This window comes from Eumetopias jubatus, unplaced genomic scaffold (assembly GCF_037043125.1).
Source record: "Eumetopias jubatus isolate StellerSeaLion01/CBP00866 unplaced genomic scaffold, mEumJub1_p1.0 scaffold_4, whole genome shotgun sequence".
Taxonomy (NCBI): Eukaryota; Metazoa; Chordata; class Mammalia; order Carnivora; family Otariidae; genus Eumetopias; species Eumetopias jubatus.
In genome coordinates this window covers 152,423,228-152,495,316 of record NW_028274810.1, presented here as the reverse complement: position 1 = coordinate 152,495,316, position 72,089 = coordinate 152,423,228, and the positions used below count along the sequence as shown (strand labels likewise).

Sequence of the window (72,089 nt, the reverse complement as noted above, 5' to 3'; positions counted from 1 at the left end):
CCACTTCTTCTTTATCCATTCATCTGTCAATGGACATCTTGGCTCTTTCCATGGTTTGGCTATTGTGGACATTGCTGCTATAAACATTGGGTTGCACGTACCCCTTCTGATCACTACATTTGTATCTTTGTGGTAAATACCCAGTAGTGCAATCACTGGATTATACGGTAGCTCTATTTTCAACTTTTTGAGGAACCTCCACACTGTTTTCCAGAGTGCTTGCACCAGTTTGCATTCCCACCAACAGTGTAGGAGGATTCCCCTTTCTCCGCATCCCTGCCAACATCTGTCGTTTCCTAACTTGTTAATTTTAGCCATTCTCACTGGTGTGAAGTGGTATCTCATTGAGGTTTTGATTTGGATTTCCCTGATGCCGAGCGATGTTGAGCACTTTTTCATGTGTCTGTTGGCCATCTGGATGTCTTCTTTGGAAAAATGTCAGTTCATGTCTTCTGCCCATTTCTTGATTGGATTATTTGTTCTTTGGGTGTTGAGTTTGATAAGTTCTTTATAGATTTTGGATACTAGCCCTTTATCTGATATGTCATTTGCAAATATTTTGTCCCATTCTGTCGGTTGTCTTTTGGTTTTGTAGACTGTTTTTTTTACTGTGCAAAAGCTTTTTATCTTGAAGAAATCCCAATAGTTCATTTTTGCCCTTGCTTCCCTTGCCTTTGGTGATGTTTCTAGGAAGAAGTTGCTGCGGCTGAGGTCGAAGAGGTTGCTGCCTGTGTTCTCCTCTAGGATTTTGATGAATTCCTGTCTCACATTTAGGTCTTTCATCCACTTGGAGTCTATTTTTATGTGTGGTGTAAGGAAATGGTCCAGTCTCATGTTTCTGCATGTGGCTGTCCAATTTTCCCAACACCATTTGTTGAAGAGACTGTCTTTTTTCCATTGGACATTCTTTCCTGCTTTGTTGAAGATTAGTTGACCATAGAGTTGAGGGTCCATTTTTGGACTCTCTATTCTGTTCCATTGATCTATGTGTCTGTTTTTGTGCCAATACAATACTGTCTTGATGATGACAGCTTTGTAATAGAGCTGGAAGTCTGGAATTGTGATGTTGCCAGCTTTGCTTTTCTTTTTCAACATTCCTCTGGCTATTCGGGGTCTCTTCTGGTTCCATACAAATTTTAGGATTATTTGTTCCATTTCTTTGAAAAAAGTGGATGGTATTTTGATGGGGATTGCATTGAATGTGTAGATTGCTCTAGGTAGCATTGACATCTTCACAATGTTTGTTCTTCCAATCCATGAGCATGGAACGTTTTTCCATTTCTTTGTGTCTTCCTCAATTTCTTTCTAGAGTATTTTATAGTTTTCTGAGTACAGAGCCTTTGCCTCTTTGGTTAGATTTATTCCTAGGTATCTTATGGTTTTGGGTGCAATTGTAAATGGGATCGACTCCTTAATTTCTCTCTCTTCTGTCTTACTGTTGGTGTATAGGAATGCCACTGATTTCTGCACATTGATTTTATATCCTGCCACTTTACTGAATTCTTGTATGAGTTCTAGCAGTTTTGGGGTGGAGTCTTTTGGGTTTTTCACATAAAGTATCAAATCATCTGCAAAGAGTGAGAGTTTTACTTCCTTTTTGCCGATTTGGATGCCTTTGATTTCTTTTTGTTGTCTGATTGCTGTGGCTAGGACTTCTAATACTATGTTGAATAGCAGTGGTGATAGTGGACATCCTTTCTGCATTCCTGACCTTAGGGGGAAGCTCTCAGCTTTTCCCCATTGAGAATGATATTCGCTGTAGGTTTTTAATAGATGGCTTTTATGATATTGAGGTATGTACCCTCTATCCCTCTACTCTGAAGAGTTTTGATCAAGAAAGGATGCTGTACTTTGTCAAATGCTTTTTCTGCATCTATTGAGAGGATCATATGATTCTTGTTCTTTCTTTTGTTAATATATTGTATAACGTTGATTGATTTGTGAATGTTGAACCAACCTAGCAGCCCAGGAATAAATCCCACTTGGTCCTGGTGAATAATCCTTTTAATGTACTGTTGGATCCTATTGGCTAGTATTTTGGTGAGAATTTTTGCATCCATGTTCATCAAGGATATTGGTCTGTAATTCTCCTTTTTGATGGGGCCTTTGTCTGGTTTTGGGATCAAGGTAATGGCGGCCTCATAAAATGAGTTTGGAAGTTTTCCTTCCATTTCTATTTTTTGGAACAATTTCAGGAGAATAGGTATTAATTCTTCTTTAAATGTTTGGTAGAATTCCCCTGGGAAGCCATCTGGCCCTGGGCTTTTGTTCCTTGGGAGATTTTTGATGACTGCTTCAATTTCCTTAGTGGTTATAGGTCTGTTCAGGTTTTCTATTTCTTCCTGGTTCAATTTTGGTAGTTGATACATCTCTAGGAATGCATCCATTTCTTCCAGGTTATCTAATTTGCTGGCATAGAGTTGCTCATAATATGTTCTTATAATTGTTTGTATTTCTTTGGTGTTGGTTGTGATCTCTCCTCTTTCATTCATGATTTTGTTGATTTGGGTCATTTCTCTTTTCTTTTTGATAAGTATGGCCAGGGGTTTATCAATCTTGTTAATTCTTTCAAAGAACCAGCTCCTCGTTTCGTTGATCTGTTCTACTGTTCTTCTGGTTTCTATTTCATTGATTTCTGCTCTGATCTTTATTATTTCTCTTCTCCTGCTGGGTTTAGGCTTTATTTGCTGTTTTTTCTCTAGCTCCTTTAGGTGTAGGGTTAGGTTGTATATTTGAGACCTTTCTTGTTTCTTGAGAAAGGCTTGTATTGCTATATACTTTCCTCTTAGGACTGCCTTTGCTGCATCCCAAAGATTTTGAACAGTTGTGTTTTCATTTTCATTGGTTTCCATGAATTTTTTTAATTCTTCTTTAATTTCCTGGTTGACCCATTCATTCTTTAGTAGGATGCTCTTTAGCCTCCATGTATTTGAGTTCTTTCCGACTTTCCTCTTGTGATTGAGTTCTAGTTTCAAAGCACTGTGGTCTGAAAATATGCAGGGAATGATCCCAGTCTTTTGGTACCGGTTGAGACCTGATTTGTGACCTAGGATGTGATCAATTCTGGAGAATGTTCCATGGGCACTAGAGAAGAATGTGTATTCTGTTGCTTTGGGATGGAATGTTCTGAATATGTCTGTGAAGTCCATTTGGTCCAGTTTGTCATTTAAAGTCTTTATTTCCTTGTTGATATTTTACTTAGATGATCTGTCCATTTCAGTGAGGGGGGTGTTAAAGTCCCCCACTGTTATTGTATTGTTGTCAGTGTGTTTCTTTGCTTTTGTTATTAATTGGCTTATATAATTGGCTGCTCCCACGTTAGAGGCATAGATATTTACAATTGTTAGATCTTCTTGTTGGATAGACCCTTCAAGTAGGATATAGTGTCCTTCCTCACCCCTATTACAATCTTTGTTTTAAAATCTAATTTGTCTCATATAAGGATTGCCACCTCAGCTTTCTTTTGTTGTCCATTAGCATGGTAAATGGTTTTCCACCCCCTCACTTTCAATGTGGGGGTGTCTTTGGGTCTAAAATGAGTCTCTTGCAGACAGCATATCAATGGGTCTTGTTTTTTAATCCAGTCTGATAGCCTGTGTCTTTTGATTGGGGCATTGAGCCCATTTACATTCAGGGTAACTATTGAAAGATATGAATTTCGTGCCATTGTATATCCTGTAAGGTGGCTGTTACTGTATATTGTCTGTGTTCCTTTCTGGTCTATGCTGCTTTTAGGCTCTCTCTTTGCTTAGAGGACCCCTTTCAATATTTCTTGGAGGGCTGGTTTCATGTTTACAAATTCCTTTAGTTTTTGTTTGTCCTGGAAGCTTTTTATCTCTCCTTCTATTTTCAGTGACAGCCTAGATGGATATAGTATTCTTGGCTGCATATTTTTCTCGTTTAGTGCTCTTAAGATATCATGCCAGTCCTTTCTGGCCTGCCAGGTCTCTGTGGATAGGTCTGTTGCCAGTCTAATGTTTCTACCATTATAGGTTACATATCTCTTCTCCCGAGCTGCTTTCAAGATTTTCTCTTTGTCTCTGAGACTCATAAGTCTTACTATTAGATGTCAGGGTGTTGACCTATTTTTATTGATTTTGAGAGGGGTTCTCTGTGCCTCCTGGATTTTGATGCCTGTTTCCTTCCCCACATTAGGGAAGTTCTCTGCTATAATTTGCTCCAATATACCTTCTGCCCCTCTCTCTCTCTTCTTCTTCTGGGATCCCAATTATTTTAATGTTGTTTTGTCTTATCGTATTGCTTATCTCTCAAATTCTGCCCTCGTGATCCAGTAGTTGTTTATCTCTCTTTTTCTCAGCTTCTTTATTTTCCATCATTTGGTCTTCTACATCGCTGATTCTCTCTTTGCCTCCTTTATCCTAGCATTTACTGCCCCCATTTTTGATTGCACCTCATTAATAGCCTTTTTGATTTCGACTTGGTTAGATTTTCGTTCTTTTATTTCTCCAGAAAGGGTTTCTCTAATAACTTCCATGCTTTCTTCAAGTCCAGCTAGTATCTTTAAAGCCATGATTCTGAACTCTAGGTCTGACATCGTACTAATGTCTGTATTGAGTAGGTCCCTGGCAGATGGTACTACCTCTTGTTTTTTTTATTGAGGTGATTTTTTTCGTCTTGTCATTTTGTCCAGAGGAGAATAGATGAATGAGAGAACACAATGCTAACAGGTTAACAATGTCCCTAGAAAATATACTCTAAACAAATCAGAAAAGACCTGAAACCAGGGGAAAAGAAAGGGAAAGAAAGAGGAAAAAAAAAAAAGAAAAAGAGAAAGATAAAAACAAACAAAAACAGAACAAAACAAAAAAAACAGAATATGATCAAATATGATCAGACTAGTGCATAGATCAGTGCCACACACTAGATTTTGGGCGTATTTGGTCTGTTAGAAGAAAGTGCCTCCTAAAATTTTAAAGAAGGAAAGACTTATATATGTACAAAATAAGGGTTGATACAATGAAGGGATGGAATATGACTGTAAAGATAAAAATTATAAAAAATTTTTAAAAAGGAATTGATAAGGTGCTTGAAAAAAGAAAGAAGAGGATTAAAAAAGAAAGAAAGAAAGAAAGAAAGAAAGAAAGAAAGAAAGAAAGAAAGGAGAGAATGTGATCAGGCAGGAGACTAGAACAAAGCCATACACTAGAGATTTAGGGTATATTTTGATCTGTTAGAAGAAACTGTATCTCAAAATTTTAAAGAGAGAACAATTTATATATATATGCCAAAAATAAGGGTAACTACTACGAAGGGATAGAATATGACTCTAAAAATTAAAAAGTAAAAATTTTTTTTAAAAAGGGATTGATAAGATGTTGGTTGAAAAAGGGAAAAAGAAAAATTAAGAAAAAAACAGTTATAAAAATTAACTTTGAAAGACTAATGAATCATGGTAAAAAAGCCATGAATTCTATGTGCAGTATTCCCCTAGCGCTGGAGTTCTCCCGTTCTCCTTGATCGGTAAACTTGGTCTTGGCTTGCTGGCTGTTTTTGCTGATCTTCTGGGGGAGGGGACTGTTGCCGTGGTTCCCAAATGTCTTTGCCGGAGGCGGAATTACCCCGCCCTTGTCGGTCTGGGCTAAACCATCTGCTCAGGTTTGCTCTCAGGAGCTTTTGTTCCCTGCAAGCTTTCCGTACACCTTTGGGGGACGAGAGTGAAAATGGCGGCCTCCCAATCTCTGCCCGGAGGAGCCGAGAACTCGGGGCCCCGCTCCTCAGTGCGCCCCCAGAGAAAAGCAGTCACTCCGGTCTCCCTGGTCTCCGGCCGCACTCCGTGCTCACCCGGCCTGTGACCGAGCGTTTCTATCTCTGGCACCCGACCCCATGTGGAGTCTCCAAACCCAGCATTTCCCTGCGGTGTGCTCCCATGCCGCTCCCCCCGGGGGAGGAAGGGGAGTCTCCCCGGATCTACCGCTTGTTGGGTCCCTGCTGGAGGAGCAGTGGCCCGACTGGGCCGCGGATCACAGTTTATGGCCACCCTGAGCTGAGAGCCCGCGCCTCGGCTCCGTCTCTGCAGCCGGCTTCCCCGCTCCGATACCTGGGAGCTCTGCCGCACTCAGGCACCCCCAGTCTTTCTGTGACCCCGAGGGTCCTGAGACCACACTGTCCCGCGAGGTTTCCACCCCCCGCTTAGCCACTGGAGCGACGTCCCGCAGCGGAGCCGACTTCTAAAAGTTTTGATTTTGTGCTCCGCGGCTCTATCACTTGCCAGAAGTGGCTGATGGAGGCCCCCTCCCCCGCCGTCTATCCTCCCGAATATTGCCTTGGATTCACTTCTCTGCACATCCTACCTTCCAGAAAGTGGTCACTTTTCTGTTCAGAGAGTTGTTGCTATTCTTTTCTTTGATCTCCTGTTGAGTTCGTAGGTGTTCAGAATGGTTTGATCCCTATTTAGCTGTATTCCTGAGACCAGAGGAAATCCAGGTCTCCTACTCCTCTACCATCTTGCTCCTTGCATGTACTATTTTTTTATGTCTTCTCTTTCTCAGTCAAAACCAAACTTCTGGCTGTTTTCTAAACAACGTAATTTCAGACCTTCTTGCATTTGCTTATTTCTTCTGCCAGGAACGCGAGCTCTACCTTCTAGTTGCGGGTCAAAACCCTAGGCAGCCTTTAACTCTTAGCTCAGAATGCCACCTCCTCTGGGAAGCCCTCCTCCACTCCAGTCAGAGACCTATTCCTATGATACGACTGTCACAGTTTGCTAGGATTCTGAATACAGAACACTGTCAACTGATTTGCATTGTGGTAATTTAGGCATATGTCTTTTCCCTCCTTCTAGATGTATGTTCCTTAAGAGCAAGGATTGTGGTCCACAAGCATGGAGCTTTGCATAGTGTTAAAGTCCAAAAAGCCCAGTTGGAAAGCAATGAGATGTGCAAACTGATGTTGGGCAGAAACAGAGCAGAAGGAACTGTGTTGGGGGAGATAACCCAGCAGACCTGGAAAGGCCGATTTCTAGGAATTCAGGTTGCATCGGGGTGCCTGCATGGTTATGAGAGTCTGTGGCATTGCAATTGTAATATGTAAGCCTGGTACTTCCTTGACATGGTGGCAAGAATGGAACCTCTTCACAGTAAAAACAGACATTCCAGCTGATGTCAACAAAGGATCTGGGACAAGCTGCTTTGGTGCAGCCTGTGCGTGGCTCGCTTCAAAATTCTAAAGGGGAGAATTGCTTAAGGGATAGTGTTCCTAGGAAAGTCAGGTAAGGCTTCCAGGACAGTGTCAGGCTGGCTGTTGGAGAACTCGTGAGAGCTTTCTGTCATTCAAAGTGCTATTGGTGGTTTGGCAATGAATTATGTGGAAGTAATTAGCCTTGACTGTCATGAGTCCTCAAGAGGAAGTGACACCAAGCCTTGATAAAACTGAATAGTCGTCAGAACTTCTTATGGCTGTGACAGATATGTAGATCAGGTAGCTAAATTTCCAGTATGAAACTAGGTCAAACCCATCTACTGAGGCATGCAGTTTATTTCAATTAGGACGAGATTTCCAGAATAGGCCAGTACCTTATGGCATGTGGCAAAAAGTGGGTGCCTGCTTACCAAAGCTCAAGAGGGTATTTTAAAGCAAAAGGAAAAGTTCAGATAGGCATTGGTGGAAAAGTTTGGAGGATGAAAGGTTGGCAGCGGTAGAGTGAACAGAATGAAAGGCAGCCAGGAGTCATATTTATGACTCTCTTTCCACATGAGAATAGAAGCCTGACTTTGGATTGCTCTGAAATAAGTCAGAGCAATTGGAACACATGCCTCCAACAATCTACAGATTGAAAGGGACTCTGAGAATTTCCACCCTTCCCTAGCAAAGTAGGATCCTGTCCCTCCACTGAGCTGGAGCTGGACAAAGCCAGGACTAGGGTTACTTAGGGCACTTCCAAAAATCATCGAAGAGGAAAGAAATTCAATCTTTGCTTCCAGAGATAGGATTTCACTTGCCAGCTCAAGCAGCATCTGGGAGGTCATGAAGAAATGCCTGGAGCTGATGAGGATATCTAACAAAAGTTGTAGTTGATAGCAATGAATTATGAATCAGAAACAGCCAGCAAAAAGAAGCAGAAATATGGGAAGCTCTCAGGGCCATTTTCTTTTCTCTTTCTCCCTCTATCTCCCCTCTCCCTCTCCTCCTTCTTCATCTCTCTTTTTCTTTCTCTCTCTGTCTCTGTCCCTCTGTCTTTGTCTCTGTCTCTGTCTCTCTGTCTCTCCTCCCCACAAGGTCCTCCCTAATGAGACACCCAAGAGCGTGCCCTCTCCTGCCCAATGGCTCCTTAAAGGGCCCACTGGATTCCTGACTGGAACTCCAGAACCACCAGTCTGAATCCACCATAGAGGTAAATAGCTCCTTATATCTCGGTAGCCTCTGAGTAAAGCATTACACAATTAATACTGAAGGAGACCTTGAATCACTGAGATAAATCATGTTTGCTTTTCCTGTAAATAGATAAATTAGTCATGTTTAAAGGCATACAAGTATATTTTTCACATTAGATTTGACTGTGTTTTTATAATTCCATTTTTGAAAGCTAACATATACACATGGTTCAAAATTTGCATTCCTGTCCCCAGCCACGAAGCAAACAATGATGATAATTTCTTGTATATGCTTCCAGAAATTATTTATGCACTCACAATGACATATGTAGGCATCTCATGTGCCTGCATAATTAATGTTAACACCTGTAATATATTATTAACACTAATAATACAGTACTGAAAATATGCAGGAAAATGCTAAACATTTTCATCATTCTAGTGCATAAATTATATTGTCATGTCAACCCCTAACTTCCCAAATCATATATAAACCACAGTAGAATGTTAACATATGTAGCAAACTATCATATAAAAATATAAATTGCTTAAAACATTGCTTCCTAATCATCAATTAATAGAACTATCAATAAACTTTTGCTTTGTATCGATGAATAGGGCATCCTCAGGCACCAACCTCAGGGAAGCAGCTGAGCTTTGTTAACACTTGTGAGCTCCCCAAAAAGTGTACATCTGATTCTTAATCTACCAATTGTGTCTGGACTATTATGTGAGGTTTTCCCAAGCATCATTTTGTTCAAAATGTTGTATTAAATTTAGTGAACATAAACAATTTTTTTCTCTATTAAAAAATAGCTAAAAGGTGTTGAATTGAGATAGATACTTTTTAATAAGATGCCTAAAATCAGGATGTGTTCTATCAAAAAACAAAAACAACCACCATGAACTAGGGAGACTTTGCCTGCCTTTTTCTATCCTTCACAAATAGGTGTTCTATATATTCTATTTTTACACTATTATTTTCACTTATATTTATACATACAAAGTTTTAGATTAAAATAAAAAATGGCAAAAGGGATTAATATTAAAATATTAACAATAGTTGTCTCTGGGTAGTTGGATTAAAGGTGATTATGCTCTTTTTATCTAAATTTGCTAGATTCTCTACAGCTTGCATCAAGAAAAATAGATTTTTAAGAATATAATTTTTTTAAAAGATTTATTTATTTGACAGAGAGACACAGCAAGAAAGGGAACACAAGCAGGGGGAGTGGGAGAGGGAGAAGCAGGCTTCCCGCGGAGCAGGGAGCCTGATGCGGGGCTCGATCCCAGGACCCTGGGATCATGACCTGAGCCGAAGGCAGACACTTAACGACTCAGTTACCCAGATGCTCTGAATATAATATTTTTAAAAAGGAACTAGTTCAGGGTGCCTGGGTGGCTCAGTTGGTTAAGCAACTGCCTTTGGGTCAGGTCATGATCCTGGAGTCCCTGGATCGAGTCCCTGGATCAAGTCCTGCATCGGGCTCCCTGCTCAGCAGGGAGTCTGCTTCTCTCTCTGACCCTCCCCCTTCTCATGTGCTCTTTCTCTCATTCTCTCTCTCAAATAAATAAATAAAATCTTTAAAAAAAATAAATAAAAATAAAAATAAAAGAACTAGTTCAATTATTTTTTTTAAATGATTATGTGACCTCACTCCTCAAATAAACCAGGTAAATAAGTCACTATATTTTTGAAAAGATAAACTTAATACATAAATCCAGTTCAGGCTGTTCTTAGTTTATGATTAGTAACAGATCATGTTCCTACATATACATGGTCTCCCAATCAATCATTTCTACTTTTAGTTGGAATATATTATTGATAATTACTGTGATAACTATAATAATGTGAGCTTCAGGGTGCTTACTTCATCATGTATTCAACCGTGAAAAGGCAAATAATATCCTGAAAAAATAATTTCACATTTTAACTTCTAGCCACTTAAAATAATTTTCCCTATTTATTAAAGATCTAAAAGAAAGCTTTGTACACTAAGAAACTGACAAATTAATTTGCTGTTCTTTTTAAGGCACAATCTTGAGAAGATATTAAAGTAAGCAATATCACTAGAGGCAACAAAAAATTACTGTAGAGATCAATCTTGAGAATGGGGCCTATTTGAGGACCATCTGTCTATTTTGCTTAAGTTAGCCTTGGGAGAGAGGGGGGGTTGAGCAAATCTGCAGTTCAGATCCACAAAAGAAATATTCAGCACAATGAAAACTTAAGTAAAACACTTTCCAAATCAACTAATGGGCATATAACATAAATCTGAACTCATGATCCAGAAAAACAGCTGAGGAATGATTATAATACACCATCAATTACAGTTAAACAGTGACAAGGTCATATTTTAATTAGGACATAAACAAAACAGAATTTCAAATAATTCAGCAATGTTTTTGCCTTCATAATCAAATACAATTTTGCTGACAGTATAATTTCTAACATCCTTTCCCTAGAGTCAAGCGGATGTAAAGATAAAGAAAATGCATTTCTTGATTAAAAAAAAGATTAGGAACTGAGAAAGAAACACATACTTCTTTTTCCATATTAGGGAAAATTTGCATTAAAAGACTGATTATGGATCAAGGGTCAAATGGCATACTAAATCTAGTCTCATCTAAAATCAGTTTGATCTTTCTTTATGCTGCTACTACATTCTCTGGCCCCTGCTTAGCAGCATTTCCCAGCTGACCACTATCTGGATCAGCACATAACTTTTTGCTGACACCACCCAGAAGACCAAGGTTAATTTCCTATAGACTGTAAGTGTATGAACAAAACCTAAAAATATCAGCAGATCAACCTGTCAGTCCAACAAGCTAAAGAAAGAAGAAAGGACAAGAAGAAGAAAAGAAAAAAAAAAGTGGGGAATAATTAAGTGACGAGATCAAAGATCTAATAAAGCACCCCCAAAGTACAAAGTACAAACTGGCAGATGAGGGAGTGTGTGGCCGTGCCACTTATGGGCGAGAGAAACTTCTACATCGTGCAAGTGCGAAGGCTTCAGTCATGCCACATTATTTCTCCACCTAGACAATGGGTCCAGGGAAATGAGACCAGATAGTCCAATCTGCCAGAAATGTGAGGTGAGTCTCACAGATTTAGGGTTGGAAGATAGATATGAAACATGCAGTGTGATCAATGTTAAAGGCAAGGACAGTACAGGATACCACGAAACACATAGGAGAGGCAACCAATATTTTAGCTGAGACTGAAAGGATGGAAGAGGTTTGCCAGGCAAAGAGCAGGGAAGGGTGTTTCTGTCATAAAGAGGGAATGGATTCTACAAACGCCCAAAGGCAAGACAATTGTTAGAGAGGGGAATGCAGCACAGACTTGGAGGAGACTGGTGAAGAGCAGTGAGGTAGGGTAGGGTACCGTCAGGATGCTCGTAGATCTTGTAGGTCACATCCGGGACAGAGGGGGCCAGTGAAAGTATAAGAAAATGACTTGAAAACAAAATCATTTACCAACGACTGGCACTCTGTGTAATTTTGCTTTTAGACTATAGGAATTGAGACAATTTAGGCTAGAGAATAATTAAGAATTTTCCAGGGCCCCAAGGATGTCGTGATGGCTTTTAATTCTCATTATACTTTAATGTAAATGAAGCCAGTATCTCCTACAAATGGTCTTTTAACTTCATCACCTAGTATATTTCTTATGATTTAGTTCTTTCTTATGAAAATAATGTATCTTTAAAAAATGTTCTGGTTCTTTGGATTACAAAAAATAAATGCTTATTATATTTTAGAAATGCTAGAAGTTTAACTCTCAAATTCATGAGAATTCCTAATATTTTGTAATTTCAAAAGTTTTTTAAAACATGCTCTCCAGACTTTTTTTGATCACTTATTTAATCAATAAAACATTTTGAGCATGTGCTTCATATATACAAAAATATATAAAATAAAAATATATGGATATGCATAATATATAATATACATAATACATGATTTCAAATACAAATTGTATATTATATCTTATAAAATATATACATTATAAAGTATGTACAAAAATAGAAACTAAAAAGAATAAGCAAAAAAGAAAGAATAAAAGTAGAAATTCTAATAGAAGAAATAGAACCTTCCCAAGGGACGATCTTCTGGACCCACTCTGGAGACAACTGTTATAACCCACCCACATAAAATCTCCTAAGTGATTGCTGATATTTTTTTTATATAGACAATAAATTCTACAAATGGGACTATTTATTTCCTACTTGGATAGAGAGCATTCCTAATTCTTAGTTTACAGGCACACCTTCACAGAAAATTATTCATATGTTCTTACTATTTTGATTAAATAAAAATTCCAACCACAGGAGTCCCTGAGGTCACCATTTACTCTTGGATGAATTCAGCATGTTATGGTGACAAGGAATTTCAAACATGTACGGTTGTATGACCCTCTTGAAGCCTTATGTTTCCGACTGCAAGGAACAGAGAACAGATGGCTTTTAGTTTAAAAAAAAATTAAACTTAAGGACCTCAATAGAAGAAAAACAAAGAAGATTAAAGGGGGGGGAAAGGGGAGTAAATCATTTAAATGCAGTAATCCATCATTTAAGCCTTCCAGAGGCTTCCCAGTTTAAAGGCGTAACTCAGTATTACCTTTTCTGAAGTGAGGACCTGCATTTGAACATACCATTGAATATTCTAGCACGGTGGCCAGACCACTGGTTCTCAGGTTGGCCTGGTTTGATCCAGCCCTGCCACTTACTGTGTGAAGTTAGGCAAGTTATTTAACCTTTCTAAGCCTTTGTGTTTTTGTATCTATAAAATGAATATGCGCGGCACCTACCTTCTAGGATTACTGGGTGGATTAAATGAAATAATATATGCAAGGTGTGTAGCACAGTGCCTAGGCTGTAGGAAGCACCCAATAAATACCAGCATAATTATTCAAAGAAACAGAAGTATATGCCAAACATAGCATCACCTTTTCTAACAAAGAGCCGAGAGTTAACATAAAATGTAAACATGGGGTTTTGTTTTGTTTTGTATTTTTGCTATTGTTCCTGCAGAATTTTCATCTCTCTTGATTATCACAGTGTCCTTTCAAATGTCTGTCTGAATCATTGGTATTTTGTTTAGATTAAAAGCTAGAGATAGAAGGCTGGCAAATGTGCTCTGCAAAGCAGCAGTGGGAGTCCTGAGGGCCAAGGGTACAGATGAGATAAAGGTAATTAAATCACAAGGGTGGTGACTTCCAGCCTGCAGTCTTAGATTCTGCTAGGCAGAGAGCCTGAGGTTGGAGGGGCCTTGCTAGCGGAAGGGAAAATGGGGTAGAAATTTCAGTTCCCAAATACCGGAGCTAGAAGCTGTGAGATGGTTGTTGGCAGAGAAATGAGAAACAGTGTCAAGGAGAAAGAGTGCTGGAAAAGTACAACACAGACTTTCCCAAATCTAATATTTACTTGCGTTTCTGACTGCAGACCACACATGGCTCTAGGGTCTTCATAGGCTATCTTTATCGACCGATTTTACAGATGAAACAGCTGAGGTTCAGAGATAATTCCTTGCCCTAGATCATACCAAGAAAGCAGAAATTGCATTTGGAGGTGGCATTTGTTGTTCGTAGTAATGGTTGTAGTAATCGGGGTCACAGGCATCCGAAAGACCAGGCGTGAAAGAGCTGAGCTAAGGAGAAACAGTCTGCTACCAGAGAGCAAATTTAGGAAGTTCCACTTGACTGATAAAACCGCATTTGCATGGACAAGTCACTGGAGTAAAGAGTGGAACCCTAAGAAATCTCATGTGGGTAATTGGTCGCTACAGAAACTACTTGCTTGGTCCTTGACGGTTACGGGCTTAGCAGTTCTTATTTTTTGTCCAGGAATTAGGAATTGGCATCATTGTACAGAAAGGAATGCAGACTTGCCAGGCAGGGAAATGCTCCATGAACTCATATCCATGATAAAAAGAAACAGGTTCTGTAATTGCTACACATCTGTGAGAGAAAATTTTAAAATAGAGCTTTTTCTGAATAATTAATCTTATCTCTTGATTTAGGCCCTCATTTTTTAGTAATGAATATTTATATCTCATTACCATCTACTTTGCTTACTGACTGCAAATTTATAGTCACTTCGGGAGAGGAGCTGAGAGGCTGATGGTGAAAAAGCTGCAATACGCAGGCTGAAAACTTTTCAACTCAGCTACAATTAAAGCACCAAAGCACTTGAGCTCCCTGTTAGAAATATTTTCAGATTTTATAGTCTCTGAAACGAATGCTGCTTCCATGATGCTCGTGGAGATAGATTGAGCATTACGATGCACTGTGAAGATTGTTTTTCTCCTCCTGAGATTGGGCCTGCAATTAGTAAATACTAGCAAGAGGTTAGTGGAATTTAGGCCTTTTGAATGTGGCCCATGTAGTACAGGAACCCCAGGAATCAATGACTAAAAAGTGTAGATTTAGCTTTTACTATAATTTTTTTTTTAATAAGCCAGACACGAAACGACAAATGTATGATTCCACTTACATGATGTATGTAGGATAGGCAAACTTAGAGAGCAAGTAGGATGGTGGTGATCAAAGTCTGCAGGAGAGAGAGGAATGGAAAGTTATTGTTTAATGGGTACAGTTTCAGTTTGGGAAGATTAAAAAGGTTTTTTTTTTTAAGATTTTATTTATTTGACAGAGAGAGAGACACAGTGAGAGAGGGAACACAAGCAGGGGGAGGGGGAGAGGGAGAAGCAGGCTTCCCGCGGAGCAGGGAGCCCGATGTGGGGCTCGATCCCAGGACCTCGGGACTATGACCTGAGCCAGGACTCTGGTACCATGACCCAAGCCGGAGGCAGATGCTTAATGACTGAGTCACCCTGGCGCCCCTAAAAAGGTTTTCAAGATAGATGGTGATAATGTTTGCCCAACAATGTGACTGTATTTACTGCCACTTAACTGCATGACTAGAAAGTGGTTAAAGTGGCACATTTCATGTTATGCATCTTTTACCACAATAAAAAAAATCCTTAAGCCGCAACAATAACGTCAATAATACCAACTAGTTTTGACTGTTGTGCTGGGAAAGTGCTAAATGGTTTTAATGTGCATTCTCTCATTTAACCCCTAAGGTAAGTACCAAAGAAAATGAGATACAAAAGTTTAAGTCATCTGTTTCAGCTTCACACAGAGAGCAAATGTTAGAGCAGGGTTGGAACCTAGGTCTATTTACAAAGCCCATGCTATACCTGTATCGTCATAAATATATTAATATTTATATATAATATATAAAGTATATATTTAGGACTTGAAAGTCCTTTTTAAAGTTTGCACAAGATTTTCATATTTTATATTTTCACATCAAACCAAAGGCAAGATTTAAATAAAAACAAACGCTGAGGCTCAATGTTCTAATGCCAACAGTGGCTTTATTGTCAGCTAATGCTTTTTTAACTCTCCATCTACAGAACCTCAAACACAAGGCAAAGGAGGGGTGCCTGGGTGGCTCAGTCGTTAAGCACCTGCCTTCGGCTCAGGTCATGGTCCCAGGGTCCTGGGATCAAGCCCATCATCAGGCTCCGTGGGAAGCCTGCTTCTCCCTCCCCCACTCTCCCTGCCTCTCCCTCCCTGACTCCCCCTGCTTCTTCCTCCCCCCACTCCCCCTGCTTGTGCTCCCTCTCTCCCTGTGTCTCTCTCTGTCAAATGAATAAATAAAATCTTAAAAAAAAAAAAAAAACACAAGGCAAAGGCGATCCTGGGGCTAGCATCCTTCTCTCACACTGTAATTTTGGCAGTAAGATAGAAGAGGGGGGAGAATGAACTTGCTCCCTTTCCCATCTGCCCCCTCCTGTTGTTTCATTTGATGGTCTGCATAGGATTTCTACCATGGACTTCTGTTACTTTGTGTTGTTTCTGCCCCCATTCCATACCCTACTTTCAAAACTGTCCCTGCCTCTCCCCTGGGTTGGTCCATCAGGGGCTCCACCAGCTCTAGACTCACAAGGGTGGGCAAGTGACCCCAGCAGGGACAGAGTCATTTCAGAGGAGTGAATGTTGACTTTGCCGTTACTTAGGGAAAGCCTGCCTGAAGATGAGTACCTAGAAAACCAGAGCCAAGAAATGGAGAGTCCTGTGGACATTGTTTTAAAATGTTTGGCCTTTGTTCTGGGAATGGCTGACACACAATGGGCATTCAGTTATATTTTCCTTGAAATAACACATCATCTGACCAGTTTATGAAAACACCAAGATTTCGAGTGCTGAAATGTGGCCTGAGCACAGTGTCTTTCCATTCTGTATATCCAGTTCATTCATTCAGTGAATATTTACTGTGTAGCAGGTGAGACAGGAACCTGAACAGGTGACTGTCATAGTCTGTGGTTGAATGTAGCATCAGAAACAGAGTATTATGGGAGCACAAAGGAAGCACTTCTACCTCTGTGGGAAGAGTATTTCAGGCTGAGGTTGAAAGGGGGCTATGTTGGGTAGGTTCCGGAACATCAGGGCAGCCAGTGTGGCCTTTGTCAGCCTTTGCCACCAGCCTTTCTCCTCCTGTGAAATGGGTTATCCCAGTAATGTGATGAGGCTCTTTAGCTTATCTTTATCCTTTCTTTCTTGGAGAGAAGGTCTCTTTCACCCCTAAAGTTATGAGTAGATGTCTCCTAATTCAAAACTTCTAGTCCTAATCTTTCTACATGATCCCAGGTGAATATTTTCTATTGCTTTCATGAAATTGCCACTTGAATCTCCTCGTTCCTTCAGATCTACAGGTACTCTGAAGAATTCATCGTCGTCTCCACCTCAAACACAGCCAACCAGCTCCTGTTCCTGGTGATACTTCCCATTGCCATTGAGTTAGTGAGGCTTACAACTTCAAAAGCCACTTTTGCTCCTTCCTCCCTGGTATTTTACATGGAATCAGTCATCCAGACCAGATGCTAATGGTCAAAGCTCCGAAGATGGACCCCACCAAGGTACTAAACAGGACTGGACATGTTGTAAGTGGGCAATCATTCTCTGGCTTTTTGCAATCAAGAAGAAATGATTTTTTTTTCCCTCTTTGACTCATCTGCAACATGTTTATCTTTACCTGAAAACTTCTATTGAGGTAAAATCTGGAAGACCACAAAACACACTTCCAGATGAGCTTCCATGATTAATGGATTGTGAACAAATCGCTTTAAACGCAGTGAACACATATGAGTGCAAGTGTTTGTCTTCACTCTGATTTAAACCAGCTGGGATTACCAGTTGGGTTCATTCTGAGCTGTTTCTGAGGTGCCCAGGGACTCTCAACTATTTTGTCTTTATTTCATTCTGGTACTGAAGTGATGTGAGGTCTCCAAAGTCACTTTAGTGCTACACAAGGGCTGCTATGCAAGAGCATACCCATTTTCTCCATCACATATTTTTTTAAACCTGCAGACCACCCTTCTTCAGAAAGCATTCCCTTATTACCCTTATGCACTCTTATGTGCTTTGTGGTACCTCAACATTCAAGGTGAAATATTTGCCAATTCGATTCAATTGGGAAGCAGGCAGCCCAAATAAAGTCAAAAATGAATTATCAATAATTAAATAAAGGCAGTTTTAATGATGTTAAGACTTCACGGTAACTCTAGTCAGGGCCAATGTTGTCTAAAGTACAGGGAAAAACAATTAATATGAATTGTAACAAAATATCAATGGAAGAAATGATTAGTCTTTGTTCTCAAACCTTTTTTCATTTGTAATAGTTGAATAAGAAGCAACATAAGTAGAATTATGTAAGGTATACATGTTATTTCTTGTCAAGAGATAGCTGAATCTGAACATTTATTTTAAAGTCAGTTACAAGTTAGGAAACACAGTTCATATATTTATCTCTAAATGTGTACTTTGTTCTAGGGCGATGTGCTTGTCAAATATTTTCACACTATGGCATATCTAGAAAACAATCATCTTTGTGTAGCACACTGGTCTAAGTGGATGAAGCTGCTCACAACCATGGAACAGACTGGAGAGGGGCTACAGGTCCTGTCTGGCAACCCCACGGGCTGAGAGGATCCGTATCTGAGCACACTTATAACGCATACATGATTGAGTCTAGTCTAGAAAATAAGAAGGCAATATAGTGTATTGTTGGTCCTAATCTCAGCTCTGGAATCAAACTGTGTTCTCAAGCACTTCCTACCCCTGAGAGCTCTGTGATCTTCAGTTTCCTTATCTGTAAAGGGACTAATAAATTCTACCTCACAGGTTTCGATTATCCCTGTAAAGTGCTTAGAATTGTGCCTGACACTCAGTAGGTGCTCAAAAACTGTTAGCTGTTACTTTGTACTCAAACCCTGGGACTATCCAAACAGGAGGAAGCCAGATGGTACTGAATAAAACACAGGAACTTCCCAGGAGATGGGTGGGTCACTAGAGAAAAGGCTATATTGTTACTATGGAAATGTGCCTGCAGTATCACAGCTAAACTAGATTGTGGCATACATTTTCCCAAAGAATAATTCCAGATACAGACTAGAATTCAATGCGCAAACAGGATTTAATTTACAGGATTTACAGCACAGATCCCTACTTCAGAAATGAATCTATTCACTACATAAAAGTAAATATCATTTAAATTATTTATTTTGGCCATAACAGTATTTTCTTATTAAGAATCTAAGATAATTTGGGCTTTGCAATATAATAATGTGAAAAATTTATAAGTTTGAATGTGAATTTAATGAAGTCGAGAAGTAAATTTACTTACCTTGAAAAAGATTGTAATATATGAATTAAACAGATACTTGTCAATATAATCCTTAAAGAGGATTTAGTTCTCAGACTTTCCATCTCTACCTTATTCATATAATTAGCATCTCATTTAGTCAATTCATATGTTCTGTGGGTGAAGGGCAAATTTAGTTCGTACTTTATGTTCCCTAAAATTAGAACATATAATCCATATCTGAAATCTGTTGAGAATTTATTTTGAGTTCTCTGTATTTTCTCTATGAAGAATTTGCTACAAAGAAATCTTTTTACAAAATTACATAATAATTCTACTGTGGGATAATCAAAATCCCAAGAAAAGCACAAAAAAGAAAATCTAAGATAAACAAATATTCAACATTAATTTATTATTATTATATATATTATATATTATATTATTCAACATTAATTTATAATTATAATATCTATAATTTATAGGGTCAAAATACTGGGATACATTTGTCATTTTGAGTGACAGTAATAAGTACATGACTCTGAAGAGCTATCACATGACATGTTAAATAGGAATTGTTCAAATGTGCTCTGAGTCACTACGTTTCAGTGACTTTTTTTTTTTGATGTGCTCATATTGGCTGCATTGTCAATATACCTGCCCAGTTACGTGGATAATGATGACAATAATATTCTGCTCATATCTGCCACACTTTTACCTGGAAACAAAATGTTTTGTCATAATTTTAATCACAACTTAAAGACAGCAAGCCATAGTAATCATGAAATGTATTTTTAAGTTTAGGAAAATAAAGAATTTACTTTTTTTAAATTTTATTTATTTGAGAGAGAGAGACAGAGATAGTGAGAAAGAGAGCAAAGTGGGGAGGAGAGGGAGAAGCAGTCTCCCCACAGAGCAGGGAGCCCGATGCGGGACTCGATCCCCGGACCCTGGGATCATGACCTGAGCCGAAGGCAGACCCTTAACCGACTGAGCCATCCAGGCGCCCAATAAAGAATTTACTTTTAACTGAGTAATGTTAAGCCATTCATATAATTTTCTTCCTCCCCTGATTAATATACATATCAAAAAGTTTTAAAACTGGAAAGAAAATAAGAATGCTTTTAGAATGAAGCATATGAACTATAATGACAAAAGCTCAATGAAGAACATTATTTGCCTTTCACTAATTTCTATTATCAGAGGGAAAATAGTAAATTTAGTAGCTATTTTATTTCAAATATAGGCAGATATTTAAATCATTAACATAATCTATGTGTCATTTACCATCCTCAGAAATCATTTAGCTAATTGTAATACTTTTGATTGTTTAGAACCCATTTAGTTAATATGGATTCTGGTTCCACAAAGAATGCTGCAGTTTTATTTTTTTTTCCTATATTTTCTTTTTTTAAATTTTATTTTATTATGTTATGCTAGTCACCATACATTACCTCAATAGTTTTTGATGTAGTGTTCCATGATTCATTGGGTATAACACCCAGTGCTCCATTCAATACGTGCCCTCCTTAATACCCATCACCAGGGTAACCCATCCCCCCAGCCCCCTCCCCTCTAGAACCCTCAGTTTGTTTCTCAGAGTCCATCGTCTCTCGTGGTTCATCTCCCTCTCCGATTACCCCCCTTCATTTTTCCCTTCCTACTATCTTTTTTTTTTAACATATAATGTATTATTTGTTTCAGAGGTACAGGTCTGTGATTCAACAGTCTTACACAATTCACAGCGCTCACCATAGTACCTACCCTCCCCAATGTGCATCCTCCAGCCACCCCATACCTCCCACCCCCCAGCACTCCAGCAACACTCAGTTTGTTTCCTGAGATTAAGAAATCCTCATGTCAGTGAGATCATATGATACTTGTCTTTCTCTGATTGACTTATTTCACTTAGCATAACACCCTCTAGTTCTATCCACATCATTGCAAATGGCAAGATTTCAGTTTTTTTGATGGCTGCATAATATTCCATTGTGTATATATACCACATCTTCTTTATCCACTCATCTGATGATAGACATCTTGGCTCCTTCCATAGTTTGGCTGTTGTGGACATTGCTGCTATAAACATTGGGGTGCACGTACCCCTTCGGATTACTACATTTGTATCTTTGGAGTAAATGCCCAGTAGTGCAATTGCTGGGTCGTAGGGTAGCTCTATTTTCAACTTTTTGAGGAATCTGCATACTGTTTTCCAAAGTGGTTGCACCAGCTTGCATTCCCACCAACAGTGTAGGAGGGTTCCCTTTCTCTGCATCCCTGCCAACATCTGTCGTTTCCTGACTTAATTTTAGCCATTCTGACTGGTGTGAGATGGTATCTCATTGAGGTTTTGATTTGGATTTTCCTGATGCCAAGTGATATTGAGCACTTTTTCATGTGTCTGTTGGCCATTTGGATATCTTTTTTGGAAAAATGTCTGTTCATGTCTTCTGTCCATTTCTGGAATGGATTATTTGTTCATTGGGTGTTGAGCTTGATAAGTTCTTTATAGATTTTGGATACTAGCCTTTTATCTGATATGTCATTTGCAAATATCTCCCATTCTTTCAGTTGTCTTTGGGTTTTGTTGACTGTTTCCTTTGCTGTGCAAAAGCTTTTTATCTTGATGAAGTCCCAGTAGTTCATTTTTGCCCTTGCTTCCCTTGCCTTTGGTGATGTTTCTAGGAAGAAGTTGCTGTGGCTGAGGTTGAAGAGGTTGCTGCCTGTGTTCTCCTCTAGGATTTTGATGAATTCCTGTCTCACATTTAGGCCTTTCATCCATTTTGAGTCTATTTTTATGTGTGGTGTAAGGAACTGGTCCAGTCTCATGCTTCTGCATGTGGCTGTCCAATTTTCCCAACACCATTTGTTGAAGAGACTGTCTTTTTCCATTGGACATTCTTTCCCGCTTTGTTGAAGATGAGTTGACCATAGAGTTGAGGGTCCATTTCTGGGCTCTTTATTCTGTTCCATTGATCTATGTGTCTGTTTTTTTTTTTTAATTTTTTTATTGTTATGTTAATCACCATATATTACATAATTTGTTTTGGTGTAGTGTTCCATGATTCATTGTTTGTTCATAACACCCAGTACTCCATGCAGAATGTGCCCTCTTTAATACCCATCACCAGGCTAACCCATCCCCCTACCCTCCTCCCCTCTAGAAACCTCAGTTTGTTTTTCAGAGTCCATCATCTCTCCTGGTTCGTCTCCCCCTCTGACTTACTCCCCTTCATTCTTCCTCTCCTGCTATCTTCTTCTTTTTCTTTTTTCTTAAAATATGTTGCGTTATTTGTTTCAGAAGTACAGATCTGTGATTCAACAGTCTTACACAATTCACAGCGCTCACCGTAGCACATATCTTCCCCAATGTCCATCACCCAGCCACCCCATCCCTCCCACCCCCGACCACTCCAGCAACCCTCAGTTTGTTTCCTGAGATTAAGAATTCCTCATATCAGTGAGGTCATATGATACATGTCTTTCTCTGATTGACTTATTTCACTCAGCATAACACCCTCCAGTTCCATCCACGTCGTTGCAAATGGCAAGATCTCATTCCTTTTGATGGCTGCATAATATTCCATTGTGTATATATACCACCTCTTCTTTATCCACTCATCTGTCGATGGACATCTTGGCTCTTTCCACAGTTTGGCTATTGTGGACATTGCTGCTATAAACATTGGGGTGCACGTACCCCTTCGGGTCCCTACATTTGTATCTTTGGGGTAAATACTCAGTAGTGCAATTGCTGGATCGAATGGTAGCTCTAATTTCAACTGTTTGAGGAACCTCCATACTGTTTTCCAGAGGGGTTGCACCAGCTTGCATTCCCACCAACAGTGTAGGAGGGTTCCCCTTTCTCCACATCCCCGCCAACATCTGTCGTTCCCTGACTTGTTAATTTTAGCCATTCTGACGGGTGTGAGGTGGTATCTCATTGAGGTTTTGATTTGGATTTCCCTGATGCCGAGCGATGTTGAGCACTTTTTCATGTGCCTGTTGGCCATTTGGATGTCTTCTTTGGAAAAATGTCTGTTCATGTCTTCTGCCCATTTCTTGATTGGATTATTTGTTCTTTGGGTGTTGAGTTTGATAAGTTCTTTATAGATTTTGGATACTAGCCCTTTATCTGATATGTCATTTGCAAATATTTTCTCCCATTCTGTCGGTTGTCTTTTGGTTTTGTGGACTGTTTCTTTTACTGTGCAAAAGCTTTTTATCTTGATGAAATCCCAATAGTTCATTTTTGCCCTGGCTTCCTGTGCCTTTGGTGATGTTTCTAGGAAGAAGTTGCTGCGGCTGAGGTCGAAGAGGTTGCTACCTGTGTTCTCCTTTAGGATTTGGATGGACTCCTGTCTCACGTTTAGGTCTTTCAACCATTTGGAGTCTATTTTTGTGTGTGGTGTAAGGAAATGGTCTAGTTTCATTCTTCTGCATGTGGCTGTCCAATTTTCCCAACACCATTTGTTGAAGAGACTGTCTTTTTTCCACTGGACATTCTTTCCTGCTTTGTCAAAGATAAGTTGAGCATAGAGTTGAGGGTCCATTTCTGGGCTCTCTATTCTGTTCCATTGATCTATGTGTCTGTTTTTGTGCCAGTACCATACTGTCTTGATGATGACAGCTTTGTAATAGAGCTGGATGTCCGGAATTATGATGCCACCGGCTTTGCTTTTCTTTTTCAACATTCCTCTGGCTATTCGGGGTCTCTTCTGGGTCCATACAAATTTTAGGATTATGTGTTCCATTTCTTTGAAAAAAGTGGATGGTATTTTGATAGGGATTGCATTAAATGTGTAGATTGCTCTAGGTAGCATTGACATCTTCACAATATTTGTTCTTCCAACCCATGAGCATGGAACGTTTTTCCATTTCTTTGTGTCGTCTTCAATTTCTTTCATGAGTATTCTATAGTTTTCTGAGTACAGAGCCTTTGCCTCTTTGGTTAGATTTATTCCTAGGTATCTTATGGTTTTGGGTGCAATTGTAAATGGGATCGACTCCTTAATTTCTCTTTCTTCTGTCTTGTTATTGGTGTATAGGAATGCCAATGATTTCTGTGCAGATTTTATATCCTGCCACTTTACCAAATTCCTCTATGAGTTCTAGCATAGAACTCATATGGGTTCTATGGGGTGGAGTCTTTTGGGTTTTTCACATAAAATATCATATCATCTGCAGAGAGTGAGAGTTTGACTTCTAGTTTGCTGATTCGGATGCCTTTTATTTCTTTTTGTTGTCTGATTGCTGTGGCTAGGACTTCAATACTATGTTGAATAGCAGTGGTGATAGTGGACATCTCTGGTGTGTTCCTGACCTTAGGGGAAAAGCTCTGTTTTCCCCCATTGAGAATGATATTCACTGTTGGTGTTCCACAGATGGCTTTTATGATATTGAGGTATGTACCCTCTATCCCTACACTCTGAAGGGTTTTAATCAGAAAGGATGCTGTACTTTGTCAAATGCTTTTTCTGCATCTATTGAGAGGATCATATGGTTCTTATTCTTTCTTTTATTAATGTATTGTATCACATTGACTGATTTGCGGATGTTGAACCAACCTTGAATGTTGCAGTTTTAAAACCCTGTTTTGGGAGAATGATAACTTCAGGACAGTTGACATTTTCTCATTTAAAAAAATCTGAATCTATAGATCTAAAATAAAGTACCTCTTTTTAAAAAATAAGCTTTATAAGTTGGTTTTACTGTAGGATGCCTCAGATATCATGAAACTTAGGAAATACACCAAGATGTTCATATATTTTACTTTATAAATTTTATTAGATATTGATAGTCATGATTTCAGGGCTTTGGAAACAATCAAAAGGAAAATATTTTTAAAATTACAGATAATGTAGAAATAACTTACGTATGATTTTCAGTAGCAGTAACACCAATTTGGATGGGTTGGTATGGCACTGTAGGGCACAGGAGATGAAATGGAGTATTGAAATAATTCTGATGCCAGAATATTTGGTTGCTACCTTAGGGGAGCATCATTTTAATCGTGGACAAATGAATTTTTGGTGTTACAAATAATGCATATGTTATTAAAAAACAAACTAGGAAATAAATATTTGAGTCTTAGCCCTGCCATTTACTCATTCTATGACTTTGGGCAAATTACTTTAACCTCTCAATGCTTGGTTTGCTCATCTATAAAATGGAAATAAGAGTAGCACTTACTTCACAGAGCTGCTGTGGTTAGAACAATTGACATACGTAAAATGCTTAGACCCTTGCAAAGCATGTAGCTGTTATTGTTTTTATGAAAGCATCCTTTTCCTACAATTTTGCATTCATTGGATGTTTTCTTTTTTGTGTTTTTTCAGCTTTGGTGGTTTAATACTATCATCATCATCCTCTTCATTTACATTTCCTTAATTATCAGTAAGACTGAATTCTTTTCCGATTATTGGCAATCTGGATGAATCACCAGAGAATTACGCTGAGTGAAAAAAGCCAGTTCCAAGAGATTACATACTATACAATTCCATGTATATTAGCATTTTGGTAATGACAAAGTTGTAGTAATGGAGACCAGATTAGTGCTGGCCAGGGCTAGGTACAGGGTAGGGGCAAGAGAGTAGGTGTTGCTATAAAAGGGCAAAATGAGGGGCCCTTGTGATATGACTAGTCTATCTCGACTGCATCAATATGAGTACCCTGGTTGTGACACTGTCCTATAGCTCTGTAAGGTGCCACCACTGGGAGAAATTGAGTGAAGGGAACATGTTTGCAGTAGTCCAGAAAAACAAAGACCCTCTGCTATAGCATAATTGTATTAAATTATAGTCCCTGGTTTTTATAGAACATATAAAAAGTAAAAAATTGACAAATGATTTAGAGCCAACATTTTTGGAATATTTATTAAATCCAGTAATGTAAGCAAGCCATATCCCATCTCTACAACGTTATGCTCATTTTTACTATTCAGTAAGTCAAAAAATATTTATCATGTGTCTACTAGGTGCTGGGCACTATTCCAGGTGCTGGCAAGGCAGTGATGAACAAGACAAATGCCTCTGAGAGAGTGAGGATGAAGAGAATAGTGCACAGTAGAAGGCATCTGTAAGACTCCATGATACATGTTATTTCCATGTACCTGCTTCAGCTGAGCCCTATTCAGGGTCCTTGTTCAACTCTGGGGAAAAGGAGAAAAGCAACTGTGCATCGACTGCTGATACTGCAGAGACTGGTCAGTTGGCCCCTCCTTTTGCTCTGTGCAATGGCAAATACCACTCAAGTAACTCAACATACTCCAACTACTACTGATTTCACTATTAACATTTTTGGAGGGTTAGAGGACAAGAACTCTAGCTCGATTGTTTATAAATATGAGGACAGGGAACAGGAACCTGGGGAAAAGCCAGAGCCAAACTCCATTTGGTGAAGGGTCTCCCTAGTGAATGGCAGAGCTGACACAAGTCTTACTGTTAAACTGACAGATTAAGTAAAATTCTTTAAGTCTTTCAACATCAGCTTTCTCAAGACCTCTTGAGACAATCTTGAGTAGGGGTCAAACAAAATACACATCTTTTAGGACACTGGAACAGATTTCTTGGTCCCTATGAGTATTTGTGACATCTTCCTAGAAATCCCCTCACTGAAATGTCAAGATCACTGCCCCCTCCCTGCTTTTTTTCACTCCTAATGAATTGTTTTCCTGCCTACTTAGTTTTGTCTTTGCTTTCCTACTCACCTGTTACTGGGGTGCCCAAAAAGAACTACCACCTATCTTTATCTAAAGAATGTTGGTTATTTTTATCAAATTTGTGTAACAGCAAACATAAAATATATAAAATCTACACGTTTTATATCTTTCAGACACAGACCAGAATTAAACATTTTTAAATAAGAATGTTTTCTGAAAGAATACTTGAGTGGCCTTAAGCTAATTGTATTTAAGAAAACTCTGATTTACAATTCCCTTTGATGGTAACAATGATAGTGAACTGAAAATGAGAGTAGTCTTCCCCCTATTATATATGTCATAAAGCAACTAGTTACCTGTTTGTTAACCCAAGGAAGCTTCTAATGAGCCCCAGGAGAGAAAGTAATTCCCAAAGTTCTTATGAGGAGTGAGCCTAATGCAAGTGCAAATTTAAAACCATATTTAGAGCTCATCCTGTTTTCAGCCACTATCACAATAGAGGGTGATGCTGGAAGCAGGAATGGTTAGCCCATTGTAGCCTGAGGGAAAATTACAATAGAGAAATATTTTCTGAGGCAAGTGCTCACAAATCCAGCGTGGTGGCAAGCCTTCCTCTTGGATAAGCAAGCAGAATCCTAGCTACATTCCATTTGAAAAGTCTGGGACAAATGAGTAATTATTTAAATTTGTTCCATCATAATTGGTCTCCTTAGCTGTATCTCTTCTGAGCTGTAAATGGTGGAGGTCATCAGGGTTTAATTTAGGGACTTCTTTTAATGTCTACTTTTTCCTGGCAGGCAATCCCATCCATCTCAATGGTTCTATATGCTATTAATTCCTAAATTTACATCTCTATCCCAGACTTCTCCTCTAAAGTCTAGATCCATATAACCAACTCCCTACTAATAATACCAGGCTTCTCAATTATAACATATGAAAGAGAACTCTTGAATTTCTTCCCAAATGTATTATCCCCTCCATCTTCCTTGCTACACTGAGTGGCTAGCCTCCAGTCAGTTGCTAAAGCCAGAAACAAAAAATTATCTTTAATAACCCTTTTTCTTACCCCCCCTTATCCAATTTATTAATGAGTCTGGATAATTCTATCACTTAAATCTACCTTGACTCTCTCTTTGCTTACCATACCTCCTGGCCCACTCATTGTTAGCTGGACATCTGCAAATAGCCTTCCAATTTGTCTCCAGACTTTCCTTCTTGGCTTCTCTGAGTCCATTCTCCATATTCCACATTTACTTCTTGAAAGATGAGAATTTCAAATTTATACACAAGTTGCAGGAATAGTGCAAAGACCTTTATCTTCTGAACCCAGTTTCAGACATGATGATCCATTCATTATCCCTGAATTCTCTAGTGAGCATTTCCTCTCATGCCATCAAGATGGTTATCACCATCTAATACAAAGAACCAGTTCAAGTTTTCCACTTATCTTAAAAATGTTCTTTGTAACAAATTCAATATAGGATCACACATGCATTTAGTTATCTCATCTCTTTAGATTCCTTCAATGTGGAACAGGTTTTCAGTCTTTTTTTTTTTTTTTTAATCATAATCTTGACAGTTTTCAGGACTACAGGCCAGTTGTGTTTACAAGGTACCTCAGTTGGGTTTGTCTGGTGTTTCCTCATGAAGAGATTCAGATCACGCATTTTTGGCAGAAATATCACAGAAGTGATTTTTTCCCCCTCATTGCATCATAGCAGATTGGATCAGTTCAGGTCTTCCAAGAAACAGATGCAAGTTGAGTTAAACACAAGAGACTTACTGAGGGAAATGCCTGTGAAGAATAAAGGGGAAGAAGCAGTTGGCAGAGAGGGCCTTTTGACTAAGACTTGGGACTAACACCTGTGAAAGGAGCAAAGGATGGACCTCAGATTGCAGGTCAGTCCTGAGAAAACCTCAGCCCAATTGATGGGATGTCCCTAAGGAAATGTTTCCTGTTAGAGGAATCCCACAGCACCAGGAATGGACTTTGCCCAGTGACTGGCTGGGAGCAGCCTAGGAGAGTGGATGTCAGCATTCATGGACACGCATCTAGTTCTTTTCTCTGAAGTGGTGTGGATCTGCCATAATTTGTGCAGCCATTCCCCTACAAGCTGTGTTCACTTTGTTTCCAGTTGTTTGACACTAAGAACAATGCTGCAATTAATACAAGACATCAGAAATGTCAGGCGTGGAATGTGAAGCAGGCAGGCTGTGGATTCTTTGGAGGAAGTTTGCAGGAAACTTCTTTATGTATGGTCTTCCTGAATTCTCTCCTTCTCTGGCAGCAGGAAACAGGCCACTCAGCTGCTCTCAGCCTACTGAGGCTAGGGAGAACTGACATATTTTGGTGGGGCCCATATCAAACTTCCACTGAGAAGCCCAAGAATTTCAAAATAAAAGTCTCCCCAAGATCTCCAGCTCTCCAGTCTTTCCTCCCAGCAGAGAAAGCCCTGCTCTCCCAGAAACCAGAGAAAATCAGAGGCGGTCTTTCTCTGCTAAGACCCTCACAGAAAGCAAACCTGATCTGTGCCCAGCAGTCCGTAGATCCTAGCAGCCAAGCGGAGGAAAGACAATCTCAGGTTCCATGTTCCCAGAATCTGTTCCAAGTCCATCTAATAATGTAATGCACGCCTTTGAAAACTACCTAGAATGTGGATTCCATGCAAAGCTGTTCTTTTGTAAATTTAAAGTATGTGATGACACAAAACCAGTTAATTAACTTAAAATTGGACTAATGAACTGAAAAAACTTAATGGAAAACCACTCAGTTCCCTGCCCTCCTTGCTGAGGTCAACTTAGTGCAAGACTGGGAGAGATAATGAGTATGAAACAGGCCATGCTTCAAAACATTTCTACTGAAAAGCGCTTTGTAACTAGTAAGGACAGAATCAAAGAATTCCCTCTTAGCTGCTTCTACTGTATGGTGGTCATAAATTTTATGCATCCTAGGATAAACACACTTAACATTAAAACATACCACTCTAGGGGCGCCTGGGTGGCTCAGTCGTTAAGCATCTGCCTTCAGCTCAGGTCATGATCCCAGCGTCCTGGGATCGAGCCCCGCATCGGGCTCCCTGCTCAGCGGGAAGACTGCTTCTCCCTCTCCCCCTCCCCCTTCTTGTGTTCCCTCTCTCGCTGTGTCTCTGTCAAATAAATAAAATCTTAAAAAAAAAAAAATACCACTCTAGGGATGGGGCGCCTAGGTGGTGCAGTTAAGCATCCAACTCTTGGTTTCGGCTAAGGTCATGATCTTAGGGGTCCTGGAATCAAGCCTGGCGTGGGGCTCTCTGCTCAGCTTAGAATCTGCTTGTCCCTCTTCCTCTGCTCCTCCCCCCCGATCATGCGTGTGCTCTCTCTCTCTCTCGCCTCCATATATATCTCCATCTATCTCTATAGTGAATAAATAAAATCTTTTTTTTAAAGCAGTATCCTTTTTTTTTTTAAGATTTTATTTATTTGAGAGAGAGAGAATGAGAGAGAGAGAGAGCACATGAGAGGGGGGAGGGTCAGAGGGAGAGGCAGACTCCCTGCGGAGCAGGGAGCCTGATGCGGGACCCGATCCCGGGACTCCAGGATCATGACCTGAGCCGAAGGCAGTCTATAGTGAATAAATAAAATCTTAAAAAAAAAAAAACCCATACCACTCTAATTGTATACCTACTGTAAAAATTTTGTAATTTTCAAATTATTCTTTTTTGGTTCAGTGCATAGTCTACTCATTCTCTTCTATTTCACTTCTCTGCATATTTTGTGATTTTTAAGCCTTTCACTCAGCAGATTGCCCTACAGAGTATTAGTCATTTTTAAGACAGTATTATCAGTAATTATTGTTTAGATAATCAAGTTTGTTGAAACATGGCAAAATAACTTACCATACATACATACACTATTTTAATACCACTGTGCATTGAATGCTATCCCTAAAAATGTTCAAAACTGACCTCCTAATACAGTATACTACTACTACGTCTTCCCCACAATGAGTGCTGGCAGGCACCCTGAACCAAAGAGGGCATGGCAGAGAGTACTGTGCAATCTTGGGTAATGAACACTCACACTGGCAGACACACTTATCCAGTCAGTGCTCCACTGTACCTCTCCAGTTGAAAGCAGTCTGTAACATGGGGCATCCCCCCTTTGGCCAAGTTTATGTTCTAGCAAGCGATTTTGATCAAAAATGACCAAAAAAGACGTACATGACAGTGTGCTAACTGCTACAAACAAACAAGGACAAGTATTATTTTAGGTGCGGAGATGAAAGTGTTATGACAGCAGAGTATGCCTTCAAGGCAACAGTCAATGGAAGGAGGGTAGAGATCCATATGAAATCATTTTGGTTAAAGTCTTTCAACATTATGAAGGCATCGTAAACATTACTGCAGCCTGGGACAAATGACTAAAGATTTTTTGACAGGCAGGTGGCATTTCGTGATTTAGGGATATTAGAAAAAAAAAAATCAAAGAGCAAGTGGCAACGTTAAGACATCAGAATCATTTCTCCAGAGGGCCTCTGCTATAACTGTAACCATAATCATCACCCTCTTCTAGGGTCAGTCACCACCATTCCATCTTAGAAGCATGTCCTCCCTTCCTCCTAAATTGCTCCCTCCCATGTCACATGTCTCTATAGCCATCAAATTATAGAGGGAAAGAAAGAGAAGAAAGAAGGAAAACAAAATATCACCTTTTATTTTCTCAGGCACACAAGTGATCTGGGATATCAATTATCAAGAGATTTTACTGATTCACCCTTCAAATTATCTATTTTAAATCTTCAGCTACCGTAGAAAATAGTTTGCAGCAATCACTTAGCAATTCCAAAGTACCAAGTTATAATTTAGTTGTGAAATAGTTCATGTTCAATATGCAAAGTTATTAGAACTCCTGAGTTTCAAATATCCTGCGGAACAGGTAATTCCTCCCCCTTCTTTAAAGGCTTTTAAACTTAAAGAGATGTCCTTTAAAAAAAAAAAAATCCTAACTAGCTTATTATAACAGAAATCAGCAACGTCCAATCTAAACACCAGATAGTTTAATTTTGACCATTGTTCTGATAAGTGAGTGGCCTCGGAAACAAATTCCATCACCGAAGTCATCAACCTCGGTCAGTATGACTGTTCCTGAGGTCCTCCTAAACCTTTCTTTTTCTCTGTGAACGCCACTTGATTTTGAATAGCATGGATTTACCATGCATCTAAGGATGGACCTGGATCACCTTGGCACATACCTAGCCTCTTTCTCAAGCATTCTAAAGCTAGTCCCACAAATACTGACATAAGTAAGCCATAGCACCTTCCCCAAAAACAGTCCAAATCAGCATTGCACGTTAACACACACAGAAAGGCTGGGACATGCCGGTGGCTAGAGCACTGAGCTCAGTTACAGCAAGGATGTAAGTAAGAGTAACTACTGAACTTAGCCTCTCAAGGAAGGAAATGGTTTATAGTCAAATGTTTGACCCTATCAAAGGAAAGTCATCTTAGGTTTGCAGTTAGTTACAAAGTACATTAAACAAGAGTATGGCTGGCTCTGAACAAATCCACACACTTTTGAACACAAACTCAAAACACACATTCTAATGACAGAGATTTGGTTCTATTATTTTCATAAACCAAAGAATACAGATTTCAAGTTATTTCACAAATCAGATGATCAAATGAAAATGGATGTGAAAGCACTTAGTAAATTATTATGTACACATTTTTAAAAAGATGTGCTGTTTAAAGATAATTTACATGACCAAATTTGGCGAAGAGTAAACAAATCATTAACAATAAACCAAAAAACTATGGAAAACTAAGGGAAAGGCCCAAAGAATTAAAAATAGAACATATCTTTCAATCAAATTGAGAAATTAGGTATGTTGTATACTTTTTAAAATGTTCATAAAGCAACTTTATACTGCAGTTTGAAAAATCAAAACATTTTCTTTTAAAATACACACTCTAGAACCGGAGGCATCATTTGGGCAACGTACAAGGATCCTGTTAAATTTGTTGCTGCCATAAATCTGGGATGCAGGGTTAAAGATGGAGTGAATAAGGCATGGCAATGCTTCATACAATTTATAGAGAGCACATCTAAAACCCAGTAACCAAATTCAGCTATCAAACAGCATGAATATAATGGATTGTTGTTTACTTGGAGGCCAAAAATAAAGCAGCAAAGGAAAATTGCAGCTTTGGATTAGTATTTTAGAAATAGTAAATCCATACTATTTTAAGTAAAAAATGGATTTTATTATATAAAATTATGATTGGCAGAATACAGAAAAATTATTTCTCTTCTACCTTTACATATTTATTTTAAGTATGAAGCAAAATGCAACAACTGGAAGAACTCATTACAAACTACTAAAAGGTATTCATTTGGTGAAATTATTCAAGTTACAAAATGCTAAGTAAATAAATGCACTTCAAAATACATGAAGTGTAATGTAAGTCTGAAAGTAGTGATCTTAAATGATTGCTTTAACAAAAACTTACCAACAAACAAGAAGCACAAGAAAAATATTGTCAAGTTAGAAAAGAATAAATCAAGCATATTGTTCATTGGGATTATTAAACTAAAATTATTTTAAAAATAAAAACAAGTAATTAGGATTAAAAAAAGAATAAGAATATTCTAGTACTATATATTTTTTTCTACCAGTGAAAGAAAGAAGGATTTGGAGTCCAATTAAGTACTGTAGACCCAGGTGCCTCTTGGATCATTTGCACTGAGGTCTTGGTATGGAAATCAATAAATGAACTTCTCTGTTACCCAAAGGTGAGAAAACTTAAACATGATGAAGGAAAGGAAATCAATTATAACTGCAATAGGGGAAAAAAAACTTATGCATTAAAATCAAATGCAATGTGTCTATAGCATCAGACTAGAATAACCTGCTCCCAAAGAATTCTTTTGCACTTTAGTAAAAAGGCAAATGGGAGGTCTCTGATAAGATGGAATATTCATAGCCAAAAAAGAGATACCAACCAGAAAATTTGCATTCATATTTATAATCCGGGTTGTAAAAAAACTAGTCATCAAGTTCACAATTAAACCATTTTAAAAACATAAGGTGATAGATGGGTAATACATGTCGTATGAATAATATGCCAAATTATTGTATGCTATATCCCTAAGTGCTATTAATAAATACACTCAATTCATGCTACAAGAGAAAGAATTGAGACTTAATTTCACATTTCAGAATTCCTGAGTCTTATCAGAGAAAAACAAGTACCAAAAAACAAAATAAACCTACCTTATAGTAGGGCAAATAATACAAATTCGGGCATTAAGTTAACATTATATTTATAGTTTTAAAGCTGAAGACTATGGGGACATATATATGTAATTCAGTGGACTTATAAACATGATTTTAAAGCTTGGTTTTTTTTTAAAGGCTATTTGATTGAACAAGGCCACCTGAGTGACATCGTCAATGATGGTAAGTCCATCATTTTAAAGGAATAGATCTTTATCTCAAAGCCTAATGATGAATATAAAAAGAAGTTTATTTTACTAAAACCTTTTAGTAAGACTGCAACGGGACAGCCCTTTGATGAAAGATCTAACGAGAGTAAAGCCAATGTAATGGAATTAGAACATGGGTTCTAATTTGAGCCACCGCCCATTAAATAATTTCCCTTTTGCTTTGCATATTCCACAGTGAAAATAAAAAGGTATCTTAAGAGCACTTCAGTCCCACAATGTAGGATTTAAGCTTGTGTGAAAAGGTGTAAATGGCCCTGCAATGATGCTTGCAAAAATACATTCAACTGAAAGTTAATGTCTATTTTCTAACTAGTAAGGAAAAGGGAAGCAAAGTGGTCCCACTTAAAACAAAAAACAACAAAAAAAAACTATCTTTTCTGAAAAGGACACAGAACATCTAAATAATATCATACATTTAAAATTACATACTTTTACTCATCATTATAAGTAGGGAAGATGCTTACAACTATTCATGGACTTTATAAATAAAGACACTAAGCAGAAAAATATTTGGGTTATTTCTCTGTTCATAAGTACCCAGAAAGAAAACAATTACAAAACACTAAAGTGCAGACCTATGGGCCACTGTGGGCATAATAAATGATAAAGAGGTGCAGCCCAAATTCGCAACTACATTTACAATTACATATCCAGAAAATGATTCTTCCTTTAAAAAAATTGTGCAATTTAAAAACTAGTCAGTTTTGTTTGTGCCGTAATACAATTAGAACTTGTCTCTGCCCGCTGGTAAGGTGACCACTAGACCTTGGACAGCACACTAGCTCTTGACAATCGTACATTTCATTAGAGTCACACAATATTGATTCCACCTCCAGAAAATGTTAGGGTCCTCTTGTTGTAGAATGAAGAGCCACTGGTATTTGGTTGATTGCCTTTAACCAGAGAGGTTTTCAGTTCCATTTCACAAGCTACAATAGCTGCATTCAATTCCACTTGAGCTCGATGAACTACATAAAACATGAGGCCTATACTTATAATAATCTGTGAATAAAAATAAAACACTACAGTTAACAATATTTTACACAGGGGAAAAAAAAGGGAGAAATAAACCCAATAAATATTTGGCTTAGAAATGTTTCAAATAGGATGCTTCTCAAATACGGTCAGGTAACAATTTTAAATAGGTTATACAGAGTTGCCATTCATTCTTTCCTTGGTGCATCTATTGAGATTAGAGGGCTAAAATCTTTAAGTCACCAATGTAGGATATCAGGTTAACACAAGGCAAGCAGACATCCCTTTTAGTCCATACAAATGATGTTTCCTTGATACAAGTTAAACCTGTCTCTTTGTACCAAAAAGCTTCCTTCAAGGAATAAAAAAAAAAAGTCTACAATAGAGGTCTGCTAACTAAATCTTATTAATGTAATTAATGTAATATCACATCTTTGCATGACTATAAATGTCCATAGGTATTCCTAAGTCCACTCACAGAGAAGCACTACCATTTGCAAATGAACTACCTGGTGCAGCCAAAATTCAAAATATTAAGAACCACTTTAAAAAAATGAAATGCCAATAAACTTCAAAAGAAATTCACAAGAGACCATGAACAAATTGTCTGTGCTTAGGGAAAAACAAAAACAAAGGAAAACATGGTGATCGAGAAATAAATGCCCATCAGAGGGATACTAGAAAAAGCACTGACATGAAAGTCAGGTGCTAGTCTTGGTTTAGTCACTCAACTAGTGATGTGACTTCACATCACTATGTGGGCTTCTGCCTCTGTCCGATAGGAAGCTGTGGTACCTCTTTATGTGTTAATGTGCTTTAACATTCTATATATAGTTCATCAGAATGTCTAGGCAGTACATATCTTCTAAATGGTATTTATTCCAAACTTCATTTGTAAATCAGTTCTTCAGAGTTTGGAGCAAATGTTCTCAGTGCCACAAGGTTAGAACAGGTGATGTTTAATGTCCCAGTAAGTTTCAAAGGCTGCTCTATCCATAGTGACCCTAAAATATAACACTGTTTCAATTAAGCCTACCCATAATTTTAGCAGTTTTGTGGGAAAAGTATTCTGAATACAAGCATTGAGGGTAGTGGGGGAAGGGCAGAGGCAGACATGCTGGGGGTGGGTTAGAGAGGGGAATTTGGAACATGTGCAAGGGGGGAACTAGTAAGTGGGTATTCATTACTCCATAGAATTCTGAGCAAATTAGGTATTTTAAAGGTGGGCCTTCAAATCTTGTGTTCAATCTCTAACGTGTGAGCTCTCTTAAAAAAAAAAAAACAAAAAAAAACAAGATCTACTTACTGAAAACCCTAAGTCTGATACTTATCAGTGTTATGATGACACCATGTGAAGACCTAGAAAGCACCTTAGAACTAAGTTGGAAAGGGTGTGGATGAGGTGCTAAACTCTGCCTCAGACATGTTGAATTTGAGGTGCCTAACAGAGATCCAAAGCAGTGCAGGGAACAGCTCCAAAGCTATGGCAAGAAGGCTGGGCTCAAGATGTGTATGAGGGAGTCCTTACACAAAGAAACAGAATAGCAGTCACCACAATAACAGGATTTGCTAACAAGAAAAGTTTTCAGAGTAAGAACAGAAAGCTTAGGCTAGAATATCATGAGGAACACCAATTTTCAGGTGAAAAGAGGAAGACAAACTGATTAATGAACCAGGCAAGTAGAAAAAACAATCAAAATAGCTAAGGGAAGAAAGTGTTTTAAAAAAGCATGGTGAACAGAATGCTAGGTTGCTAAGAGATCAAGCCAGATGAAAACTGGAAAATGCATCTGATTTCAACAAAGTTAACAATGACAGCCATAGAAAGCTGGCTTAGATCTAGCAGAAAAACTTTTTCAGGTTCCCAGTGAGAGTAAACTGGCTATTTCTTTACCTGGGATTTTCCCCAGATGCCCTTCTAGACCCAGGACCTGGCAATTTGTACTAATTCTTTTCCCAACACACCACCTTAGTGAAAATGTAAAATAAAAAAACCCAAAAACCAAAAACCTGTTTTAGAAAGCTTCCCCATTAAAATGAAAGAATGAAACACAGTAAAAGGACAAGCCTTCTACAGAAAGGCATCTCTTCCCCTGTCACAATGGAGAGCAAGCTGAGAGCATGAGCAGAACACAGAGCCATTAGTGGATTTCTTAGATGGAAACTGAGGGGTTTCCCATTTGAAGGCTTCTGATTTTTCTGTTAAGCAAAAGAGTAATCTGTTGAGACTGAAGAGGAAAGTGGGGATAGGAATCAAAATTGTGAGGAGTTGAGATAGGTTTGCAATAGTCATTGAAGAAACGGGGGAGTGGGAAGACAAAGGAAACAGTTGGGCTACGGGGCAATGTTGAGAAACCAGCAGAAGGTTTGCAACTATGAATTAAATATTACCAATCTGGCTGTATGACTTCCCAAAAACAACAGGTGCAAAGCGTATCAAAACTTGGACTCATCCAGGGTTTCGGCCGGTGGGTACACAGGAAAACACAGGGCACGGAAAAGAGTAACTGAATTGCGAGTCCACACAATCTAAGTTGGATTTTTGTACAAGAAATAGTTGTGCCTTCCTCTGAACATCTATGTTGTATTGCTTTAATTTTATTTAGGTGGCTATAAAGCTCAGAGGCAAATCTGTGGCTTATTTCTAGCAAAATATGAGAAACCTCATGAATACACTTACTCTACTAACTTTCACCGAAGCTTCATCCTTTTTCCCTATGAACTTCCCCTTTCAAGATGACTTCTTTCCCCTCTTGTTTTAAACAATTCTCCTGTATATCTTTTATAAGCTAAATTAAATCCTTTCTGAAATATACTAAGCTATAAGTAACATCAATAAATAAAACTGAGGTATAAATATGCCTTTATTTTTTTTGTTGTGGTGGTTATTGTTGTTTTCATAAATGTCCGGGTTAAGAACTATTTGCCCTTTTTCCCCCCTGTCTTGTATGCTAAGCCTAAATTTGTCAGTTCAAACAAAGGGGTAAGAAATCTCTGGATAAAAAGAAGACCCTATATGTTTAGAAGCACTACTGACAAATACATGGACTATTCTGTTCTATTATAACTCTACCAATTATAGTTGAATGATTTACTAAGATGCACAGAAATAGAAAGTATCAAAAAGAGTGAAAATCTTATGAGACCTACTAATAATGACAAATTCTAATTGCTCAAACATAATATAAAGGGGGAGAAAGATATTTCAAATGGATTATTCATTTTCAGGAAACTAGAAAAACATAAAACATACTTAAGTTTATGCTAAAAAAATTTGAGAATGCAGTGTATGTTAGAATCTTATAGTACCTTAAGGTAATTATAAACATAAATCATGTGCATATAATGCATAAAAAGCTTAATGTGATTAACATACTACATTAATAAAAATAAACCAACTTTAATAAAAACTCTAAACCTAGATTCAGATTCCTTAAAAAAATATATATATACATAATGTGTGTGTATATATATAATTCTGTAGAAAAAAAGTAAAAAAAAAAGATTCCCTGAATGTCAAAAATATTACAAAATTTTTCTTATAGCAAGCCATTTAATTGATAAGCCTTAATTATAGTTCAATATAAATATTCCTGGGCTTACTCTGTTTACTGAACTTGTACTACATAAGCACAGCAAAAATCAACTCTGGCTTTATTTATCATAGTATTTTTAATACAATATAGTACCTTAAAAATTGAGAATAATGCTAACAACTAAATTTCTAATATGGTATCATATATTTAATAACAATATAAATTAAAACTAACAAGTTGAGGGGTCAGTAAGATGTTGGCCATCTCAGTGTTGTATGCTCAGTAAACTATGGTCCTAGTTATGAGCATAGTTCACAGAGCCAACTGCCTTGGTTCATATCGTGGTTCTACCCCTTGCAGCTGTGACTTTAGACAAATTACCCTCCACTGGTGTGCTGATAAACTAGCTCTCGGAGATGAGAGGTAAGAATCTTGATTTGGAGCACCTGACATTTTCCATTGTATAAATACTCCTGCAATGATCAGTTTCTAGTTACCACTGCTGATGTCACTGAACACAAGAGCTGGGAAGAGATGTATATACAACTGGCTGGAGATAATAAAAGTACATACCTCCTAGCCCTTTGGTAGGGATTAAATGAGCCTAAATATATGTCATATAAAGATCTCAATAAAAGTTATTATCAGCATCTTACTAAATCATCAAAAATTACGGTGATTTTATATTTTGGTAAATCTCAGGAAGGACATGTAGCACAACCAAATAAATGAATTTTTTTAACTCTTCCTGTTGCAACTTAAAGGAACTGAATAAATATGCCTAGAGGGCAGGATTTTTCTCTCTTATCAACCTTTTATATGTAATTGTATGTACCCTAAACTATATTACAATTTGCATGGCGACAGCAATCAATTATGAAAATCTTATTTAAATTTGTAATGGAATACTTCAGGTGCTTTTTATAAAGCAATACTTTCTAAAAAAAAATATTTTGTTCTACATAAAACTGTACTGGAAAAAATTACTTTACATTGCCAGTATAATACTCTTAAAAATACCAACTGGAGAGTTTAATAATTAGAAGATAAAGTAAGATGAAAACCCAACTCTACCAATTCTCACTAAATTTGTCTTCAGAAACATAGTATTAACAACACTTCACAAAAACTCAAAATAGAGTAATGATTTTGAAAATCACTGCAAAAAGAACCTTAGTCATTCCCTTTTTTGTTTTAAGAGAATTTTCAGTATCAATTCAGTTTTATAAACTTCCATATATCCACACAATTAAAATGTAAATGTCAAAATATGAAGTATAATCGAAAGAACAAGGTAAGATATAAAAAGGAAAAAATCCTCCTAAATTATTTTCAATGAAATCTGTTAGGTTTAAATCAGTAATGCCATAGAAAAAGACAATTAAAAAAAAAAAGACAACCCTTGGCCTTAAACTCACCTGTAAACAAAAAACAAAATATCCACTAACACTCTGTTCTGCAATGACATCTTCCATTGTCCGCAGGGTGGTACCCAAGTAAGAATTCAGAAGCTGGGTAGGAAGCAGTCCAACTGAAGATGCCATCAGATAGTTGGGTAAGGAGAGATCAGTAATCTAGAAGAGCAGATTAAAGGAACTGATTCATTATCAAGTAAAATTTCAATTTTACATAAAACTGTGTGTAGAAGTCTTCTTAGTGGTTTTTCCTTGGGAGTAGAGGGAGCTGAAACACTTTACAAAGCTTTCCAATTTTTAAAAATGATTATGAAGGGAATACATGCACAATGTAGATTTAGAATTAATTGAGTGTAAAGAAAAATTTTAATATTCTATGATTCTACCACTGAAAGATAACATTCGTGACTATCTTTTTTTCTTCGATGTAAATAAAATGTGCACACACAGATCACTTTGTAAAAACAGTTTTTTAAGTCTTCCTCATGTCATTAAACTTCATAAGCATACTTCAGTGGCAGCCCTTACTGGGCTTTGAAGCCAGATAACCCTATAATGGCATGCCAGTGCTGAGAATTCAATGAACTACTCTGTCTCTGAGCATCAGTTTTTTCATCTGTAAAATGAGAGTAACAACCAAACTTACATGATTGTTGTCAGGATCAGAAATATTTGTACAATATGTAGCAAATGAATAGCACATGACTGATACTCAAAAAAGGTAGACATTATCGTTATTATGCAATTATTATTATTTTTTCATTATTATGCAATTATACTACCACTGTGCGGATGTAGCTCAATTTAACTATTCTTCCGCTATGGAATATTTAAATTGCTTACGTGTTTCTTTGTGTATATGTGATTATTTATTTATATTTTTGCTATTATAAATTAAAAAAAAAACTGATGAAAACCATTGTATATTAACCTGTGTAAGGGTTAAATATTCCAACAAAACTCATACCCTGGTATTCATGTCCTTATGTGATCTTTTCCCCCAGAATGTGATTTGGACCTGGTGCTTACTCCTAGCAAACAGACTCCAGAAGTGAGGAGATGTTACCTTCAGTATTAGGTTACAAAAAGAACAGAACTCCATCTCTCCCTACAGCAGGCAAGCCCTGTTGTTGAAGTAGCTCTACAGAGAGGGTCATGTGGCAAGGAACTCATGTCTTCAGCCTACAGCTAGCAAAGACCCGAGGCCCCATGAGTGAGCCTGGAGGCAGATTCTCCCCCAGTCATGCCTTAACTATATAGTCTGGCCACCACTTGATTGCAGGGCTGTGAGAGAACCTGAGTCAGAGGCACTTGTCTATGCTGCACAGGAATTCCCATCCCACAGAAACTGTGAGATAATAAAGGCTTATTTTTAAGTCACTCAGTTTTGGAGTGTTACACAAGGAAGAAATGACTAATACAATATGTATCTCCATTATTTTAGGATAGATCACTAGGAGCAAAATCATTGGATCCAATAGTAAAGTCTGTTTTCCCAAAAAGTTCACACTGATTTATGTATCTATCAATAAATAATGCATGAGTGTGTCTATTTCATCATACTCTTACCAACTTTAGGTATTAAATTTCAATCTTTCCTAGTCTGATGGAGTAAAGATGGTATTTCATGACTGTTTATCCTATATATTTTGATTTATATTGATATTAGTATTAAATGTACATTTTCCTATTTGCATTTCTTTATGGCTTTCCTTGTTCATATTTGCCCATTTTTATTGGAATGTTAAATTTTTTTATTTATTCATAAGAGCTCTTTATATAGTAAGGGCAACCTTTGTCTTATTACATTTGGCAAATATTTTCCTCTAAAGTGGCCCTTATCTTTTATGTTTTGACATACAAATGTTTCAAAATGTTTACATAATCAAACATTATCGATCCTTGCCTCTGATTTTTCCTTCTCTTTTTTCTTTAGCTTTAGGCCTTTTTAGATTCTTTCTTTTTTTTAACCTATATTTCTTTTCTGATTCTATTTTCCTTTTTAACATTTACCACTTATTTCTTCTGAAATTTAATTAAAGGTGAGGATATGAGCCTTATTTCTCCTTCCCCAGTAGCCAATTTTCCTAGCACTACACTTATTGAATAATCAATAACTTCTATGATTTGTGATGTTTACTTTGTTACAAATGAAGTAATTATATATAAAAGGTCTATTTGGGGCTCTAATACTGTCCACTGACATCTTAAATCTTGTATTGAAACCAAATTGTTGCAAAGACTATCAGTTAATATCTGACAAAGAATTCCCTATCCTGCAAACCCTTTCATTACTCTTCTTTTTAAAACTGCCATAACTATTCATACCTATTCATTTTACAAAGAAGTTTTAGGATCATTTTATATTGGGACTAAGTTAAATTTATAAATTAATCTGGATAGAACTGAAATCCCCACAATATTCAATATTCTTATCCAGAAATGTTTCTATAATTATTCAAAATCTTTACATCTCTTATTGAAGTTTGATGGTTTTATTTATATTATATATTTCTTATTCATGTACCTTTAAGCATTTGTGTTTTTGTTGTTGCTAGCGCTATTAATTTTGAGAACAACTTTTCTATATCCACATCTAGGTTTACTAGTATGTAAGAAAGTTACTGGCCACTTTACTAAACTTTTTTTTGCTAATGTTAAGATCTGGTATTTTAAAAGAGTACTCTAACTACAATCTAATCTAATAATCACGTAAGTCATATTTTCAATAAAGCTACATTCATCTCTATTCACAGATGATTAACTGGAGATTCACCACTGCTGGTTTGGAAAGAATACTACAGTGACTGGTTAACAATTTAACGAAACATTACTGACTCCAGGCTGCCCATGCAAGATGTTCTGGTAGGTGCCTGCAAGAGAGAGAAAGTAAGATACAACTCCTACCATAAAGGATTTACACACTGACAAAGACACATCGACAACCTCAAAAATAAACAGTAAAGGGTTCTTGAGAAGGACTATGTGTAGAGCATTAAAGAGTAACCAGGAATTAATATTAGCTGCAGGAATAGGGGCCAAAAGGCAACCATGTGGGGAAAAAAGGCATCTGAAATGGACTGTTAAAGCTAAATACGGGTTTGGCAAGCAGAGAGAGGTGGGATGGGGAAGCTACAGTGTTCTAAGAGACTGAACACGACAACGTGGCACAGAATGTACAGGATGTATCTGTGAGGTTGGCAGTGGGGTTTGGATTGTTTACAGAGCACATGCAAGGGAATCCTATACAGGACAAGTACTTAAGAGTGATACTTGTTAGGGGCCTGGGGAGAAAAGGGAAATGAGTCTGTACCCAGTAGAAAAGCACTGGAGGTTCTAGTCAAGGAATGAGATGAATGAGAGGGAGAAAGACTCCTCTGTCAGTTTAGGGTACTTACAGCAACAGAGATAGTCAAATGTATAAAATGAGTACATATGACAAAAAATGAATCATAGAAATTATTTTAGTGCAATAATAAAACATTACAGATTTTGAAAGTTGTCTTTAAAGTAAATATTCAGTTCCAAAATGTCAGAATGCAAAGCTTCAGTCCATAGTCTTTAAATGTAATGAAGTTTCTCCAAGTAAAAGATAAAATTGACATTCAGATGTGAAATCAGTAATATCCAAATGGCGATGTTAAGGACAGATCTCATAAATGTGAAATAACTCTACAACTCAACTCTTTAAAAAGACCTTTGTCCAGGGCAGAAATCAAATATCACCAAACCTTTTTATGACAAAACCTCATCCTAGGGAAAAAGCAAGTGTTATTGTTTATATATATACGTCCTTTCTGAAAAGCTGTATATCAAAAGAAAGTAAAAAGCTAATTTTGGCTCATTGTGCTAAACACTTCCATTGGAGTGTCAAATAATTTAACCAGTACAGCAACACAATCACATACAATCACATACACACACATTTTTCAGCTATTACTAACTTAAGATAAACAGGTTCCGAATTATTCCAATCCAGCACTTCCAATATGCTAAGATCCCATTCAGAATCTGCATCTAGCTCCATTCTTTGAAAAACATAATAAATTTAGAATACCTGTTCCCACAAAGACCTATCCAGGCTTCTCTCCCCAATAAGTTCTCACCCACCAACTTCTTAAAAATCTGTCTGCTTGTCCTACTTGCAGAAAGACATTAAATGTGAGCCTAGAATATTCTCATTGGAGTTCCTGCCTACAACATCCTGGGATCTTGGCTCAAGATGGTTTTCCTACTCCAAAGAACTAGAAATCTCAACCTAGGACGTCATTGTTGTCCTGTTGCTTAGTCTCTGTGATCATAAATACTCGAGTAAGAGTTTCAGGGATGGCTGAGTGTTGACTGCCATCCTCCCACGCTTTTTAATATTCTAGAAGCGCTGTAGAAGCATATACATTCTTATTCCCAGAGGTACTGTTCTTTCCTTGGAGATGGAATTCATTTCTCTGGGCCAGTATGGGTTAATGCAGAACATGACCTTACACCAAATTGATCCTGAAAACAAAGAGCCCATCTGGGGGGGGGGGGGGGAGGGAAGAAGAAGAAAAAGGGAAAAATAAAAAGAAATGCTTAACTGAAGAGCAAGAGTTGACTTATCTTTGAGGCTGACAGTAAGAGAACCTCTACCTTCAGATGGATCACTCAGATGCTCCCGGAACCCGGGGCCTGCTGTCCTCTCAGGCACAAATAAATACAGCTCCCCAGGCAAACCCTCCACTTCCTCCAATAGTTTCCAGCTATTTATACAATGGCTTTACCGACTTTAATTTAATCCACTAAGAAACTACATAATTTTCACACAGAATATCTTGACAGATCTAATGAAGACTATAAAGGGGATCTGTGTTCAGAAGAACTCACATTTTATCCACAGTTCTGTGAATCTAATATAAGTTTCAGCAAATTACATTTTCCTGAATTTTCTTGGTTTATACAATAAGGATGCTGTTTTGTGGACAAAGTTGCAATTCAGGTAAATTCCAATTAAAAACATATTTAATAATATTATATAGAAAAAAAATCACAAATCCCCAAATTAATTTTTAAGAAAGGAATGGCCAAAGGAAATAAAAATGAGTAGTTTGATCTTTTCATCTAATTACTGTTTATTGATAAACTGTGTGTTTTATTTCGTGTGTGTGTGTGTGTGTATATATCCTCAAAATACTATCAAAATATTTGAGGATATATATATAATCAAAATACTATCGATACTTTAGAAACAGTTGCAGATGGCAACTGACCCTTGAACACCATGGGTTTGAACCATGCAGGTCCACTTATACATGGACTTCTTCCAGTAAAGACAGTACACTCCTGTAAATATATTTCTCTTATGATTTTAATGGCATTTTCTTTTCTCTAGCTTACTTTATTATAAGAAAACAGTAGATAATATGTTATTTGTATATAATAACATACAAAATAGCTGTGAATAGACTCCTTACACTATCAGTAAGGCTTCTGGTCAACACTAGGCTATCAGTAGTTAAGTTTTTGGGGAGTAATTTTTGACTGAGCAGGGGCTGGTGGGGGGTCGGTACCCCAACCCCTCATTGTTCTGAGGGTCAACTATAGTTTTCACTTCCAGAAATATAAAAATTTCAAAACCAGTATAAGACAAAACATTAACTGTCCATTCCCCCTTCCCTTCCCTCCCCAAAATTCCTCTGCCCGTGTCCCCAATCTGTTTCCTTAACTAGACACCTCAGAAGTCAGTCACACAGCTCATTCCTCCCTCATTCCCACGTCTACTCATCTGTCTTGTCAATTCCACTTTCTAAATACCTAAGAAACCTACCTACTGTCTGTTCTACTCCTATTCAATCTCTCCTCTCTAGTCTGGACACGGACAGAGAGGAGACCCACCCACACTCACCACCTATGCTAAATCCTGCAGAAATCTTTTAAAAATCTAGATCTAATCCTGCTTTAACTCTTTCCTACAGGGATCAGAATATGGTTCAGGTTCACTTCCACAGGCGATGTACTTCACGACCCAGACTCTGATTATCTCATGCTTCATGTCACATTATGTTCTAGGCACATCAAAATTCTTTTGTTCTTAGAATACTCCCTTTGCTCTCTTTTCCTTCTGGGCCTTTGCACAACGTTCCCTCTGGCAAGGAAACTCACAACCTTCCTCCCACTCCTCTTACTTGGGCAAAAGTCCTAAAACTGTCCTAAACTACTCAGTCATAGACGTCTCTAACAAACCTTCCCTGAGCTCCCTGGTCTGCATTAGGAACAGCTTTCAAAATCTCTGATGGGACACTAGACCATCCCCATCCCCTTCACGCTAGAGAGTTAACTAAAAATTTCACCATCTGTTTGCCCTTCACCTCTTCCCCAGACTAGAAATTCTGTGAAGGAAAGGACCTGTCTTGTTCTTCATTGTGTCTCTAGTCTTGACCATATGCCTACTATATATTAGGTGCTAAATACATGTTCATTGGATGTCGACGATATCAACATCAAAATTGTTTATAAATGTGGAGACCTATAATAATTGCCAGTTTATAAATAGGTGAGGACACAAAGTCCACTTGTAATCAGTTGCTTAGAAAAAGAACACCTCCCCCCACCCCCAGAAGGAAATAATGTTATAAATGGAAATTATCAGCAAAATTTATGCCATACTATACCTAGAATGTTATTTCTCCACTAGACTGCAAGCACCTTAAGGGATCTGGGATGAACTCTGCCTGTTCACGGCTATAACTCTAGCATCTAGAACAGCAGTGGGCACAGATTAGGTACCTACCAGTCACTTATTAAGTGAATATTGAATGAATACTAAAAGCATTTCCAGTAATCTCTGAGGTCAACCTAATGTCAAGGTTGAGACCCTCTGGTTAAGCAGCAACTATGAAAGTAATCGGAAAAGTCTTGCTACTGGAAAGAAAAGACAAGGCAGAGGCTCAGAGAGACCCACTCCAACAGCTTGTACAGGCTTCTACAGACAAAGACAGTTAGGTCAGTAAGTCTACCTACAAAGCAGAGGCCATCTTCATATATACAGACCTTTTTGTTAGTTCAGTGTACCTAAATTAGGAACTGCTCTTAGTGATTAATATTTTAGGGGTCACTGATCCATTTGAGAATCTGATTAATACACACACACACACACACACACACATGATTAATATTTTAGGGGTCACTGATCCATTTGAGAATCTGATTAATACACACACACACACACACACATACACACACACACTAAACCTTTTCCCCAGAAAAAAAAATACACATACACTTTACTGCATATATTTTCTGGAACATAAATTAAAAAGATCTTATTTGTAGAGTTGAAAAACTATAGGCTTATTATTTTTACTCACCCAACAAAAATTTATCAAATGCCTTCTATACATAAGACCCAGCTGTCAGCAGGGATAAAGACACAAAGAGAGAAAACCATAGTTGACTGTGTCCATTTTAAGTCATTCTGTACCATTCTTAATGACCGAAATGTTCATTACAACCAGTAAAAGGTCACAAGAATCCTTAATAACATTTACTCACAATGTTATATAAGGAAAGCACAAGCATTCATTAATGCAGACTACAAAAATAAACACTAAAATGTTAATGATTGTTTTCTTCTTTGTACTTAACTATACAATTTTTACAATGAACACTGCTGAAACTGTTGAAATAAGTTTTAATAAAACCCATCTGCTTTTAAAGACATTTTTTTAAATCTAGATAAGGGACAATAAGACATACTGTATGTGTTACTAAGATACAATAGGCTAGAGATACTGATTTGTGAATTTTAAGCCCACAGATGAGGCTTTAAAAACCACAGAAACTAATGAGATAACTGAAGGGGCACAAAGAGGGGTAAACAGTTTCGAAGAAGTAATGGCCAGTTGGATTCAGTGTTACTGTGAGGCCTAAGGGTGTGGGCTGAGATGGCATCACATTTGTTAACTTGGCCATCATATCTGATTCTTCAGAGATGGACTCCAAGGTCCTTCAAAACACACACTGAGCTCTGTCTTCCTATTCCCTCCAAACCGTACCCAGCAGATGTTACTAGTGAGAAGAAAGGATCATCAGATACGCTGGTACAGTGACAAGTACCATGATCCATTACCTATACCTGCATCTACGGTTGTATCTATAGTACAGAATAAGAATTTAGGATGAGAAAACATTTTTATAAAACTTACCATCACCAAACTGTTAAAATAAAGGGGGATGTTAAATTGTTGCTCAGAATATCTGCCTTCTTAACAGCAAACTATGAGACCTTGTTTAATATCTCCCCTTAGAAATAAGAAGTTTGGGGGCCAGATCATTAAATGACTTCACCAAAGTCACACTGGAGCTGAGACAGAACTATAGGTCCCCAAAGAGTCCGTGAGGCTAAGACTTTACCATAATTGTGATCTTACAATCACTAGCCTGTCAAAAACTTTAATTGTAAAATAAATTTCAGTTCAACTGTGAACTAAATTACTAAAAACAACTTTTCTTTTTCTTGATTATTCAGCGCAAACCTGAGGAAAATTCATTAGTTATATATATATATATTTTTTAAAGATTTTATTTATTTATTTGACAGAGAGAGACAGCGAGAGCAGGAACACAAGCAGGGGGAGTGGGAGAGGGAGAAGCAGGCTTCCCGCCAAGCAGGGAGCCCGACGTGGGACTTGATCCCAGGACCCTGGGATCATGACCTGAGCCGAAGGCAGACACTTAACGACTGAGCCACCCAGGCGCCCTCATTAGTTATATTTGCTTCAAGTTCGTCTTTAATCTTTTGCTGTCATTTAGTTAGTATACAGTTTCACGGCTCCCTGACCCTCCCAAAACCAACAGAAAATCTTTCTGTTGCTGTTTTTAATCTATTATGGGCTCATAAAAATAACAAAATTAATTAACAGTTTGCTGACACATAATTCTTTAAAATGGTTCCACTGAGAAGTGAGCCAGGGTGATGGGGTCAGGTCTTGCACTTTTAAATTTACTCATTTCTATTTTGTTTGCATTCTACTCACAGTAGCCACATATTTATTGCTTTTGTTTTCAAAAAGACAATTTTGTTAAATACAAAGGTAAGTAAGATATACAGGAGAGCTTAGGGGCCTCTTCCTACAGTTGCAGAGGTTCAGGCTTAATTGCTATTTTATTAGAGTCACTGATGAAGTTCTAATGCAAACTTTTTCTATAAAGTGCCAGGCAAGAAATATTTTAGGCTTTGCAGGCGTTGGGGTCTCTGCTGCAACTCTGCCAGTTTAGCTTAAAATGAGCTATAACCAGTATAAACATGAATGAAGATGGCTGTAGTCCAGTAACACTATTTACAGCCACTGAAATTTGTAACTCTCATGTGCACAAAATATTATTCTTCTTTTGACATTTTTTCTAATTATTTAAAAATGAAAAACAAAATAAAACTTTTGGTTTGTACGCCATACAAAATCAGATGGTGGACCCAACCAGGGACCACAGTTTGTGACCCCTGCTCTAAAGTCCTGGGATAATTCGACTATATAGAATCTTGCCCAGAGCCTGACGCATGGGAGGTCCTCCTTAAGATGTATTCAATGCACCACAGGGCAAGTGCTCTGCAACTGGAACCAGGCAATCTCTGAGAAATTCAGCTCTTCTTGGACCAAGAATAGAACCTTGGGTAAGTTCATGACTACCATTTACTAATTACTTTGCCACTTTGTGCCTCAGTTGCCTTAGTGGTAAGATGAAGCTTAGGGTTGATATGAGTGTCAAACAAGTAATGTGTGCATGTTAGAAGAACAGTGCCTGGCACTTAGTAAGTGTAATACAAATATTTGTTAAGTTACAAAAGAAAAAAAAATCTCTGAGTTTTGATGTTCTCTCTTTGGAATGCAGAGGATGGAGAGAAGGAAATGGTAAATAATAGGCAAATTATATATCTTATCACATCTTGTAGCAGGTATCACTAAACACATTTTACAACAGAAAGTATGGCTCAAAAGAGTAACTATAACTCAACAAGCCACAGTAAATGTCAGGACCAGGTCTGATTTCAAGTGACACCTGTCCTCTATAGAACTCTGCCTCTTAGTCATGGATAGCTCCTCAAAGACCTGCTGTGATGATTACAGGGTATCATATATGTAAATATGCTCTGCAAACTGCAAAGTGCTATATAACATATGAGTAAGAGAATCTTTCATGCTATGCTTCATGCTTTTATTTTAGGCCTCAAAGATTAAATGATGATGGAAACAAAATTTCCCATGAGGAACTATTTAAGAAAAGGAACCTACCAGATCTTTGACTTTTTAAGTTTTTCCACGACCAAAGTAAAAAGAGAGAATGATTTTTAGGATCTCCCCTCTGGAAGCAGCAAGTACCATTATGGATTCTGTTACCCATACCAACCATCACATAATACTTTTTGGATTAAAACGGACATTTCACAGAAGGTAACTTTAAACTACAGAAAGTCCAGATGTCTCCAAAGGGGCATCTTAGAGCAGACCTTATGAGACTACTCTAATGCGCCCTCAATACAGGACGGGATGTTATTCTTGTGAATGTTTTTGGTTTCCAACTTTACAGACAAGTTTCTTTTAGGAAAAGGAAAGGAAAAAGGGAAACCTGAAGTTTCAAAGCTACAGACAAGATTTGCTGTTTGAATCAGAAATATCATGTCTACCTCCTAGAATGCTGAGAATTAAAGAAGTTAACACATCAAAGAGCATTTAGTAATTGAGGAATGGCAAGAGGGTACAGAGGTATGTATGCTGTGAGGGTTTGGAATTTATCCCGAGGGGATGATTAAACCCATTTGAGAGTTTCCTGCAGGGGAGTAACAAGATCAGATTTGCATTTTAGAGAGATCTTTCTGGAGAGAGAAAAAAACTGGAAATCCTTGGCTCAGAGGCAAGAGACCAGGTGGAAGGCTGAGATGCCTGAACCAAAGTAATGGCAGCAGGTCAAACAGAAGTGTTCAGGAGGCAGAATCCATAGGATTTGGCTGATGATTAGTTGTAGGGGATGAGAGAGAGGAGGTAATGAAGTGAGAGTCATGAAGACTGCTACGAAACACCCAGTTCTAGCTCCTTCCTGGCACCTGCATGACTCTTTTGAAGTTACCGCTGGCCAGGTAACTTGTTCAGGCCAGTAAAAAGTGAGGTGATTTCCAGATGAAAGCTTTAAAAACCAGTGTGCAATTCACCATGTCACAGTAACCAAGTGAACGATGGTGGCTCTGTCAGCCTGGATCCCAGGGTAAAAGTGACCTAAAGCAAAGATTCCCTGACCCTTCCCCAAGCCAAGCGGAACCTGAAGCTGTGTCGACAAGTAAGCAAACCTCTACTTTTTAACTCATTGAGATTTAGGGGTTTTTACTACAGCATAATTTAACCTGTCCTGACCAGAGCTCTAAGAAATGCCCATCCTAGACATGTGTCCAGATGAGAACAATACTTAGAGGGGCACCTGGGTGGCTCAGTCGTTAAGCGTCTGCCTTCGGCTCAGGTCATGATCCCAGAGTCCTGGGATCAAGCCCCGCATCGGGCTCCCTGCTCCGCAGGAAGCCTGCTTCTCCCTCTCCCACTCCCCCTGCTTGTTTTCCCTCTCTCGCTGTGTCTTTTTCTGTCAAATAAATAAATAAATAAATAGTCTTAAAAAAAAAAGAACAATACTTAGAAACACAAACAAACTATAAGTCTATAAATCTGTCTTCATAGGCAGTAATAACTACAGGTACAAGATTACATCAAAAATGGGGGAAAGGGGACCTTTAACTATTTCCCAGCAAAAAAATAGGTGCATTTTTCTTAAAAAGGAAAAAATTTTAAATATGTACTTGGGAAATTATATTTCTTATGATCTAATAATTGAGACTATAAAGTTTATGTACTTTTTTCTTATTTCAACAGTTTCAAAAACGTAGAGTGTCAGTTTGCTTATCCCTTTTCGGCACACATGGAAAAAGCAAAGAAATGTGGTTAATAATAGACACAAAGCAAAGGAGAGCCCCTTTTCTTCTTCTATATATTAACCTTTACAATCATCTCCTGCATCTAAAATGTAAATACCACTACCTGCACCACTAATAATTGCTAACAATGACTGAGAATTGACTATGTGCCAGGCAATACTTAAAGCCTTCCCTAGACTAACTTATTTAACCCTCATAACTCAGCATGGGCTAATCAAGGACTACTTCTAAAGCCTATGCCTCTCAGGACCACTATACCTCACTTCCTTTTTAAGGTAAGCTCAGATCAATTTCTTTAATCATGGGCATTAAAAAAAATGAGTTTTCTTAATGGAATAGAGAAGGGGGGATCTTTTAAAAGATAGGAAGGGAAGAAAAAAACAAGAGAAATATGCGGGGAAAGTGAGCAGCTGTGGGCAGTCAGAGGGGTATGGGGGTAGAGAGGGTGGAGGTAGAATGAAGTTCTAGAAGACAAAAGAGAAAGACTAAAACAAAAATCAGCTTTCTTTTCACCCACATACCCTGGGTGAATTCAGTAAACTGTTTTCGTTGAAAGAGCTAATAAGCAGATAGTTAAAAATAAAAAAAATAAAAAAATGTAACAGACTATGTTCACTGGCTCTACAACCCACCCTGCTTATGATTATGATTAAAAAATTACAGTATGACACACCTTATCAGCCCAGCCTGGTTTCAAACCTCAGCTCCCGACTCAGTAGGTGAGTGACCCTAAAAAAGTCCCTGGAGGGCTAAGCCTCTGTTTCGGCTTTCCGAAATTTCCTCGGTAAAATTATGCTAATAATATCTCTTTCAAGAGACCATTTTCCTTTTTTTTTTTTTCCTTCTGTGCTCTTGACCCCACAGCACCAACTTAAGAGTTGCCTCTTGTCAAGTGTGGTTTCAACTACATAATTACCTTAAATTATTTCCAAGCACAAAGTATAAATTTTTATTCATGTATTTAATATGTTAAAAAACATTTTAAAAAGCTGTCCTTTTATTTTAAAGATTTTATTCACTTATTTTTGAGAGAGAGGAGGGGAAGAGGGTGAGGGAGAGAGAATCAAGCAGACTCCCTGCTGAGTGCGGAATAGGACATGGGGCTCAAGCCCAGGACCCTGAGATCTGGACCTGAGCCAAAACCAAGAATTGAACACTTAACTGACTGAGCCACCCAGGCACTCCAAAACTGTCTTATTTTTAATTAATAAATATATAATGAATCCTCATTATATACCCCGGACTCCAGTAGCTACTAAATATACAAATATACAAGGAAGCCATGGGTTGAGACCCTATCATAAAACCATAGTGAATAGTTTTACTTTACCAATTATTTAGTGCCCAGGTGACCTTGGGTAATAACAATAGTAATGGTGAAAAAAAGAACGTGTTTGTTAAGCCAGAATCTACAGCACGTATTTATCTTATGTTAACTGTCTCAATAATTCTATAAAGTAGGTACCACTTCTTTCCCCATTTTGCAAATAAGGAACTGACCACAGAGAAGATAAGCAACTTGACAAAGGTCAACAGATTCTATGCAGACAGTAGGACCCCAGAGCACTAGTCCTGTGCTCCAAACTGTTAAACAAATCTACACTATATGCAGAAATACATTATGCAGGGCTGGCTTAAAGATTAGAAATAATATTTGCAAAGAGCTCAGGGTAGTAAGCACACAGTAGGTGAACAAGAAAAGGCACAAGGATACAAGCTATACTGGAGAACAAAGCCAACTAAACAGAAGGAAACTATTCAGGCCCTTAGTCCCAACCCTCTTCCAAAGTCTTAGAACACTTGATCTATTTTACCCAAGGCTGTGTCAAAGTTCATGTTTATACTTAATACTACAGGCTGTTGTAAAAGGGAAAAATTTAAGGCAAAAAAAATATCAAACCACCATAAACACCAAACTTTCTCTCTACAAAAAAACCTTTATCTATTTCCATGCCTCCATGAGCCTCATTCTAGTCGTTGCTGCTGTTGATTAGAATCAACATGAGATCCACAAAAGACATTTAAAAAGAAGGGAAAAAAAAATCTTAATTTTATCACAAAAATGGTAGGTTGGGTAGAATTTTTTTTTTTTTAAGATAAACTGCTAGTTTATTCAAATTGCTTAACCCGGTGGTTATAGTTTGTTAAAGTTATACATTGGTTTGAAAGCAATTTGTGGTGATAAAAATTATTCAAACTAATGAACTGGGAGATATTTGGGCTTTAAAACAATACCACACTCCTAAAAATACCAATTTTTATCTTTTAAGAGGCAGTGGTTGGAATTATTCTTAATTTAAAACAAAATGAGAGCGTTTCTAGGGACTAACAATAATTTATTTTTGAAACAATACAATGTATCGGAATCACTAACATAAAATACATCTATCCCTATGGTTTTGAATGCTGTATCTCTTTATTTCCATACCACAGTTTTATTTAAGTCAAGCTGAAGGGTTGAGTTCCTGGAAATCACTATATGAACTCTTTGTGGTTTACAATCATTGAATTTGGGGAACTCAGTAATCTAGTTCAATCCCTTCACTTTAGAAAAGAGGAAAGCAAGGACACATAGGGTTAATGACGCGGTCCAAAGTCAGGAAGTTTGCAAAGACAGGATTCCTTTCTTCCAGGCAGATGGTCTCCTCACTAGAGGTATTTCTATTCCTCAGTCAGTTGCACTGAACTAGAGAAAACTTTAGGATAAGCAGAACATATGAATACAAGCAAAAAAGAGTGCAAAGATGTGTATAAAGAAAAATATATGCTCACTAGGCAGAAGGTTATCTGTCCCATTTTGTTTTATCCCTTCCCCAGTGATTTCAAAATGCAGTTCCTCCAAAGAAAAATAAACAGGAGGGCGCCTGGGTGGCTCAGTTGGTTAGGCGACTGCCTTCGGCTCAGGTCATGATCCTGGAGTCCCTGGATCGAGTCCCACATCGGCTCCCTGCTGAGCAGGGAGTCTGCTTCTCCCTCTGACCCTCTTCCCTCTCGTGCTCTCTATCTCTCATTCTCTCTCTCTCAAATAAATAAATAAAATCTTTAAAAAAAAAAAAAAAAGAAAAATAAACAGGAGGATCTCCCCCTCTGCATCGTATTAAAGCAAATTATTTAATGAAGAAAAGGCCTATTACAAGTTTTAGGAGACTATAATATGGAGTCTGAAGCTACTCCCTCCACTGTTTACCCAAACACTTCCTTCAGCCTCGTGTCCTTAAAAAGTTGAGTCAAAACCCTGGATGCATTTTTGCAGGCCAGGGAGAAAGCTAGGAATGTGAAGCCTTCACTCCCTGTTGCCAAAGCTGCTACAGAAATAAGATGACAAATGTTTTAAAATTGACATTTTCATTCATCTCCCCTCCAAGTTAAAAGGACTTTTCATTTTTAATCATACTCATATGCCAAAAAAGAGTTCTTTCTCTACCAGGTCTGAGGCCCCGACTTAGATGTGTTTTATTTGTATGAGATTTCTCAGCGTGCGACGCAAAGTGATTCCAACTCCCGTTGTCAATGTCACTTCTCTGCCGGCATTTATCTGATGAAGCGCCCTCCCAGGACCGTCAGAAGACCGCTGGAAAACAGTCTTGGAAAGGGATGGGGGGCAGCGGGACACCACTTACCGAGAACACTGCATTCTGAAGCCCAAAAGGTATGGGGGTCAGTCTGGCCAGCGCCACCACTTTCAGGCCGCTTCCTCCCTCCACGACGCGAATAACGGCGCTCAGCTTCTCGCTGCTCTGGATCCTGGCGGCCACCCAGGCAGTGAGCAGCCGCTTGCAGACCACATGCGCGATGAAGGTGCCGATGAGGACGCCCACCACCATCAGTCCCATGCCCAGCACGAAGCCGTACAGGTAGCCGGCGGCCACGTTGAGCACGATGTAGCCCCAGCCGCAGGGGAACGAAACCACGATGAAGCCCACGACGAACAGCAAGACCCCCAGCAGCGAGTCGAGGCTCTCCACCCAGAGCAGGAGGTGCTGCAGGTAGCGGCGGACCAGGGCCAGGGAAGCGAAGCACAGCGCGGCCAGCACGCACACCAGCACGAGGCTCCGGCACCAACAGGTGCTGCCGAGGCAGCAGCAGCGCCAGTTTCTCACCTCCGCCACGCCGACCACCACGCCGCCGCCGCTGCCGCTCCCGGGGCCGCCCGCCAAGGCCCCGCCCGGCGCCGGCAGCTCCGAGGCCGCTGGCGGACCGTGGCGCTCCAGATAGGCGCCGAGCAGGGCGCCCGAGGCAGCCGCAGCCGCCGCCGCCGCGCTCGCCCCGCCCCCGCGGGGGAGGCGATCGGCCGCGTCGTCCCCGCCCGCTGCCCGCGGCAGGGCCCAGCTGGCCGGCAGCTCGGTTCGGCCCTGGAGGGCGGCGTGCTGCAGGAGCCGAGGTAGTGCCTGGAGAAGGCTCCCGCTGGGGCTCCACATGCCTCGGCCGGCGCGGGCCCTCAGCCGGCCAGCCCCTCCGCCGCGGCGCCTATCAGGCAGCGGCCCTTCATGGCTCCCCGTACGCCCTGCCTGGACTCCCTGCGTCTGCTCGGGGGACAGGAGAGGGCCCGGGGTAAGGGCAAGGTCTCAGCGGCGGAGGGACGGGTCCCACCGAGAGTGAGAAAACTCTGGACCCAGCACCGGCCGAGCCCGCCCCTTTTCGGTCAGGGGGGCGGGGGGGGGGGTCTCGGCGTGGGGGCGGGGCCCAGCGCAGCGGCATTCTGGCCCCGCCCCCCTGACGCACAGTCCGGCTAGCTGCAGGGATGGTTACGAGAGGGCTGGCGGTGGCCGCGGGGGCCGGCCGGGGCTGGGGCTGCTGAAGGGAGTTGCTGGGAGGAGAGAAGGAGCCGAGGGGACGTGGGCACTGGAGAGAGAAGGAAGTGGCAGTGAAGTAGAGAGTGCGGTGGCGGGCTGGGGACCTGGCGCGCTCCCTGTCTCCCTTGGCGGGCGCGCGCGTGCCTGCATATCAGGGCACGCGCTCTTCTACCCCGGACCGAGTCCCAGTCCGCAAGCTGCTTGGATCTTTGCCCCTTTGTCGTTTCTGCAGTAACCTCTGATTTGAGCGAGCAGGTTTTGGGACGCTCACATCCACAGCTCCTTGGGCGACACTGGAGGAAGAAGAGTTCTTGATTTGCTCTGAGGAGAATTCGCTAATTGTTTACCTCCCCAGTCCCCATGTGGGTATCACAGATCCTTCAGGAGATGGAGTAATTAGATAGAAAGGACCACCCTTGACAGAATGCCCCTTCTAACCCCAGAGGTCCTTTACCAAGTGCCAGACACTTGGACTAGGGACTTCTCAAAAAGATTCACGAAAAGACATTTCTTAAGGATTCCCATTATCAAACGTCTCCTCAAACTTTTTTGCTGGTTTCTTTTACGCTTTTCGCCTTTTTAACTTTAATGTTACCCGGGTCCTCTTTCCTTCTAACTTTTTTAGAATTTTGGTTGAGCCATCTCATCCACGCCCATAACTTAGATCCCGCCGTATTTCCCTTGTTCTGATGACCCCCAATCCCGTCCTTCCCTTGTGCTTCAACCTGTGGACACATGCGGGTGCAGTTCCTGTAGGCTCCTTAAACTTAGCATGGCTTGGTAGATAGCAACTTGGGCTCCAACGCAAACCGTTTTTTTAAGTGTGGAAGTGATCAAGTCATTAACTTCTGAATCTCAGGGTTTGCTTTTAAATAGCAAAATGAAGATAATAGTACAACTTAATGACATAAAATTGTGAGGATTAATAAAATACAGCTGACCCTTGATCAACAGTGGTTTGACCTGTGTGAGTCCCCTTATACTCAGATTTTTTCAATATACTACAGTACTGTAAATGTATTTTCTCTTATGTGCTTAATAACATCTTTTCTCTATTTTACTACAAGAATATACTACATAATACATATACGAAATGTATTAACCAACTCTTCATTGGTAAGGCTTCCAGTCAACAGTAGGCTATTAGTTAATTTTGGGGGGAGTCAAAAGTTATATAGGGATTTTTGACTGTGTAGGGATCAGATCCCCACATTTTTCAAGGGTCAGCTTGGCGCTAGGCCTGGAATCAGTGTTGAACTATGTGAAGGTATCCATAATTAAAAGTATCATCTCCACAAGACCTGCTATTCCTTTTGAGTTACTTATTTCAATGGATGACCTTCTACCCCTTGACTGCCGGATAACGGACCAGGACACTTTGGGTCCTTACTGATCAGGTTCCTGCTTCTTCATGCCATTCCTCTCAATCCACTTTGGTTTGGCTGAGTCAGGAAAAGTACCTCAGTGATGTCAGACACATGCTTCTTTCTTCACCTTTTCCAACTGCTGTGGCTCACGTGGAGGAGCAGCTCCTAATGCCTCCTCATTTAGCTGAAGTTTTACTTCCTCTCTAGAAGCTTCCAAAACTACCTTCCCATCAGCACCACACTCAATTTTATGTTTCCTTCCCATTTCTCCACTGTTTGCTACATAATTATCACATTTATCCACTGTGTCCAAATTTTTAGTCTGCCTCACTGTCTCTGTCTTTAGACTGAATTTCTTCAAGGTGGGCTCATTACTTAAGCACTAAGAAGGAGTAAGCACTTTATAAATGTTTGAGGAATGAATAAATTATCACAGTTTATAGGAAAAGATATTAAGGCAGACAAACCAGACAGGGCCAACACAATTGTCTGGGCAAGAATCCACGAAGGGCTGAAGTAGGGTAATGGTCATGGAGTTAGTAGGATGAGAATAGATTAGAGGGGAACATCTATAGGCTTGGAAACTAAATGAATGTTGGAAGAGAGGGAGGAGTCAAATATCTGGGTTTCTTATTTGATACAGTGGCTCAATAATGAGTCCACTAACCAAGAGAAAGAACACAGAAAGTTTCTGGGAAAGATAAAGGATTCGGTCTTGGTACTTGAGATTTGAAATACCTATGATATAATCCAGTTGTGGCATTCCAGTAGGTAGTTGAAAATATGGATAAAGAGTGACAATGGGGCATTTCGTAGAAATTTTGGCATTGGTGTATAGGCAGCAGTTAAAGCCATGGTTATGGATGAGTGAATGGTGGTGAGTGTATCAAATAGTTTCTGTTCTCTTTCAGGTACAAGTAGGATTGCATTTCCTGGCTTCCTTGTAGTTGAGATGAGCCACCTGACACATTCTGCCATGAATTGTGAGCATAGCATTTAATTGCTGATACAAGACCTTCCAGAACTCTTTTTGCTCTTTGCCATGGCAATCAACAATGTTCCAGAGAGTGTATGCTCTGTAAGTCTTGGTCTTAGAGGGAGGATGATGCAGAAAAGAGTCCCATTCACCTCATGATGGATATTTAAAAGTAAGTGAGAAGTCAACACTGGTTGTTTTAGGCAACTGAAATTTGAGGGGTTTATTTGTTACCAGAGCAGATCTTTGTCATTTCTGACTGATGGAAATTAGAAGAGAGGAATGAAATCTTGAGAACACTAATGTATTCATTAGACTATTTTGCATGTAAGAAAGAGAGACCCAGAGACCACCTCAATTAAAAGGGTGAAAGCAAAAGGGCTTATATGGATATATGAGTAGGTATTGGGAATGAAGGCCCCTCTAGAAGCTGTCCTCTTATTTCTTTCCCATTGGATCTCCATTTTTTTCTCTACCTCTTTGATCTGTCCTCACACTACTCTTCTTATCCTCTCCCCTACATTTCAGAGGAACACAGTCCAGTTGCAAGACCCCTTATCTCTGAGCCCCATCATTGGCTGCCAGCCAGTTGGTCGTCATGCTACTTGTATGTCAGGCACCCATCCTGACCCAAACAGTGCCACCCCGACACAAAATACCTCCCAGCTCTCCTGAACCTGGGAGCTCTGGTCAGGGCAATGCAGACTATAACAAGACGTTTCCATTCTTGCCTGCTACGATTTATTTTTCACAGAATCTGTTGCATTAGTAAAAACACCCCAACTCCTGGCTAAGTCTACAAAGCCCTTTATGATCTAACTTCTGCCAACCAGTCCTGCCTCATCTCCTGCTGCCACCCCCTCCCCCCCCGCCCCTGCCTCCAGCCACACTGGCCTCCTGTCTCTGCCTTGGATAGGCCAAACTGATTTCTACCTCAGAATGTCTGCACTCTGCCCTTGCTAATCTCTCTTGTTTGGATACTCTTCCCCTAGCTTTTAGAAAATTTATTATCCCTTCCTTCCTTCTTATTTAAGTTTTACTGTCATCTCAGAGATAGAGTCTACATTAGAGTAATGGTACTCCTTTTTTTCATTTGTATCTATGATCTGAAATGTGTATAGTTACTGCTTTACTGTTTTCCCGAAGGAGTCTTGGGATCTCTGTAGTCCCTAGAATAGTTCCTGGCACATTAAATATTTTTAAGTGAATAAAGGGGAGTGGTAGGTAGTGTGCTTGTTACTGGCTGTTTTCTGCTAGTCCTCCATCTGGGTTCATTCTCTGCTTTTCCCTGCCTTGCTGTGTGTCTCAGGAGGCTGAGCTCTAGAGTTTGCATTACCCAGCCTCCTTCTCCATGCTCTGGCTTTCCAGTTAGGTTTGACCAATGAAAGGCAGCAGCAGAAGATGGAGGATGGTAGGAGTAAGAATTGGTCAGGGTATTTACCTCTGCCTAACCCAGCTTCACTGTGTTTCTGGCAGTAACAATTCTTCCATGATCAAAGTTCCTTTGTCAAGTTCCCAGCTCCATCCTGGCTCTGGTAATGGCTTCCTGATGCTACACCATCCTTGTAATACTCCCTTGTCTAGACTCTCTTTACTATGGTTTCTGTTGCCCACTGGGACCCTGACTGATAGCTGAAAAGGTCAAAGGCTGATTAGTTCAGTACAGCTAACACCCGAGTTCACACAGCTTACCTAAGGCTACACAGAGAAAGTGATGGAACCAGGTTTTAAAATCAAAGTTCAGGCATTATGAAAGATGAGGAGAAATTATTATCCAAGGAAGAGAGAATATTAAGAAGGAAGGAAAGGACAGCAGTGCCCAATGTTGCAAAGGGTTCAAGGTGAAAGAAGGACCAGTAAGTGTCCTTTAGATAATCTTTTTTAAAAGTAGCCACTATGGGGGCATCTGGGTGGCTCAGTCAGTTATGCATCTGACTCTTGGTTTCGGCTTAGGATATGATCTCAGGGTCTTGGGATAGAGTCTCGCTTCCTGTTCCCCACTCAGTGTGGAGTCTGCTAGTCCCTCTCTTTCTCTCTCTCTGCTCCGTCCCTCCACCCCACGCTGTCTCTCCCTCTCCCCCCCACCCTTCTCTCAAATAAATAAATAAATAAAATCTTAAAAAAAAAAAAAGTAGCCACTATGGCATTAGGGAAAGTACTTTCGATGAAAGGCAAATTGTAGAGGTTTGAGAGTAAATGAAAGGTGAGTATAGCAGAGTTTAAATGGCTCTTTTGATGATCCTGAACAGAAAGAAAGGAAGAAAAAGGTGACAGCTAGGAGGTAATGCCAGGTGAGGAAGATGGGGAGATTGTGTGATGTTCCAGCGTGTTCATAAATTGAGATAAGGAACCCTGGGGAGAGAAAAGGATTAAGAAACAGAAAGGAGAAAAGAAGTGAGGAAGCCAGGTTCCCAATGAGGTGAGGAGGCTAGGATTAAGATCTGGGGAAAGGATTAGATGCCAGGAGGCAATGCTTTCTCTGAGGTTTAAAGGAATGACTCGGAATGAATGCAGGTTTGCCAGTGCTGATTTCTAATTGTAATGGAGTCTGTCACTGGGGGTTTATTTGGAGAATGCAGATAGTTTTTCTCTCCCCTTTGATAGCCTAGGGCATGATTTCCATGGATTTCCCTGGTCACAGATAATTTCCCTGATTTATCTTCTCAGCTCTTTAGGTGTCAGTCATACACTGGGTACATTTTTCCAGCCTGTTATAAGACTTGCCACTGTGCTTGTCATTTGAATTCCTTACTTTGTTAGTGTCTGTGAGGAGAGGGAAGGAGGTGGAAGAGGGAATCCAATCAAGCATTATTAATTACATTTAAAAGCAAAATGGTAAGATGCTGTTAAAAACTAATTCAATGGTAAATTACTCTGCAAACTCTAAATTATTTTATAATTACGGATTTCACAATATTACCTTCACTTAAATTTAAGGACATCCATAATGATAAGTACATTTTTATATGTGGGTATTGAAATTAATAGTTAAAATTAATTTGCTGAGATTTGTTATTATTCATGCAAATTGTTTCTCATGCACAATTATGAGTCTTTGCACGAGTGTAATGTTTTCTACCTTTCTCTGCCTCATATTTACATCTTTGGTAGGTTTTGGGGGAGATTTTAGGGTTCTGAGATCAAAATTAGAATCTGGTTAATTTTGTAATAGAGTTTCAGAAGCTTTGAATTCACTTCATGAAACTCTGTGTCAAATGAACACACATGCCAGGCCTCCTTCAGTGAGGACTCCCGCAGCCAAAGGAAATGAAAGTGTAAGCAGTGCTTCAAATAGTGGAATCAGAATAGTGCTCTTCTTCAAGAAGCTCTCCAGCTAGCAAGGCAAATACTTTGAACACTACTTTTGGAGCACTTCACAGAAGACAAGTGCCTTATTTTTTTCAGATTTGCTTATATAATTTAAATGAGTGTCTGGATCCTGTGTAAAGTTGTTATATCAGTGTTAACAACTAATTCTTTCTAATCCTGTATATTTAACGAATTTGTCCAACAGAAGCATAGTGGGGATATATACTTTGCTAGCTGCTTTGAGACTATAAAGATGAAGGAAATTCATTTCCTGCCTTCAGAAAGTACAGTCTAATTGTGAAGAAGGGAACATTAACTCAATTACAAAGCATGGGTGATGGGTGCATCAGAGTGGTATCAAGGGGTTTGGGATGGCAAGGGCAAGGTAGATGATTCCTGATGGCTGGCCATTTCCAACAAGTATTCTTCATTCTGTTCCTGGGTTTCCTTAATTCCAGGAGCTAATTGTGACTATAACCAGTCTTCTTCTATAACTCCCTCTGTCCGTCATTACAGTTGTGATGGGAAATGCTATAATCTTCTCCAGCCTTGATCTGCCATCATTTTGCTCACACACCTGTCCATCCTTTACCAAGTACACATTTTCCTGAAGTGTATATCTCCAGCCTCCCTCTCCTCTTACAATGCTCTTCAATACATATTTGACCCAGAAGAAGTGAGTCTTGATGGAGGTGGCAGGCAAAAATTAGCAGAAAAGGGGGAAGCACCCCCTCATATCAGCTAAGTAATTGTTTAGCTAATTACCACTCACAGTACAAAAATTACAGGCTGATGCTACATTTATAACTTCCAGTCCAGAAAAATCAGAAGATTTGGTGTTTCTAATTTCAAGTATTTTCAATTCTGTGAAAACAGTATATCAAGGTTCAGTTAGAAAACTGTTGTTATTCACGGTAGTGGGGGGAAATGCCAAGCCTTGCAGTTATTATAATTCTGTTACTATACAAGTAGATGTACACACAAAGTATTGCTCAGTCTAGCCACACATTAATTAACACCATATAGGATATTAGGGAGACAAATGAGTATAAAATATTATGTTTAAAGTTTTGCTTAGAAAGTAAGGAAAAGGAACACTCAGAATATCCTACTGCCAATGAGCCTTATTTCCCAGTATAGAAAATAGGATCAGAGACTGATATTGATTATTTCTGTAGACTAAATCTATTATTTTTAGGCACACACAGAATTTTATGATTTCTAACATTTATTAAATACTTGTGGCTTTTCAACTGTTCTCATAAGTGAAGATTATAAAGAAAATGTGATTAGAGAATATTTTTTAAATTTGGATTTGTATCAAGGTCATTTGTTTCATCTATTAAATATGAGTTCAGGAGGAAAGGCATGCTCTGCTGATCACTGAATCTGGCTGATTTTCTTTTTTCCTCATCTCTTCATGTCATTCTCAAATCTGTCCTCCCATTTGAAGAGGAAGAAGAGAGCAATCTCCCTTGGAAGAGGAGGATTCATCTTCAGTTAAAAGAAAGGAATTAAAAAAAAAAAGGAGGAGTAGCCAGTAGCCAGGCTTGCTTGTTAAACCACCAAATAAGGTCTTATTCAGTAATTATTTATTAGGAACATCTATGATTCCAGCATTTTAAAGAGCACGCTGAGGGTGAGACTCTGCCCTCACAGGTCCATCTTGTGGTGAGGGAGGCATAAGCACCTGTAGTGTGGAGTGTTAGGTCCAAGGGCAGCCCAGAGGAAGGAGTCACTAAATATGGGTATCAGAGAAAGTTTTGCAGCAAAGGTGATATTTGAGCTGGATGTTGAAGGGTGAGTATACACTTATTTATATACTGCTGATTCCAAAAGGATTTTAAGGGGCTTTGTAGGAGTTGACCAGATCGTGGAGGAGTAGAATAGCATTTCAGACACAGGAAGTGCCAAAGCACAGAAGTGGAAAAGGGCATGATATGCTTGGGAAGTCATGGGAAGATCTGAGGGCAGATGATGCACAGAGTACACATGCGAGCCTGGGGGAAGGGAGACAGCATAACCACTGTGTCAGTCTCTAGCAGAGGTTTGCAAACTTGAGTATGCATCTGAATCCCTGGAGGCTTTTAAAAAGCACAGATCCCTGGACCCCATCCCCAGAGATTTTGAGTCTGCAGATTTGGGGTGAGAGGGCAAGGAATTTACATTTTTTACAAATTTCCTAGTGATGTTGATGCAGCTGGTCCTGGGACCACACTTTCAGAACCACTTCTTTAGAGTTTGGATTTTATCCTATAGTCAATTGAGAGTACCTGAAATTTGTGTAGCTTAAGAAAGAATCAGACTTGGATTTAGAAAGTTTACTGGCAGCTGTGGGGAGAATGAGGGAGGAAAACCAGTTGGTGGATCATGTCCCATGTCCAAGAAACAAAGTAAATGGGACTCAACCCATTTATGGAAAGATGAAATACACTTGAGAACATCTAGAGGAATAATCAAGATTACTTGGAATGATTGAATATGGGGAAGGAGGAAAAGGGAAGGAATCTCAGAATGTTAAGATTATGTTCCATAATGTAACCGAAATACTATAAAATTTATGTATTCAAAGAATCTCATGTTACCAAAATCTTTAAAACGGGGTCTAACAAATCATACAAAATTTCAGATGACTTTCTTGCCAGTGTCATGTGGCATTTTTCATAGCTAAAGAGAGAGAGAAGCCTTGGTCATGGTCATTCAGCAGTCAGTCACTCCTCAAAATGTGTGACATGAAGGCCACTCAGGTATGGTCAGGCCTTCCTAAGGCAGCATCATCTAAGGGTGCTGTTTACCCACTGTGTCCACTCAGAACATCAGAACTTTGGCTACAAGGATCAGTGATGGTCTTTCCAGCCTCGATATACTCTTAATAACTATAGGAGTTTCCCCCCATACATAGGACTTTGTAGATACAACATGAGGAATAAATTGCAACTGGCTGAAACCATAAAATAGAAAGAGAAGTATAGATGAGTAACTTGATCCTAAATTGAACCCATAATAACGTTCAGCGAAGTTTTGATTTTAGCTTCAAGTTTCTCTTTGCAACTGAGTCCTTAGCCAAGTGTGCCTAAGGAACCATCTCTGTTCTGTTCTCTCTTTGTTGTTGTTCTTAAGGTGCTAGGTTCTGCTGACCCTTTTCTTGTGTTTTGTACTGTTCTTTCCTCTTACAAGGCTGCTGAAATGGTCAGTTCCTTGTACAAACCCTTTTTTATCTTTTTGCAGTTTCTGAATGTTTCCATCAGTGTAATCTCTACCAATGGCATTTCTAAAGAGGTTGCTTTGTTCAATTCTCATTGCCACATACTTATAACCCATTAGCTTCTCTTTGTTTTTTGCAGCCTTAACCCATTATGTCTTTTGCATTGGACTCCAGCTTCTGTATTCTGCTCCTTGCTAGTAATGAGGTAGGAATGGGGGGGAGGAGTATGGAATGGAGTGGGAGTAAGGTGTCCTATTTTGCTCCTTTTGAACTAGAACAACTTTCAGATGGGGCGTAAACTGAAAACAAACCTCTCCCTTGGACAGAAATGTTACCCTTTCTTTAACAACATTAAACATAATCTTTGGCTGTAGCCTTTCAGGAACTTTTCTGATTGCCTATTTTATGCTCACAAATCATGTGGGGAAACAAAAAAAGCTTCATAGTCATTGTTGAAATTAGAGGGGTTCATATGTTACTCCTTCTCACGTCCTAAATTCTGAACTGAGAGAGACACATGAGTCAGGAAAAGGAAGACCAAAACTTTAACTCTGTTCCTGATAGGGTTGATGGGGAATCTGTCTTAGAGTGAAAGCCAAGTAATGACAAACTACTGCCAGTCTAGTCCTTGGACGGCCCACTAGAGGGAAAGTTGGAATCTGTCCTGAGGACACATTAACCTAAGCTATCAGCTGTCACCCTCCTCCCGGGTAATTCCTCCCACCACCATGTGGAAGAGCAAAGGGATGGAGGGCAGAAAGTCCAGATAAACACTCTTTCGTGGAAACCAAGGGATGAATTACTCAAGACAGATATATTTTCTAATAAAGTTTTAGTGGTAGTTCTAGGAAAATACTAAAGACTAACCACACAGTGTGTAACAATTGACTTCTGAACAGTGTCAAAATCATCTTTTCTTTTAAGATAATGTCAAAGACATTAGGAATTTTAAAAAATCAGGAAAGCTAATGTTTATTTTCCAGTCTACAAATGAAGATGACAAATGGTGTAATCAGATGCATAACTTGTAATAATTCCACCAATGATCTGTTTAATTTAAAAATAGATGATTTGGAGAGGTAAAGTTTTGTTTTTGTTTTTGTTTTTTTAAGTTGTCACAAGCTGCTAGTTATTGCCACTCCATTTCTCCACCTTCCACCAGAGCTAAAAGTTCTATCTGGGTATGTGACCACCCCACTAAAGAAACTATTGCCCAGTCTCCCTTGCAGATAGAAGTAGCCAAGTAACTAAGTTCTCAGCAATAGAATGGCAGAGTAGAAGTGATGTGTGCAACTCCAGTCTCATTTGCTTAAAGGAAATGCCTTGCTCTCCACTTTCCTTCCCCTTCCTGGGTTAAGATACTGAGATGACAGAGATCAGTGGCATCAGGGACCCTTAATGACCTAATGGACCAGAGCCTTTCTCCCAGCCTAGACTGGCTAGACTGTAAGATGAGAGAGAAATAAACTTCTGCCTTTTTTAGACCACTGTGTTTTTTTTGAGTCCCTTTTTAATGTTAGCTTAACGTTTGTACCAAATAGTACAAATATTTATGCCTATTTCTGAAACTGTTAAACTATTCAGTAGGAAGAAATCTGCACAATTAGCTATTGTAGTGGGTTGACTAGAGACCCCCCAAAAGGTAGATCTATCCAGAACCTGTGAATGTGGGCTTGTTTGGAAAAAAGGATGTTTGAAGATGTAACGGGCAGCACATGTCCTTATAAGAGACAGAAGAGGAAAATACAGAGAGGAGAGGGAGGCCATATGAAGAGAGGGAGAGATTCAAGGGATGCATCTGTAAGCCAGAGAACTCCTAGAGCTGCCAGAAGCTGGAAAAGGCAAGGAAGAATTCTCCCCTTTCACAGGGATGACCCAGTCTACACCTGTGAAGGAATAAATTTATCTTGTTTTTAAGCCACCCAGTTTGTGGTGGTTTGTTACAGCAGCCCCAGGAAACTAACACGGCATCTAATAAAATTTGATAAATGACGATGAAGAAGGACATAGGGAAATTAAAAAATCATTTCTTGTTTTGTTAGGAAATACTGAAAGGAGCATAGAGCACTAATATGAAAGTGGTTCATTCACTAATTTGTAAGACACCTTGGGGCACCTGGGTGGCTCACTTGGTTAAGCGTCCAGCTCTTGATCTCAGCTCAGGTCTTGATCTCAGGGTCCTGAGTTCTTGCTCCGTGTTGCTCCACACTGGGCGTGGAACCTACTTAAAAAAAAAAATTAGGGGCACCTGGGTGGCTCAGTCCGGTAAGCATCTGCCTTTGGATAGTGTCATGATTCCAGAGTTCCAGGATTGAGCCCCGAATTGGGCTCCCCACTCAGTGGGGAGTCTGCTTTTCCTCTTCCCTCTGGTGCTCTCTCTCCCACTCTCTCTCTCTCTCAAATAAATAAAATCTTAAAAAAAAAAGACACCTTCTGATTGCCTGAGGCATATCAGCCACTGACAGGTGCAGTGTATATAAAAATAAGAGAGACATGGTCCCAACTTTCAAGAGGCTCATAGTCTCCTTGGAAAGGACATATGAACATGGACAACACTGTTTGATTCATTTAAAAAAAAGCTAAAAGGAAAAAAACTTTATGTCACAATTTTAGGCTACAATTGGCAATGAGAACACCTCTCATAGAGTTGTTGGATAAATATGTTTGACCATCTAAGAAAATCAGATATTCAGTTTGTTGTACAGCGATCATTCTATCTGGGAAATATGACAAAAACTGTAATAAAAATGGTTCTCTGTATTTCTAAAGCTATCACTTCATAAAAGTTAGGATTATGGATCTGGACTCCTGTTTTTGTATCTTTATTACCTTACAAGTAAGGTGATGAAATAACACAACCTTCTAACCAGTGATCATCTCCAATTTAGAATGTTTAAAAAAAATCTATTTATTTATTTATTTAGTAGGCTCCACACCCACCATGGAGCCCAACATGGGGCCCAAGCTCGACCCTGAGATTGAGACCTGAGCCAGGATCAAGAGTCAGACGCTGAAATGACTGAGCCACCCAGGCGCCCCTAAAAACTTAATAAGAAAAATTTTTCTAGAGTAAAGAGAATTGTTCATAATTCTTCCTCACATCCCCAGTTTATGAGATACACTTTTTTGTATTTGGCAACCCCATAAATCAGGGATTTATTTCAAAATTATGTCCAAAACAACAAAAATTGCTCTTATGATCACACAGAATGAATGCATTATTATTCCTTGGACTGCATTTAAACTTTGGTATGAGCAATGCAAGATTCTCCCCTACATAGATAAACTACTAAACAATATGGAATCTATTGTCCAAGTCACCTCTAAATTTTATTTTGGAACCAAAGATCCCTGCTAGATCCTTTTATTGGGAGGGACCTCTCCCCTTAATTACTCCCACTGTCTTCAACATGATATAGGTAATGTGAAAATCTGATTCTACACTTTCCCCTAGTATTTTAATGTTTCATATCATTCTTTTTATTTTGATTCACTTCTTATTTTTCACTCAATGCTGAACTTGTATGATATTTCCTTTTATACTAGGCAGTCGTATCTTGGACCCACAAAATGAAGATTTACTATATAGGAAACATATACTGAAAATAAGTATGCATAAAAATACTGGAAGGAAATATGCCAAAATGCTCTCCTTTGGGTGTTGGATTTATGAATGAGTTTTTGAAATCTCCTTAGTGCTTTCTAGCCTAACCTTCTATAATAAGTATTTAGTTGATTTTGATATTTGTTTATTTGCAATTTAAGGCATCACCTTTATTCTACATATGGACATAGGTAGGAGGAGACTGCAGTGGGGTCTCTATCACTCATGCTCAAGTGAACACATCTGGGCCCAAAGTTGTCTTCCAGAATCAGATGGAGAAGCTGGAGTATCCCTTCTGAGGAATTCCTACTAAGGAATCTCTACCTCAGTGTGCTTGTAGGGCAAAAGTAGTGCTGAGCTCTTCTCACCAAGCCACAAGGCATGCAGGTAAAAAGAAACCAACCTTCTAAACATTTTACTCAATCCAAATTCATTTTAAGTAAGAAATATTTACAATGATATTGAGAAACTATAGTCCCAAAGGAAAACAAAAACAAATGACATCACTGACATATTCAAGTTTATCTTAAGTTTTAAAAAAGGTAATGAAGTTACATTTTCATTTAAATACCTAGGTATTTACTATAATCTTAGAATGCCATATGGTGCTTACGAATTTATTAGGTAGAGACTTGGAATGTATTTATATATTTGTAGATGCCTAGAATTTTCATGAATTGTCTTTTTTTTGCCACTAAATTCTATATACAGCTTATCTCAGTAGTATTGGTTTTTGATAATATATAATGTTTGATAAACCAATAGCTTTTGGGAGAGGGTAACATGAAACCCCTTGTTCTATGAAATTAAAGTGGCCAGGAGCACTTTTTTATTTTAAACACCTACTCAGTCAGGTAAAGGGCAGACAACAAAATCAGTTTTGTGTCGATGTTGCTATTTCTTCACTCTGTCTGAATAAGATTTTTGTTGGACTCCCAGCCATTTTGCTTCCTGGGGTGAATCTTCTTTCATATTGTTTTATCCAAGTTTTCATATGGACGTTTTCAAATAAAATATATAAGTGGAAAAATATGAAACCAGTAATGTTGCTTTCCAAGTGTTCAGTGTCAACCTCAAAACACAAAAAAAGAGAAAACCAAATGGGACAATGAATAAAGTTGTCCTGTTTTGTTTTGTTTTAGGATTTTACTAATTTATTTGAGAGAGACAGCATGAGCAGGGGGGAGGGGCAGAGGGAGAGAGAGAGAGGGAGAAGCAGACTCCTCGCTGATACCGGGCTCCATCCATCCCAGGACCCTGAGATCATGACCTGAACTGAAGTCAGATGCTTAACCAGCTGAGTCACCCAGGCGCCCCAAATTGTCCTCTGTTTTTAAGACTTAAAACATTCACTTATAAAAACACTGATATTCTCAGACAAATGGAAAAATGTTCCCCCTGGTGAAACAGTACTTGCTATTATAGGATATATAGTTAAATCAAATGAGAAATAAGGGCAAGCATAGACAAATACTAAAGAAAAACTTCATTGTGCAAATGTTCTCAGAAATAAACTTGGAAAAACATACCTCCCTGAGTATAAATATTTCAGCTGAGTTTATGGAAAGGTGTTATCTGTTGAAGTCAGCAGAAATCATGCCTTCATACAATTCTGGCTAGAATATGGTTTTTTAATGATTGCTAAAGTCTCATAGAAAGGTCTATATAACTTTTTGTTTTAATTACTTTAAGCAGGAGTTCTTGTTTCCATGTTTAGCTTTTCTGCGAATTAATATTTTAAAATACCAATTTCCTAAAAATGAGGGGATGATCATTATTTCAATTGTAAACAATCAGTTACACTCTTCTCTTTTGCAGACCTGCCTTGCAAATATTATGTGAGCGTTTACATGTTAGCAGAACACCAGCTCGCCTCATGTCATGTTTTGGTAATGTCTGTACAGATATTTCATCTGTGGGAGATATTTCATCTGTCCATCATGGATCAACCCACTGGTAAACTGTGCTTATTTTAAGTCTTCTGTTTTTAGCCTAACGATTTTTTAAAATTTTTTTATTGTTATGTTAATCACCATATATTACATCATTAGTTTTTGATGTAGTGTTCCATGATTCACTGTTTGTTCATAACACCCAGTGCTCCATGCAGAATGTGCCCTCTTTAATACCCATCACCAGGCTAACCCATCCCCCTACCCTCCTCCCCTCTAGAACCCTCTGTTTTTCAGAGTCCATCGTCTCTCATGGTTCGTCTCCCCCTCTGACTTAATCCCCTTCATTCTTCCCCTCCTGCTATCTTCTTTTTCTTTTTTCTTAACATATGTTGCATTATTTGTTTCAGAAGTACAGATCTGTGATTCAACAGTCTTGCACAATTCACAGCGCTCACCATAGCACACACCCTCCCCAATGTCTATCACCCAGCCACCCCATCCCTCCCACCCCCCACCACTCCAGCAACACTCAGTTTCTTTCCTGAGATTAAGAATTCCTCATATCAGTGAGGTCATGTGATACATGTCTTTCTCTGATTGACTTATTTCACTCAGCATAACACCCTCCAGTTCCATCCACGTCGTTGCAAATGGCAAGATCTCATTCCTTTTGATGTTTAGCCTAACGATTTATCTGACTTTTGGGGTCTGTTAAAGAACAAAAATAATTTGGAATTGAAAACAATCCATATTGTCACAAATAGAGAAAATGTGTTATAAGGAATAAACTAAAGCAGTTTTAGCTCGTCAGATTTGATGGAGGCCATCTGCTTTTGTTGCCTGCATCAATTGCCTTCCTTAGCTTACTTATCTACAGATGCTGCCATAGAGCCTCAGCTCTGTGCAAGACCAGCCCTGATCCTGCCTTAAAACAGTATGAATC

At 38.9% G+C, this 72,089-nt stretch overlaps 1 protein-coding gene across 1 annotated transcript; it reads right to left on the bottom strand.

Annotated features, from left to right (window-relative positions):
• Positions 1-33,107: 33,107 nt before the first annotated feature.
• TMEM64 (transmembrane protein 64) lies at positions 33,108-56,616 on the bottom strand. The gene is made up of 3 exons (XM_028110863.2): positions 55,618-56,616; positions 40,057-40,212; positions 33,108-35,129 (listed from the first exon to the last, which is right to left on the bottom strand). The coding sequence occupies exons 1-3, from the start codon at positions 56,413-56,415 to the stop codon at positions 34,938-34,940; spliced, it is 1,146 nt and encodes a 381-aa protein (XP_027966664.1). The 5' UTR covers positions 56,416-56,616; the 3' UTR covers positions 33,108-34,937.
• Between the last annotated feature and the right edge of the window lie 15,473 nt (positions 56,617-72,089).

What these genes read in the sequence shown, in the direction of transcription:
- TMEM64 (XM_028110863.2), bottom strand. Translation starts at nt 56,415, where the DNA reads ATGTGGAGCCCCAGCGGGAGCCTTCTCCAGGCACTACCTCGGCTCCTG. An exon ending in TTCAGAATGCAGTGTTCTCG is followed by an intron (nt 40,213 to 55,617) that starts GTAAGTGGTGTC and finishes CTGCTCTTCTAG; the next exon opens with ATTACTGATCTCTCCTTACC. An exon ending in ATTTTGTTTTTTGTTTACAG is followed by an intron (nt 35,130 to 40,056) that starts GTGAGTTTAAGG and finishes TTTTATTCACAG; the next exon opens with ATTATTATAAGTATAGGCCT.